Raw genomic sequence first — 72,089 nt, 5'->3', positions numbered from 1 at the left:
TGATGACCTCACCTCATAAGTCTTCATTCCAGTAAAGCAGTGCTGTGGTAACAGGCTAGAAAGAGTCCTGCTGCAGGCTGCAGAACAACAACAACAAAAAAGGCCTGGCCTTTCATTTCATATCTTTTCTATTTTCCTCTTTTCTCTCTATTTCTCCTTTTCTCCCGTCTTTCTCTTTCTCTTTCTTTCTCTGTCTCTGTCATTCGATCTCTGTCTCTGTCATTCTGTCTTTATCTCTGTCTGTCTGTCTGTCTGTTTGTTTGTGCATGTGTGTCTGTCTCTCATAGTGGTACTGGGCTCAAACTCAGGTCCTGAATGCTATGTCTTAGCTTTTTTTTTTTTTTGCTAAAGGCTAGCATTTGAATCACATCTCCACTTCTGCCTTTTTGGTGATTAACTAGAGGTAAGAGTCTCACAAACTTTCCTGCCCAGGCTAGCTTCAAACCACCATTCCCAGATTTCAACCTTCTTTTTTTTAAATATATTTTTATTGTAATTAATAGAATGGTTACATTATATTCGCCAGATTGAAGGTGCATTATTTCACATATATTGCTACCCTTTCTCATGTTTTTGTCCCCATTTCCCTCCTCCCACCCTCTCCCCTAGTCTTGTTTTCCCCCCTTCCCTATCCTATTCAGATTGCAACCTTCTGAGTAGCTTACAAACAATGGAATTTTATGCTGCCATCAGAAAGAATGACATTGCCCCATTTGTAAGCAAACGGAAAGACTTGGAAAAAACCATATTAAGTGAAGTAAGCCATACCCAAAGGAACATAGGCTCAATGGTTTCCCTCATTTGTAATAATTAGTACACACCTAGGACTCTCCTAGCAGAAGATTAGAATAGCTTAAAACCTAGGTACATAAGGTCATATAGGATGAGATTAAATGAAAGGATCTCTATGATATGGAAACAAGAGGTTCATCTTAGATGATTGTTGTTCTTAAGTACTATGTTATTTCTCTTCTCTTTTTTTGCCCTTTAGTTAAATTAATCTCATTTATTACTGTATCTGATCTGACTTTGTTTTCTGGTATATTTGTTTATTTGACATAGAAAAGGGAAGTGGGGAAAACAAAATAATTGGGAGGGGGAGAGGATGGAAATGGGGACAAAAACATGAGAAGGGGTATCAATGTGTGAGAAGTAATGCACCTAACTGGAACCCCTCTATACATTATCCCGACAATAACAATTAAAATTAAAATTTTTAAAAAAGGAGAGGCCCTGGGGCCGGGAGTTTGGCCTAGTGGTAGAGTGCTTGCCTAGCATGCACGAAGACCCGGGTTCGATTCATCGGTACCACATACATAGAAAAAAGCCAGAAGTGGTGCTGAGGTTCAAGCGGTAGAGCTCTAGCCTTGAGAAAGTCCAAGGACAGTGCTCAGGCCCTCAGCTCAAGCCTAGGACTGGTAAAAAAAAAAGAAGAAGAAGAAAAGAAGAGGCCCTGAGTTTGAGCTGCAGCATTAGCATAGATACAGACACATATATTAAATATGTAATTATCCGTTTTGTGTATATGTCAGATCAAGTACTCAAGTTGATGGATGAAAAACCAATGTTTCTACTTCAATGTCTCTTGTAATATCCCTTTTTAGCCTTTCTGGGATGAGACAGAGCATAGTAAAGCCTCATGTTTATCCAGCAGGTGCTGTAGCATTTGAGCCACACCTCCATTCCTTTTTTGGCTTTAGTTGCTTAGTGTCACGTTACTGTGTAGGGCAGCATTGGATTGTGATACTTCATTCTGCATCATTTATAGTGCCGGGATGACAGCCACTCATCATTATATTAGGCTTATTCGTTGAGATGGGGGTCTCAATATCATTTTTTCCTAAACTGGCTTGGAACCTCAATTCTCCCAATCTCTGTCTCCTAAGAAGCTAGGATTATAGGTATGTGCTACTGCAGTATAATAACTTTTATGAATCCATGTAGGCATAGCAGAGGTATTTCTGATCACTATTGTCTTTGAAGTGAAGTACAGCTGTCTTTTAAAGACACAGATGATGTCAAGTGGGAAACACAGGAAAATTTGATCTCTAAGGAAATATAAAAGAGCATAAAAACCTCTCTGGGCAGTATTTCATAGGACCTGGGAGTATTTTGTCACATATCATTCATTCCTTCAAAGCGTCAAGTCAATCATATGCATTAGAGAACCCTTCGTCTTCATCCTCACTTCTTTTTGCCAGAGCTCTTGTTTGGTACCACCCAAGAGGGAGGACTACTTCCTGCCAAGGAGATATCATATCACGTGCAAATTTGCATCTGGGTTTGGAATTTAGGTGGCAAACTCACACCAAATAACTGAGACAATGGCTGCCCAGAGGATTGGAAGAATATAGAAAAAATATAGTAGTATGATTTTAATTGAATATAATTATTAATCAGCATTTGCATACTACTTGGTAAAGCACTTATCTAATTCATGGCTGCATTTACAATTTAATTCACCCAGAATATTTCTATAAAGCATTTATATAGCACCTATTGGTTTATGATGCTAATATAGTAGATTCATGTGTCTGTTCAGGCTTAAATGAAAGAAGTTGAAAGCCAAGTCCATTATACTATCTTCTTTACATAAAACCTTTTATCATGAAAGATTCCAAATTGCTTTACAAAGTACAGTGAGATCCTTTTACAATGAATTCCTGAGGGGACAGCTGTGGCATTTTATTGTCTGAGCCTTGGGTTCAGAATTGGGAAAGGGAAAAATCCGAAAATCTCCCAGCCCTTGGGAACTCAGATGGTGTTATTTGCCAAAAGGAAAAAAAAAAAAACAAAACAGTTCAACTCTGCTATTGAATATTGGTGAGGTCTTCATTCTTTCAAAACAAGGAGACATATCAACCAAGAACACATTTATTAGAACAAAGGAAAATCCATCTGAATTCAGTACATAGGAGGCAAAGCATCTCTCAGAAACTTGCTGTCAAAGTTTGATCATGAACATACTTTCTAAGAAATTCCATTTCCCTTCTTTTAAAACTTTGTTCAGTTGTATCATTCAGAAAAGTGCATACACTGCAATGTGACAACTCAGTGGATTTTTATAAGAAACTTGTTTTTAAGGAAGATAATCCATATATGCTTACCAGGATCCCAGATTGCTCCATATGCACCAGCCTAGTCATGGCCCAGTGCTTTATACAGGACACTGTATTGAACTCTATGCAAATGAAATTACACAGTGCATACTCTGCTTTGCTTTTCTGGCTTTACTGGGGTTTGAAAATAGAACCTTATGCCTGTTAGGCTGCTTCTCTACCACTGAGCTACACTGAGCCCTTTTGATTATGTTCATTTCTCAAGTTTATGTCTGTAAGTTTAGCCATAAACTTGTATACTACATTGACTGTCCATTGTATGAATGTGCTATAATTTTTAAACTAATTCTAAGACAAAAGATAGATATAAAAAGAAAAAACCTGTCTTTGAACATGAGTATGAAAATCCTTGTCAGGATATTAGCAATATAAAAAATGAGTATATTCTATTATCAAGCGCAATTTATCCTGATAATTCCAAGATACTTTAACATTTGAAAATCAATTAGGATAATGTACAAAGTATATAGAATAAGGATGAAAGTCACATGACCATTACAATAGATATGGGGAAAAGTCATTTAATAAAATTCAAAATATCTGTATTGATAACACACTCAACAAACCAGTCAGAGATAACTTTCACAACTGATTTTTTTAATCTGTGGAGACTTCCCAGGTAATATTATAACTATACATAAAAAATATACTGAATGTTTCCCCCTTAAAATCAGGACCAAGACAAAGAAGTCTTCTCTTGTTGCTTCTCTTCTTTGACAGAAAATAAAAATTTAGATTATGCATACTGGAGCTAAAGAAATAAAGCTACATTTATTTGTAGATTACATGATCTCATATATAGAAAGTTCTAAGAAATCTACTTAACAGACATAACAAATGAGTTCAAGCAAGGTTGCAGAATACAAGATCAATACACAGAAATCGACTATAGCAATAAACAAACAAAAGTAATATTAAGAAAATAATTCTATTTACTATACTGGAAAAAATAATAAAACAGTGGTAAATTTAATAAAATAAGTCCAAAGCTCATACTCTGAAAGCTACAAAGCACTGCTGGAGGAAATTAAAGGAAGCCTAAGTGAAAGGAAAGACATTCTATGTTGATGGTTTGAAATGTATAATAGTATTAAGAAGGCAACATTCCCTTGAAGTGATCTGAAGATTCAACACAATTGTACTAAAAAACTCCAGCTGCCTCTCCTTGCAGAAATTCATAAGCTGATTCTCAGAACGGCTAAAGCAATCTTGAAAATGAACAGTCAGAGAACTCATCTCAATTTTAAAACTTCCTCTAAAGCTGTAACAATCAAGATAAGAGAAGATTGTCACAAGGACAGACATATAGATCAGTGAATAAAATCAAGAAACCAGAAATGAACCTTTGCATCTATTGTCAGTTGAATTTTGACAAGCATGCTAAAACGAACTTGGCAAAAAGAATGGTCCCTCAAATATGTGGTGCCAGGACAACTGGATATCTACTTGCAAGTCAGGCTGAACCCACATCGCACAGCATATATACAAATCAACTCAAAGAACTAAATGTAAAAGCAAAAATATTCTTGAAAGAAAACATGGGAAAAATTTTTATGCCCTTGGTGCAGGGATACTGAGCTATTGTTTGTGTTATTACACTGCTAGGCAAGAGTCACAACTCCTTGCCTAGTCACACCAGCCCTTGCCTGAACTGTGATCTTCCTGCTTTATGCCTCCCACTATAGCTGAGATGACAAACATGTGCCACTATTCACATCTTCTGTTGAGAAGCACTCTCTTGTTTTTGCCCACATGGAACCTGGAACCATGACTTTCCTGACGTTAGCCTCCTATGGTTTGATGCATATGACCATTGTGGCCAATTATTGTTAAAAAGTGGTAGGTCTCAAACATTTTTGCCTGACCTTGAAGCACAATTCTTCCAATCTCAACTACTCAAGCAGAATCCCAAGCTAGAACTCCCAAGCTTAGCACTATAAGGCCTGAGCCAACATTCTGAGCTCAGGTTTCTTTTTTATGTGTATGCCAATCCTGAGACTTGAACTCAGGGGCTGGATGATGTTTCTGGGCTTTTCTGCTTAAGGTGAGTAAGACATTTATCTCCAATTAACTACATACAAAAAATCTGAAAATGGAGCTGTGGCACAAGGAGATAAATGTCTCATGGACTTCCCTGCCTGGACTAGCTTTGAACTATATTCCTCAGATCTCAGCCTCTTGATTCAGACAGGAGGCATCCAGTTTCCTCATTCTTTTCCTTTCATTTTATTTTTTTCAGGTGTTGGACACTGTCCTTGAGCTTTTTCAAGGCTAGCATTTTGCCACTTGAGCTGCAGTACCATTTCCAGCTTTTTCTGTATATGTGATACCAAGAAATCAAACCCAGGGCTTCGTGCATGCTAGGTACACACTCTGTCACTAGGCCACTTTTCTGGCCCTTCCTATTTCTTATCTATGACATCAAATCACAACTGACAAAAGGGAGATAAATTTGACATCATCAGAATAAAAAATTTGTACTTCACAAGACATTCCACTGGGCACTAGTGGGTTACAGTGACTCAGGAGGCTGTGATTGGGATAAAAATATGGCATGAGATATCTTTGCTAAGAATTTATCTATAGAATATATGAAAATCTACTATGATCCCATAATAAAAATAAAACCTAGGCAAAAGATTTGAAATATACATTTTCCCTAAGGAAATATAGAAGTGGCTGACAAATACATAAAAAGAGACTTAATATCACTAACAACTAGGGAATTGCAAATCCATACCCCCCGCGAGCTATACTCAGGAGGGTCAGGAGTGTTGTTGAAGTTTTGGAAATGGCAGAACTCTTATACACTGCTGGAAGGAGAACACAGTGGAGCACCGCCTTTGGAAAACAGTGTGGCAGTTTCTCACATGGATAAATGGAGTTATTATGAGAGAAATGGAAATATATGACTACTTACAGAAGTGAAATGAAGTTCATGGTAGGGTTAAAAAAAAGTAAAAATAACTAAACAAGTAGAAATAACTCCACTGTCTTTCAAGATGAATAGAATGTGATACAGCTATGGGATTGAATATTATCTGGCAATAGATGGGTTGATGCATGTATGAACCTTGAAATACATGATATACAAAATAAATCAGTCACAAAAGACCAGGTGTCATATGCTTCCAATTAAGGTCCAGAACGTGGACAGCTACAGGTACAGAAATTAGGGGACAGGGATAATGCTCTCAGTTAGGGTGAAATACTTCAACTTATTGTTTAAAGATAAAATACAAATCCAGCTCAGAGTTGGAGATTTCATGAGAAACAGCCTTAGATGGCAAAGAGAAGAGGCACCAATTCATTACAGCTGAGCGTTGTAAGGTTTCTTTTCAGGGTAATGAAAATGTTCCCAAGGCTGGATGTCAGTGGCTTACACCTATTATCTTAGCTACCCAGAAGGGTGAGGATTGCAGTTCAAAGCCAGCCAGGGCAGGAAAATCTGTGAGACTCTCCAATTAGCCACCACAAGCATGGAAGTGGAGTTGTAGCACATTAGCCTTGAGCAGAAAAGCTCAGAGACAGCACCCAGGCCCTGAGTTCAAGCATCACAACTGACAAAGAAAGAAAGAATGAAAGGGAGAGAGAAAAAGAAGGAAAGAAAGAAGTTCCCAAGTTAATGGCACAAATACATAGCAGTAAGTATACTAAAACCACTGAATTACACACTTCTTATAGGTGAATTGTGAGATATGTGAATCGCATCTCAGGAAAGCTGATGGAAATATCTTTGTTTGCAAATTACAAAATCTGTACACATCCTTTGTGGCTTATACAGTAAAAATATAAAAGGATAAAATAAGTCCCCGCCATTTCACAGGCATGAAAGGCTAACCTCCTGGTGTTTTCAAGTGCAGGCCTAGTCTTCTGAAGAGAATAAATTCCTTTAATATAAATGTCCCCAAACTTCACTGACTTTCTCAGTCTCCTAGAACATGGCTATGACTTTGTTTTCACAAAGCCCCCACATTGTGGAGATGTATTTGTGCAGAGATGGCTAAATCACTTTCATGTTAATGAGTGATGTTCAAAGCAGATCTCTTGGGACGTTAGTGTACCTAGACACTCAAGGTTGTGGCTCCATAGAACATTTCTAGAAAGAGATGAAAGAAGCTTTTCTTTTTCTCTTTGAAGAATAGATCTGGGCAAAAACAGTCTTTGATACCCCATCGCAACTGAAAAGCTTAGAGTTAATAAATGAATCTGGAATCTCAGCTAAGTATGAGGCCTTTAGGTAAGAGGATTGTGGTCTGAGGCTGGCTATAACAACAATGAAAGAATTTGTTGAAAAGTTAACTAAAGTATAAGGGTCTAGGAATGGTAGAGCACTTACCTAGCAAGCTCAAAGCCCTAAAATCAAACCCTAGTACCACTAAAACATTTTTTTATTGTAATTAGTAAAAGGGTTACATGATATTTGCCGGATAGAAGGTGCATTAATTCACATACATTGATACCCTTTCACATGTCTTGGTACCCGTTTCCCTCCCCCCCCCACACCCCCCACCCGTCTTGGTTTTCCCCCCTTCCCTATCAAATTTCAAATATCCAAATACAAATAAATTCAATATATCAGATGACAAAGTGAGATACTATACCAATATGAGATAACCAAGGGACAGCAAAGGAGATGAGAGACAACATACTACATTAAGGACAACAATCATTCATTATATGGCTTTTGTTTCACTATCCTGGAGGTCCTTTCAATTAGCTTCACATTATATGTCCTTATGTATCAAGATTTTGCTCTATTGCAAATCTCTGCTAGTAGAGCCCAAGGTTTCTACTGATTATGACAAATGAGGGAAACCATTGAGCCTAAGTTCCTTTGAGTCTGGCTTACTTCACTTAATATGATTTTTTCTAAGTCTTTGCATTTCCTAACAAATGGGGCAATGTCATTCTTTCTGACAGCAGCATAGAATTCCATTGTGTACAAATACCACATCTTGTTGATCCACTCATCAACTGAGGGACATCTAGGTTGGTTCCATATCTTTGCTATGGTGAATAGTGCTGCAATGAACATTGTTGTGCTAGTGGGTTTAGTATGTCCTTGTAAAACATTTTTTTTTAAATTCAACTTAGACTGTATTTGGCAAATACTGAATACTCTGCTCATGTTTAAAGACATTTCATAATCATCCACAGAGGAATCATTGTTATATTTCCTATTAGGATATTGTTAGGTATGATGCGTGCAAAATAGCACAATCTATAATGGCCTGATTGCTTAGGTCCCTCTATAATCCATGTCCTTAATTCTAATGCACAAGCTGACAGTACCGTAGTGCAGCTTTGCATGTAACCAGGTTATCCGGCAGAGAAAAGAGACTCAGAAGAGCTATCTGGGCCTAGGAAGAATGTAAGATCCTAGCTCAAAATAACCAGTGCACACAAGAACTGGAAATATGGCTCATTTAGCACAAGGTCCTGAGTTCAAGCCCCAGTGTTGCCAAAGAATATTAATGCACACATGATCTCTGTGGGAGAAGGCACATTTAACTGATGGGATCACATCAAGTTTTTTTCATGCAGCTAAATGTCACTATTGGAAATGGTGATATTGGGTTACCCCAAAACAACATGGGGTCTCATAGCTGTTCAGTAGAAGGAGGAGGGGCAAGGACAAAGGTCCACCACTCAGAAGCAGGAGATTGGAAAGCAGGCTTCATCACAAATACCAACACTACTCTTGATCAAGTAGTTTAGCTGTGGATGGTATGGAGTAGGTAAACTCTGGCAGACATCTTCATGGATATGAAATTCTCAACATAACCTTGTTAACACAGTGAAAACTTGAGGGATGGAAGGAGTAAACACTGGAGGAAATAGCTATAGCTAGATGGGGGGGAGAGAGAGAGAGAGAGAGAGAGAGAGAGAGAGAGAGAGAGAGAGAGAGAGAGAGAGAGAGAGAAGAGAGAGAGAGAGAGAGAGAGAGAGGGAGAGAGGGAGAGAGGAAGGGAGGGAGAGAGGAAGGGAGGGAGGGAGAGAGAGAAAGAAGGAGAGAGAGAGGGGGGAGGGAGAGGGAGGGAGGAAGGGAGGGAGAGAGAGAAAGAAGGAGAGAGAGAATCATTCTTCACCAACTCTGTAAACAAAGGCCCTGCTCATTGTCTACCCAGAGTCCATTCTTCCTTACACCCCTCATGTACTTGTTTCATTACCTGAGACCTACTTCTTCCCTTTAAATTCTGTACTTCAGGGGAGCCTTCTCTCTTTCCTACCTTCCCAGGTGGAGTCTGATGGGCTCAGGCATGATGTGCATATTCTACTCCTCTGACCAGCAGCTGTTGACCAGTAAGCTTGGGATCTCAGCTGGTCTAACCAGAGAAAATTCTCAAGATCTTGGTTTGGGCATGCTCTCATATACTGGATGAGAATTACAGGTAAGTTATACACATTGCAACTAGAATCTGCTCTATGGAGCATTCAAGGAAGCATCTTCAGCTGCATCCAAAGCTGTAGTCCACAGTGCAAAGAAGCAGAAGGAAATTGGTCGAGGAGGTTGAGCTTCTGGATCATGGAATCCTGACCCTCTTCCCTTCCTTTGTCATTCATGTGGACTAGGAAATATTTGTATTTGTATGTGTTGCATTGCTGTAACAAAATACATGAGGGTGGGCACTTACAATGAGAAAAGAAGTTTATTTGGGTCACAGTTTTGGATGATAACACCTTCTGGTGGTCCTCCTGGTGATGGTGATTGTGCCTGTGGAAGAGATTACATGGTAACTCCAGCATCCAGGAAGAGATTTGGAGGTCTTACTTTTTTTTTTTTTTATAGTACCTCACTTTCTTGAAAGCAACTAGCTCACTGGACAAGACCAGTATCAATCCTTTCCAAGGATAAAACTCCCAATGACCTTGCTCTGAATACCATCTCAAAGATTCTATTCTCTCCATATTGCTACACTAAAGATCAGGTTTTCCACATGTAAACTCTTGGTGTGTGTGGAGGGGTGGGGAATACTAAACCTTAGCAATGCTCTGTTCAGTGTGGCCCAAGTGTTACCCGGGAATCCAACAGAAAAGCAGTTTCTCGAAAGAAGGAAGGAAAGAAGGAAGGGAGTAAGGGAGGGAGGGAAGAAAAGAAAGAATAGAAGAAAGAATAAAAGAAGGAAAGAAAAAGTGCCTTACCTCCCATCATAAATTTACTGAGTCATAATCTGTATTTGAATAACACCTCCAGCTACTGAATCTGCACGTCAGTTGAAGAAACACCACCAAATATACTTTTAGTCTCAAAGAAGTACGTTTTCTTCAACTTTATTTAGCAAGTTCTAATTCTCCCAGTGCCCTGCTCTGGTGTCTCTAGGCTTCTCTGGTTCAATGCTCTTGACATTTGTTTTTCCTTTTAGTTTGACTACAATGAAATTTCCCCCATACTCTAATTTCTGCCTACCATTGTCCATTTAGACAATCATCTGGAGATGTCTCATTTTCTCTGCTGACCTCTTAATCTATTTCTTAAACAGCCTACAGATATGTAAGTTGGAACAATTCCAAATGGTTTTTAGAGCAGCGAGAGGGAGTTTTATACTGACTGGCAAAAGACAACTTTACTATTTGTTTATGGCAAGGGTCAGAAGGTTAGCTTTCAGCACACCAACCCACCTCTCTGCAAGTGGTTTCCTATTTAGGCCACCCAGAGATACAGAGTTTCTGAAATATTTGGGAAGTGGAGATTCATTGGTTAGCTTTATTGTTGTGTCTGACTTTCGAGGAAATGGTCACTCTGCAACCCTGGCTCAAACTGGTGGCTGGACGGTCCAGTCCCACCCAGTGTACTAAGGAGCCAGAGCTTTTCTCTGTTTTTGTTTGTTTGTTGTGCCAGTCCTGGGGCTTGAACTCAGGGCCTGGACATTGTCCCTAAACTTTTTTGCTTGAGTTTAACACTCGACCACTTCAACCACAGTTTCATTTTCAGCTTTTTTCGTGGTTAATTGGAGGTAAAGTGTCATGGATTTTCCTGCCCGTTCTGGCTTCAAATCACAATCTTCAGATCTCAGCCTCTTGAGTAACTAGGATTAAACATACGAGCCTCCAGTGCCCAGCTGCTCTAGCTTCCTAGGCAATCTCTCCCAGTCTCCCTCCTTCCAAGTGCTTCCAAGGCAATGCCGTTCATCAGTAGGGCAAGGTAGCACACAAAAAAGTGAAGGGAGAGCCGGGCACTGTCTGGGCCTTGGGCCATGGGGACAGATGGCTACTTCCCCAGTTCTAAAAGGGGGACTCAGTTAAATGGTGTTTATTTCAATCCTCCATTTGTGTAATAGAACCAGCCAGAAGACCAGCCAGTGTGTTGCTAGGGCAGTGGGAGGTGGCAGGGTTCTGTTCACCAAGGCTCTAAGAACACTGGTAATGTGGTAAGGGCAGACTTCATTTCCCTTTGTAATTACAACTGTAAAATAACTTCCCCAAACCCAAATTACTATTGAGGACTAGATAAGACAAGTCTGAGTCCTACCCCAGTGAGTGACAGCCTCATTTCACCTTAATTGAGCAGCAGTCAATTTCTTTTGGCGCCAGTGTGATTATGCTAGTGGGAGTGTGGAGTCCTGTGCTGGCCTGCCTAGTGCTCACCTGGTGCTGTTATCTGTTGGGACAGGCTGGTGCTCCTGGGAGCACCACTGCTCTGTTAATGGTCACAACATGTACCCCATTCCAATGCCTTCTCTGCCTGCCATCCATTATAAGCAGCAAGAATTCCATCTATGGTCCTCCGAACGCTGATACAAACAGATGGAGGGATTTTCTTTCACTGAAAACTCTGATCATTAATTTTAATCAATATTAGCGTATGACACGGCTAGACTGTTGTTGGCCTTCACGTACACTATTAAATGCTGTCAATTATCCTCCCACATTGCCTTTCTCTCATCTCTTTTCAAAAGGCTATTACTACAGAGATAAATGGGTGTAGGATAAGGGGAAGTAGCTGTTTTTATTTTAATGTTCAAATTCTGGTCATACTGCTAGTTAAAGATATCCGACTCAAAGCCAGACACTGGTGGCTAACACCTGTAATCCTAACAACTGAAGAGGCTGAGATCTGAGGATCGCAGTTCGAAGCCAATCTGGGCAGGAAAGTCGGTGAGATTCTTATCTCCAATAAACTACTCAAAAAAAAACCCTGTGACTCAAATGGTAGAGCACTAGCCTTGAGCAAAAGAAGCACAAGAACAGTGCCCTGGTCCTGAGTTCAAACCACAGAACTGGCAGAAACAAACAAATAAACTATATATATATATATATATATATATATATATATATATATAGTTCTGCATATATATGTACATATATATCAGACTCAGTCAACCAGATGCAGAGCTATTTAAGTCAACACACACACACACACACACACACACACACACGTATATTATTTAAATAAAATCGAATCTTCTGTATTGAGGTGTCTACTATTAATCTCCTTGGATCCCAGCTCTATATTAGGTGATAGGGCAAGTGCCCCAGCCATGCCACAGCTCAGTGTCTTCATCTCTTACCATGCTCTTCCCTCATGGGGGATTGAGAGAATCAGAAAAGATATATGAAGAATGCATACAACAGTGCCTGATGTGTCACAAATGCTCTAGTTCATCATTGTATATTTTCCACTTATTAAAAATCATAGGACTGGAGGGTGCCTTACATAGCAGAATGCCACCTATGATTGTAAAAAACTGAAAAATGGGGGCCGGGAGTTTGGCCTAGTGGTAGAGTGCTTGCCTAGCATGCATGAAGACCCAGGTTCAATTCCTCGGTCCCACATACGTAGAAAAAAGCCAGAAGTGGTGCTGAGGCTCAAGTGGTAGAGCTCTAGCCTTGAGAAAGTCCAAGGACAGTGCCCAGGCCCTGAGTTCAAGGCCCAGGACTGGCAAAAATAAAACCTAGAAAAACTCTTGGCAAGTTTGATGACTCATGCTAGTAATCCTAGCTTCTCAGAAAGCATCTGACAGAAGATGGTAGAATGAGGTTACCTCAGGCAAAACCTTGAGGCCCTATCCAAAGACTAACTAAAGCAAACAAGGTGGGGGTATAAATCAAGTGCTAGACCATGAGTTCAATTCCCACTACCAATTTAAAAAGAAAATGTAACTACATAACAAGAAAGCTACTTTTAAAGCTGGGCTGGAGGCTCATGCCTGTAATCCTACCACTCAGGAGGGTGAGATCTGAGGACTGTGGTTCCAAGCCAGCCTGGGCAGGAAAGGCTGAGAGACACTTACTCCAATTAACCAGCAAAAAGCCAGAAGAAGAGCTGTGGCTCTCGTGGTAGAACCCCAGCTTTGAGTGAATTCAGGCCCTGAATTCACCCCAGTACCTGTACAAAATTTAAAAATCACATATAAAAAATGAAAGAAAATCACAATTCTATGAAACAGCCTTATGACAGCCAGTCTAAATTGTCACCTCACTATCTGGATGGTTCTCTGGATATACCAATAGTAAGGTCATCTTTGTTGTTGCATCTTCACAAACTTGAATCTCCTTGTGGGCAGGGGCCACCCAGTAGGTACCCATAGATGCTGTTTTGTTGGATCTAAACCAACCATTTGCTTCCTTTTCTACCAGTCTCTAGTGTGTAGCGTTAAGCTTGACTCATGAGAAATTTACAATCAAGAATTTTTCCTGTGCATCCCATGTTCTATTAGTGCTGTCTAACCATTCCTGCAGTGATTCGCTGTCACTGAAACTGAGATTTAATTATGCAGCCTCTGACAGATCATTTAAAACTTGTTAGTTGCTGAAGAAGCACATTTGTGCTGTGAAAGGAAAAGAAAGCCTTTGCATTTTGTCAAGTTTTGCATTCCATTTGAAGAGTTTTAACTAAAAATGGTTAGAAAGTCAAGCACCAGTGGCTCACATCTGTAATCCTGGCTAATCAGGAGGCTGAGATCTGAGGATCAAAAAGTTTGAAGCCAGCCTGGACAGAAAAGCCCATGACACTCTTGTCTCCAATTAACCAGCAAAAAAGCTGGAAGTGGACAGCTGAATCAAATAATGCATGCTTGCTTTGAGTGAAAAGGCTAAGGGACAGCTTCTAGGTAGAGTTCAGACCTCAGCATCAGAAAAAATAAAAATAAAATCCTATTAGAAAAGGAATTTAGATTTTAGACATTCACCCTGTTGATGTAGAAACTGTCTCAGGAATGGCAGTGAGACATGCCCGGCTGCCTTCAGGGGCAAGAAAGACTCCGATTCCATCATCAGCTCTAGAAATGTCCCATTTCCATCTGCACCCACACTGCCGACCACCTCATCTCTCCCTTACCTCAGTGGAGTGTTGAGTGGTCCTGTCTTGCCCTCAGGTCACGGCATGCATTCTGGACCATGAAGACCTCAGAGGATAATAAGGCCAGACCTGTTTATATATGGTAAGGGAATCAGAGACTATGTGGTATGAGTCAGTTTGTTGACAGAGCCATCTTCCCAGTCGCCACACTGCAACCAGATGCAGCAGAGTGCTTTGTTCCATCAACTTCAGATCTGCACCTGCTGTGTGGTAAGAAGCTTGTTAGAAATGCAGAGTCTCAGGGCTAGATATGGTGGTACATGCCTGTAATACCAATAGGAGAGAGGGGAGAGATGAGAGGGGTTTAGTTCAGTGTCAGACCTGGAGTGGGAGGTGGGGAGTTACTGAGACTCTGGTTATAAAGAATCAGCTAGGCTTGATGGTTCACATATATAATCAATCCCAACTACACAGGAGGCAAAGGTAATAGAAGCAGAGTCCAAGGCTGGTCCTGGGTAAAACATGAGACTCTATATAATATATAGCATGCACAAGGCCCTAAATCCAAATTCCAATACAAAAAAAAAAAAACAAAACAAGAAGAAGAAAGGCCGGCAGGAAAACAAGGGAAAAAGGAAGGAAAGATGGCAGAATCTGAGGCTGTACTACAACTGCTGACGCAGAATCAGCATGTTAACAAGACCCAGTGATGACAGTCTGAAAAGCATTGCGATTATACCGAGCAGTCAAGAATTCCTCATTGGCAGGTCAGTGCAGTTTGTTCCATGCATCCTATAGCACTTGCATCTAGTGGGAACCCAGTTAGTTGCATTGAGTTGAAGGGTTTCTATGCAAAGGCACATCTTGATGACAGTAGTAGGGCTTTGGAAGAAGGCAGAGCAGCTGGAGAATAGGAGAAAGGCAAGGAAGTTGTCTTTCACTCACACCTTTGGTTGGCAATCACTGACTGCCAGCAGTATGCCAAACATTGTGGTAGGTATTACATTGTCCAGAGTAGGATGCCTACTCTCAGAAGAGCACCAAGGAGCAACCATAATCAATCAGAGCTTTTCATTACAAGATGCCACACATTCATTCAATGACTGTTTGCTACAAATAAAGTATCCATGTATCATCATCATCATCATCATCATCAGTATTAGTATTGAGATTGAAACTCGGCTATGATGCTGTCCTTAGGTTTTTTTGCTCTACCCTTGAACCATATGGCTCCATTTCTAGGTGTTTACCTATCTTTTAATTGGAGATAAGGTTTTTTTCCCCCAGATTTATTTGCTGAAGCTGGCTTCAAAACGCAATCTTCAGATCTTATTCTCCAGAGTAGCTAGGATTACAGCTGTAAACCACAGCACCCAGCATGCACATTCTTTTCTCTTCTAGTTGTCCTTCTTCCTTTCCTATTCTCTTTCTATCTTTTTTTTGTTACTGTAAATATTTATTATAAAACTATTTTACAATCTAAATTTTTATTTGAGAAATGTATGCACATCCACAGTTTCTTAAAAGTTCTTTTTTGAGTGCATGCCACAAAAAATACACTTAAAATCATGTTTCTTGAGGGTGGGGGAGGGGGGATTAATAACCCTATTATCCAAACTATATCCTTATTTTGTTTTTTTAAACAATGTTCAAATATCCTTGGTGAACAGTGATCACTTATCCCCACAGTAGTAAATTTAACATAATCTTCAAACAGGACTACATAATAAAATAAGTCACATACAGACTAAGCTTACTTATAAAGTAACATAAAATGGGCATTGAAAAGCAGTGAAAAGAATGTAAACAAAAAGGGGCCGGGAGTTTGGCCTAGTGGTTAAAGTGCTTGCCTCGCATGCATGAAGACCCGGGTTCGATTCCTCGGTACCACATGCATAGAAAAAAGCTGGAAGTGGTGCTGAGGCTCAAGTGGTAGAGCTCTAGCCTTGAGAAAGTCCAAGGACAGTGCTCAGGCCCTGAGCTCAAGCCCAGGACTGGCAAAAAAAAAATGTAAACAAAAAGATTTGAAGGTTAATCCCTTCCCTGAAAAACAAAACATACAAGTACTTCTTTATTATAACAAAACATGATGTATTAAAAAGACAAGACAGTGATTTTACAGAACTGTATTTCCAGAGATTAGATGAAGAAAATTGGGAACTGATTTACTGAGTTAAAATTTTCAAAGAACCTGATGAAATTTTAATAAATTTGTTGTACATAGGATAATATCATCCCATGAAAACAGCCTCAAAATTCCACAGTATTTATTGCATGAAGTTCAAACTTTCTGGACCACTAGTCAACTAATGACAACAACAACAACAAAAGTCCATAGTGTAAGAAAAAGGAAAACTAAATCTCTTTCTATCTTTAAGAATGAATTTTTGAAGCTGGGTGCAGTGGCTCTCACCTGTAATCCTAGCTACTCAGGAGGCTGAGATCTGAGGATCACGATTCAAAGTCAGCCCAGCACGAAAGTCCATGAGACTCTATCTCCAATTAACCACCAGAAAACCAGAAGTGGGGCTGTGGTTCAAGGGGTAGAGTGATAGCCTTGAGCTGAAGAGCCCAGGGACAGTGCCCAGACCCAGAGTTCAAGTCCCACAACAGACAAAAAAAAAAAAAAAAAAAAAAAGAATGAATTTTTGGCTGTTATCCTATTGGCAGCAATACCACATTTCAGTTGTATGAGTCTAAATCAGGGCTCTATAATGGCTTTTTATACCCTTACTGCTTCTCAGGTTTATAGTTCTATTTAAGACTCACTGCCAGCTCCCATTTTTGTCCTGTAGAATATTTGCAGGTGACATTTTTAGTTGGACCAATTTAGAGCTTGCTGCTGTGTTACCACAAAGATCATTATGACTGGAGATGTTTTCTTGAAGATGTTCTTTCCTATTCTTCCTTTTTCCTTCCACATCTTAGAATCCTAAAACCTGACATTGAAGTTGCACATGTATATTTTTGTGTGTGTTGAAAGTGTAGCTATTTTTAAATCAGTTATCAAGCTTTTTGGATTATCTATTATGTGCTCAGCATTGTGAACATAATATGGAAAGGGTGATCTTTATAAAAGAAGGTAAACTAGGTCTGATGGTAGATGCCTGTAATCCCAGCACTTGGGAGACTGAGACAAGTGGATCACAAGTTCAAAGAACAGCTTGAGTTCCACATTAAAGATCAGCCTGGAATATTTAGTGACTTCTTGTAACAAACAAGGCAAGAGCTAGTAGAAAATGACTTTGGTGTCTTTAAGAGCAGAGAGCCATTGAAGTGGATGTGTTTATGGAATATATTTTTAGAGCAATGTACATGATTACATAAATTACTTTTCCTTTTAGTGGTATATTATATGGCCACTAAATTAAAAATATAAAATGCTAAAAATTAACATCTTACCATATACAGTGATAATTCTGATGTATAAGTTTCATATGTTAAGAATATGTACAGAATAAATTCATTTAACTACAGTTCCCCTCTTATCTTTTGAGTATTTCTCCCTTCCTTCCTTGGTCCTCCCCCCACCTCGCTCCCTTTCTTCATCTTACTTATTTCTTTTGTGGCTGTACTCAAGTTTGAATTCAGGGCCTCTCTCTTGCTCAGCTTTTTTGCTCATGGCTAATACTTTTTACATTTTATCTTAAAATTTAAAAATAATCACATGTTAACTCACAAATAATAATAAATCTATTTTTACTTTAAGCATAAACAATACATTACCCTGTCTATGACAAAAGTTAATGAGACATATGGTATTAACTTTTAGTTTTTCAAATCTCTGATAACTGAATAGGACTTAGCTCTATTTTTCTATCTTCCTCTACATTTAATTAGCTGCAATATGTGCAACATGTTGCAATGTGTTTGTTGAAGAATATGAGAATATGAGGAATGTGAAGAATATGAGGAAAACCTTGTCTTAAATGCATATGAGGAACTTTTAAGATAATTGTAGATACTCATTCTTGCTACTACACCCAAACATGAGAAGTAACACTTTAAAAAATATTGATTGCAATGTGAAATCTAAAACCATTATTAATGAACTTGTTATACTCGGTTACATTAACATTTATATTACTTTCAATCATGGATGGACATTTTTTTTGAAAGTTCACATATTGTTCATTTGGAAAGCACATGTTCAACATTTTATTATGCTGTAGTAAAAACACTCTCCCTTCTCATCCCTTCTTATCCATCACACAAGCTCTTTTCTTCAGGACACCTCTTACACTTTCTTGTCAAGAAGAGCTTTATGCATGTTCAAAGAGGCCACCTGAGGACAAAGGGAACTAGAAAACTTCTGCAAACCAGGAAGACAGTTCTAACCAGAAACCAGTCCTTCTGACACCTTGATTTGAGCTTGCAGCCCCAAGAACTGGCAGAAAATATATTCCTGTTATTTAACCTCCAGTCTGTGGTATTCTGTAATGGCAGTCTTGGCTGAAGGGACAATTAAACAGAAGATGTGAGAACAGCTCCGCTCACTTGCTATGGGCCCACACTAAATTATGTTAGTGAGTTGAAGAATCTCTTTACTAATTGAATGGATATACTGTACCATGTAGAGTATTTATTTATCTATTTATTTATTTTGGCCATACTGAGACTTGAACTCAGGACTTGGGCTCTGTTTCTTAGTTTTTTTTTTTTCACTCATGACTGGCATTCTACTATTTGAGTTATAGTTCCACTTCTGGCATTTTGTTGGTTAATCAGAGATAAGAGTCTCTTATTTGGGCTGGCTTCAAACTGAAATCCTTAGATCTGAGCCTTCTAAGTATCTAGGACTACAAGTGTGAGCCACTGGTACCTAACTCATCTAAGATCTATTTATTCACAAGGAATGTTAGAGTTTTTTTTTTAATTGTATTTTGTTGTTGGGGTAATGTTTAGAGGGGGTTACAGTTACATTTGTCAGATAGTGAGTATATTACTTCTTGAACATTGACACCCCTCCTCATGTTTTTGTTCCACTTTTCCTCCCCCTCCTCCTCCCCCTTCCCAAAGAGTTTCTTTTCTTTTTCTTTTTCTTTTTTTTTTTTTTTTTTGTGGGTCATGGGGCTTGAACTCCGCCTGGGCAGAACTACCCCTGGGTCTCTGAGCCTCTGACACTCTACCCTAAGACTTCTCATTCTTTCAGTTTAAGACACTTTTGATTGTGTTTCTTTTCAATTTAAGAAATTCTTTGGAGCTAGAGTGGTGGCTCACGCCTGTAATCCTAGCTACTCAGGAGACTGAAATCTGAAGATCAAGGTTCAAAGCCAGCCTGGGCACAAAAGGACCTGAGACTCTTATCTCCAATTAACCTCTAGAAAATGGAAAATGGGGCTTGGCTCAAGGGTAAGGCAGTAGCCTTGAGCTGAAGAGCTCAGGGACAACGCCCAGGCCCAGAGTTCAAGCCCCACAACCATCAACAACAACAAAAAAGGCAGTTAGGGCTGGGCATCAGGGTTCACAATTGTAATCCTAGCTACTCAGGAGGCTCAGGTCTGATGATCCTGACTCAAAGCTAGTAGGAGCAGGAAAATCCATGAGACTCATCTTCATTTAGCTTTCATGAAGTGACAGAAGTGAAGGTATGGCTCAGATGGTAGAGTGTTAGCCTTGAGTAAAAAAGCTAAGAGAAGGTACCTAGTCCCTGAGTTCAAGCCCCAGTATATGTACCAAACAAATAAACAAAAACAAAACAAAAACATTGTGTATATTCATCTTATCATAAGCTTACTATTGTGGTAAAATAAAGTTTGCATTCCTGGCCCTTTGAAATGTTTGACACATGGCTTGGACATTGTTTATACACATGGCCAACTTTGAGGCCAGGTGACCCTGCCCCTGTACACTGCTAGAGGAAAGAGGCAGCCTCTTTTTTTGCACACTTGGGAAAAAAATTACAAATCTTACCACTCAAAGTGTAGTTGAGGCTTGCTAGTTCCATCCAGATCTCTCAAATCCATCATTTCTGTCTGCTTCTGATACTGTGAAGGCCTTTTAACTGCCAAAAGCTCAAAGCCCAAAGGCTTTTTCTGGAACTCTGGAGAGCACTCTGCCTGGAATTAACCCAACACTTTCCAGCCAGTGGATTCACAGGATTTGGTCCCTAAATACCCCAGGTCACTTGCCCCTCTGGTGGACTAATTAGGAGGCCATATCCTGCCCCAGCTCCAGATTTCCCTCAGGCTGACTCTGTGCCTTCCTTGGCTGCCTTCCAGACTGCTTCTCCTGTACTGGTGTCTTCTGTTCCCCTCAAATCATTTAATTTGCACTTGGATCCCTGCCTCTGGGGCAACTTGGGGTAGGGATTGTGAAGGACTCAAACTGAAACTATTCTGAATCCAAGTGGGCTTAAAGCCCTGCACAGGAAAAAACCATGGTGGAAGGAAGTGGGTCAGAACCTGTCCTGTATGTGTGTGTGTGTGTGTGTGTGTGTGTGTGTGTGTGTGTGTGTGTGTGTGTGTGTGTGCCAGTCCTAGGGCTTGAACTGCCCTTTAGCTTTTGCCACTCAAGGCTGGCACTTTAACCCCGCTCTACTTCCAGTTTTTTTGTTTTTTGTTTTTAATAAGAATCTCGTGGACTTTCCTGGCTGGACTGGCTTCAAACTCCAATCTTCAGATCTCAGCTTCCAGAGTAGCAAGGATTACAGGTGAGCCACTAGCACCTGGCTTCAGTTTTGTGCTTTTCCTGAAAAATCTGATAAGAGAAGTGTCTCCTAATACAGTCTCATGAAGTGACCTTCCCATCCGGAAGTTAGGAATCTCTCTGAGGTGATGGTAAATGTTATCCCTAGAAATGAAGAAAAGGATAGCCAGCTGGATGCTAGTGGCTTATGCCTATAATCCTGCCTACTCAGGAAGCTCAGCTTTGAGGTTCAAAATTCAATGTCAGCCCAGGCAAGAAAGTCTGTGAGACTCTTATCTCCAATTAAGTACCCCCCCAAAAAAAGGCAGAAGTGGAGGGATGGTTCAAGTGGTAGAGCACTAGCCTTGAGCAAAAATATTCAGGGACAGTACTCAGACCCTGCAGTAGGATTAGTACAAAAAGTTTTTAAAAGTATTTTAAAGTATTTTTAAGTAAAATGATACCCAGCATCTGAGAGCAAATAAATACATCACAAGCATGAAAACTGGAAGAGAAGCAATCAAACTTGGAAATGGCCCACAACATTGTTACAAATATGGATTCTGACTAGTGACTGATCTATAAAAGGATCCCTGAGTGCTCTGCTCGCTTTTGACTAATTAAGTGCAAGGAAAAGATCTGAAGTCAATAATAGAATGTTGTAAATGCAGAAGGAAGAAAATCTTTAAAATCTTTTTATATGATTTTGGTCCTATTTTCTATTTTTATCCTTTGTTTTCTGTGTCTTAGCATACTCAGTACTTATTGCTAGGTCCTTTTGTTTTTGGTTTTGATTTTTTTGTTTTTAATTTTGCTCCTGTATATCTTACTTTCTGAAGTATTTTGCTATGTACTTACTTTTTCCCCTTCCTTCCCTCCATCTTTTTTTTTTTAATTTTTTATTGTAATTAATAAAAGGGTTACATGATATTTGCCAGATAGAAGGTCCATTAATTCACATACACTGATACCCTTTCGCATGTCTTGGTACCCATTACCCTTCCCCCCACCCCTCCACCCCTCCCACCCCTGTCTTGGTTTTCCCCCCTTCCCCATCAAATTTCAAATAACCAAATACAAATAAATTCAATATATTAGATAACAAAGTGAGATACTGTAACAACATGAGATAACCAAGGGACATCCATCTTTATCTTCTTTCTTCTTTGTTTTTTAAATTGATTTTTCTTCCCAACCATGATGTGTTAAGTCAACATGACTTTCTTTATTTGAGGAAAGAAAAAACAAAGCTAAGGAGACAGGTAAGGTCATGGGTGCAGGTCTTTCAGGAAGCCCCTGCCCCTGCCCCTGCCCCTGCCCCTGCTCCTGCCCCTGAGGAGAGCACCTCTGGGCCATATGTATAACAAGAAAATACAAGGCCACAGAAATCCTTTAAAAAAGAACTATTCTAGGGGCCGGGAGTTTGGCCTAGTGGTAGAGAGCTTGCCTAGCATGCATGAAGACCCGGGTTCAATTCCTCGGTACCACATACATAGCAAAAAGCCGGAAGTGGTGCTGAGGCTCAAGTGGTAGAGTGCTAGCCTTGAGAAAGTCCAAGGACAGTGCTCAAGCCCTGAGCCCAAAACCAGGAGTGGCAAAAAAAAAAAAAAAAAGAACTATTCTAACAGTGTGTATTATTAAGTTATCCTATATAAATAGCACAAATTACGATGCCCAGTTAATTTCCTCCTTGAATTTTCCTACCTCCATTGCTATCTATTCCATTCTTAGGTTAAACTTTTCCTCCTTTCAGCAGTTCTCCACCACTATCTTAGTCTACAGGAAGCTCTCTCCTCTCTGTGTCCCAGGATATTGGATCACTCTGGCACACACTCAAAAAGTCCAACTGATATTATTTAATAAGTAGATGAAGCCAGATGCCAGTGGCTCGTGCCTGTAATCCTGGTTAATCAGGAGGCTGAGATCTGAGGATCACAGTTCATAATTCAGCACAGATGGAAAAGTCCATGAGACTTTTATCCTCAATTAACTAGCATAAAGTCAGAAGTGGAGCTGTGTCTCAAGTGGTAGAACACCAGCTTTGAGCCAACAAGCTAAGGGACAGTGGCAAGGCCTTGAGTTAAAGCCTCAGTAGCAGTGCACGAGCGTGTATACACACACACACACACACACACACACACACACACACAAAGCAAGTTAAAATGTGCAGCCTATCTGTTGCATTGTTACATGTTTCTGTCTGGTAATAAGGTATAGGATGGTAGGATGGCCTCACATCACAGGATGCTAGGGAGCATTCATTCCGTGGAGCACCAGCAGGAAGTTCTATCACCTTAGGTACAAGGGAGATGCAGGCCAGCAGAAGCCTGCACTTTTTCCCAGAAGGAAAAGCTTCCCTCTGCATGCTACACAGGCATGTTTGAAGGTACCAGGACATTAAACACATGAAAACTCTTATATGTCTGATTTGTAGGTTCATCTTTGGCAACTAATGATTCATTCATTCACAAGTGTTTGTCGAACAGCTATTGTATCACGGCCCTTACACCAGGCACTGGTTACATATGGGGGCAGGGAGAGGGCATTGTACATATCTACTGGACCAGTGGTCCCAGCTACTCCTGTTTCTGGTCTGTGCTAATGTTTTACTCTGCTGTCCACAACTGTTGTGCAGTCGAGTGGTCATTACAGAGGGCTTACTGTTGACCTCAGTTCTGTCTGACCTCAGTTCATTCATTCCTCCTGCATTGCTGGTGGACACAGTGGCATAGTGAAGTAAACAAAACAGAGAAAGCCATGCCTACATTTTGGGCCTCAGTTTTCCTATCTGCAGACATGACTGAGTGTATTAGAGAGTTAGCGAACGTTTAGACTTCCCACTTAGCTCTTGTATGGTCTTGTTATTGTTGTTGTTGTCCCAGTACTGGGGCTTGCACTCGTTGCCTCATACACTTGCTCAACTTTTTTCTTTTTTTTTGCTCAAGATTGAAGTTCTACCACTTGAGTCATGGCTCTACCTCCAGCTTTTTGCTGGTTAATCAGAGATTCTTATCTCATAGGCTTTTCTTGCCTGGGCTGGCTTTGAACAGTGATCCTCAGATGTCAGCCTTCTGAGTAGGTAGGATTACAGATATGAGCCATCCATGCCCAGTTTCACATGTAGCTGAGCTGGCCTGACCTGGAATGCCAATCCTCCTGCCCTTCACCTCTCAAGTATCTGGGATGACAGGCAAAGGGTGCAGCACTAGGCCCATTATCCTGTACAGTTTGGGTTCAATAGTTTCTCAGTGAATTCTTTCTGTATCTCCCTTGGGGGCCTCTCACACAGAGTAAGATAAAGAAATCACTATGCTCAGTGCTTCTCCCCACTGAACGCTTCGAGATAACCCAACAGGAAAGAAGTTTAAACTAAACAAATGTTCACTTTCCTTTGCTTCCCCCACCCATCAGTCTCTGTCACTTTGATAGAGAAAATATGGCTGTTAATAGCCTGCAGTGGAACAAACATTTGCATAACTGTTACCTCAGAGCCCATAACTCCAAGCTAATTGGCTGATGGTGCTTAAAATGATTAAGTGATTGTAATTTATATGATTAACCAATTAAACCATTCTCCAGTGATTGGCTCTGGGTAGGCCAGAGAAGTATGCTTGTTTCTCAGCATGAAGGCCAACACTATCTAATGGAGAATGTTTTCAAGTGCAGAGTTTTCTCTGACCAGAGATTAAAATGGCTTATAGCGGGCAGATTAATTTTATCATGTTCAGTGACTAGCCATCAAAAACTCAGTGTCTGGAATTAAAACATAGGAATCAGTGCAATAGTTCTTTAAGAATAATATGAAGAGAGCTGGCACCAGTGGCTCATGCCTGTAATCCTACTTATTCATGAGGCTAAGATGTGAGGATTGATGTTCAAAGCCAGCCTAGACAGAAAGGTCCATAGACTGTTATTTCCAATCACCAGCAAAAAGCCAGAAGTAGAGCTGTGGTCCAAGTGATCAAGAACCAGCCTTGAGGAAAAAAAAGCAAAAGGATGGTTCTCAGGCCCTGAGTTCAAGTCCCAGCATTGGCACACACACACACACAGATAAAGTGTTGTTATTGGAAATAACTTCCATTCCACTAACAAGGACTTTCTTTTCTGAATTGACTTCAAACCTTGATCCTCAGATCTTAGCTTTCTGAGTAGCTAGGATTATAGGTGTGAGTCACCAGTTCCCAGCCTTTGTTATGATTTTATTATTCCACTGGCAATAAGCTCTGAAGGCCTCCCTGGTATTCAGTTTGCCGCCTTGGCACAAAATAGGTACTCAAAAATACAAAGGGTTGATAAAGATAATCATAGTGGACATAGAGTTCTGTCCTCATGCCCACCTTGCACTGTTCTAAATGTTTCATCTCTACTACCACAGGGTCTTTTCAATGACTCCATGAGTGGTACAGGTAACTTCTATATTGTGAGGCTAGAAAACTGGGGTACTGAGAGGTGAGTTAAGTGCCCATGGTCCTACAGGGTAATGTACATTTAAGATTGGGAATGACATTATGGCAACATGGTAACTAAGAAGCGGCAAGGGGTTTGGTATTTCTCATCATCCAAAATAAAATGGCATTTCCAAATGGGAATAAAGGAAGGAGGGAAGGAAGGGAAGGAAAGAGGGAGGGAAGGAAGAAAGGAAGGAGGGAAAGAAGGAAGGAGGCAAGGAAAAGGATAGGAGAGAGAGAGGGAGAAAGGGAGAGAATTTCATGTTTGTTCTTTTTTCCAATTGGTTGAGGAAAAACTGGCTTAATTTGTCTAGTGATACACTTTAGGAACTTGGCAAATATTGTGAATTTAATAAGGAAGGAAAAACTGGAATTCTCAGAATGAACCAGGGAGATAGTAAGGAAACAGAATCTGAATGTATCCTTTATTAATCTGTTAGGTAAACTCAAAGGTGATTCCTGCTGGGCTTCCCCCAAATACAACTTACCACCTTTCTCCTGACACTTCCCCTAGTCTTTTGGGCACTGGGAGGTCTGAAGAGTCTAACTGGTAACTAAACTGCTGGCTTGTCCATTTTCAAGTGAAAAGACAGGCTAGGAATTGGCCTTCCTATTCTGGGAGCTGCAGCCAAAGGCAACAACTTGTGAGTGCCTTTCCGTTGGCTACTTAAGCTTGTTAAATGTCAGCATAATAAAGATAGTGGATGTTTTATTTCCATTTCAAGAACAACATGCAATTGTGCCTTGGTTACTACCAAGGCTGCAAGGTGTTATACTGACTGCAATTAACATGGGTGTAATGTGAGCTGGAATTTTCCTATGTGGATCCTGACACTTTATCATGCCACCAGCCATAAGCTCTATCCACTTATATTTTCCAGCTTCCATATCCCCTTTAACTTATCCTTTCTTCTTGACCCAGGATTTATCCTTCCTCTCCTCTGTTCATCTCTCTTATCCTTTCTCCCCTCCCACTTCTTAAGTATGAATGGCTAATGACCTTACTTTCAAGGGAGAAACTTTAGTTTTTTGGTATGAATATAGTCATTCAAAAATGATTTGTTTATTCATACCATGGAAGTTTAAAGTTTTGTGGGAAGCTGGTGGCTTCATGCCTATAATCCTAGCTACTCATGTTTAAAGCCAGCCGGGGCAGGAAGTCCATGCAACTCCTATCTTCAATTTAGCAGCAAAAGGCTGGAAGTGGAACTGTGGCTCAAATGGTAGGGAACCAGCCTTGAGCATAGAAGCTAAGGGATAGCATTCCAGATCCAGAGATCAAGACCCAGTCTCTGTGTACACACACACACACACACACACACACACACACACACACACACATGCAGGAAATAAATTTCTAAATTATATTATTATTTTTGAGTAGGTGAACAAAGAAGTCGTAACTCAAGATATTAAGATATTATGGTGGTTCATGCCTATAATCCTAGCTATACAGGAGGCTGAAATCTGAGGATCACAGTTCAAAGCCAGCCAGGGCAAGAAGGCCCATGAGATGCCTATTTCCAGTTAAGCAGCAAAAGGCCAGAAGTGGTGCTGTGGTTCAATTGGTAGAGTGCTAGCCTTGAGCGAAATAAGCTCAGGGACAGAGCCTAGTCCCTGAGTTCAAGACCCAGGACTGGCAAATAATAACAATGATAACAACAAGATCAATAATAATGTCAGTTTATGAGTACAACACATCTTGATCAATATTACCCCTTCTGTAGTTCTCCTCATCCCTTTCACCTGCATTCATCCTCTCATTTTCCTAGTTTCACAGAACATGCATTGAATGCGAATCCCCCACTTCCTGTCTTCATTCCTCTAACCCCCTCTTTTTTTCCTCCCCATCCCACATCTCCAGTACCTGTTGAAATTCATTTCATTAGGTATTTAGTTGTTCTAGGGAATTACACCATTTGAATTCTCCCCTGCATATGCACCACCCTTCAGTTAATACATTTACATATATGTGCATGTGACATTTACTTGTATATTTATAAATTCAATTAAACTTACACATGTAAGAGAAAACGTGTTCTTTGTGTCTCTGGGCCTGACTTACTTCACTTAGCTAAATTTTTTTCCAAGTCAATCCATTATTATTTCTTCTTCTTCTCCTTCTCCTTCTCCTTCTCCTCCTTCTCCTTCTCCTTCTCCTTCTCCTCCTCCTCCTTCTCCTTCTCCTTCTCGTTCTACTTCTACTTCTCCTCTTCCTCCTCCTCCTCCTCCTCCTCCTCCTCCTCCTCTTCTTCTTCTTCTTCTTCTTCTTCTTCTTCTTCTTCTTCTTCTTCTTCTTCTTCTTCTTCTTCTTCTCTAAATAAGTTTTACTGTGACTTTGATGCTGCAATTGAAAATTTATGTGCTTTCACATAGATTCTCTGTGATATGTTTGTGAGTTTTTCACATTCTTTAAAAATTATCTTTAAGTAGTTATATAAAGGGATTTCAATTCAAAATGCCAGTTTTTGAATATAATGCATGTTGATTGATCAAGATGTTTGTCACTTTATATAAAATTTATTATGATTATTTATTGTCATACTTAGGATTTCATGCTGGCTAGGCAGGTACTCTACCACGAGAGAGAGAGAGAGAGAGAGAGAGAGAGAGAGAGAGAGAGAGAGAGAGAGAGAGAGAGAGAGAGAGAGAGAGAGAGAGAGAGAGAGAGAGAGAAAGCTGTGGATTGGATTTGGCAGGTCCATGCTATTCAGTTCATTTCTAAATCTTTACAAATCCAAGAATTTCCCTGAAGTCATCTTTCACTTTTGCCCTTAGCTTTTTGCAAAGGCAAGGAAAGAATCTCCCTTTGGTTCTACATTGGCTCCTTTGAAACCAAGCATTGAAAGGGGGCAGAGTCCATCATTGATTTTCTGACAGGTTATAAAATATTAAAAGATGGGAAAGTTTTAAAACTAATTTTTAGGTATCTGTCTGAAACCCTGTCCAGTTGGCCTGCAGAATCAATGGAACATTAGATGGAAATGCTGAACTCATCTTCTCCTCGTTCATCTATATTTCAAAGATGAGACCGAGCTCTCAAATGACCTGCATGCAGGCCGAGCTGAGCTGATCCTCAGTTTAAACCTCCCATTTGGAAACTTGTTGGCAAAACTTAACTATTTCAAGGAAATGAAAGTCAACATGTGTTGGGAGCTGAGTGCAGGGTCAGGCTGGCCCATGGATCTGCATCACTAAGATAACCACACAAAGAAATGAGCTGTCATGTATGACGTCTTGCCTATGAACTTTGAGCTATATTGTTGGTATTGTGAATCACTTTATGCTGAGGCTTGATTACCATTAGGTATGGAATGTGTTATTGCTTTATCACTCTGCTGAGAGTTGATTATCAATGTAACATCTGACAGGTTCCTGTTCTGTAGAAACTATATAAGACCGGAATGGCAAATAAATGAGAGCTGCAGTCTTAAGCTTACAGCCTTAGGCCGTAGTCTTGGGCTGTAGCCCTCCCCACCCCATCTGTTACTTTTCTTGTTTTTTCTTTTCTTTTCTCATCCTCACCCCCCTTATCAGGTATCCCACCTTGCTGCCAGTTGGCTCCTGCAAACATGCATCTCAGCAATGTGGGCTAGGGAGACAAGGCCTGGAAGAAAGATTGGCAAGTAGAGACCCTTGAGGTCTTAGGTGATTTAGCGGCAACTTCTTGTAATGATTTCTGGCTTTTTACATCATACATTTCTGTCTCTCTTGCTTTTCAGGGTGTCCTGGTAGATTGCCTTTATGATACCTGGATAATCTCAAAGGGCCAACGTGATCCTCTTGGGGCTGCCATAATAAAATATCATAAATTGCTGAGAGAAATTTATTTTTTATGGGTTTAGAGATGGAGCATCTAAGATCAAGATAGGTTTTTTATATCTAGTAAGGACCTGCTTACTGGCTTAGAAGTGGCCCCTTCTTACTATGTTCTCACATGGAAGCAGCCAGCAGAGAACTCCGACCTCTTCACCTCTTATAAGAGCCCATTTATGAGGCTTCATTCATGACCTGGTCACCATCTCAAAGCCAAATCTCCAAACACCACCTCATTGAGGTTAGGACTCAATATAGGAATTTTGTAGGCCATATGTGCTTCATCTGTGCCATAATCTCTCTTTCCTAGAACATAATTTCTATTGAGATGAGAGTATTTGTTCTGCCATATCCTCAGCATCCATAACAGAGCCTGGCACAGAGCAGATGCTGAAGAAATGTTTGTCCAATGATTGAGTGACTGAAATAAACTCTGATCCCAGTAGCTAGAGAGAGTTACAACAGTGAGCTATGTAAAATTTGCATTTTCCCCTGACTGGCAGATGGCGAATGTTCTGTAAGCAAGCAATATTTTGTATTGCCAAGAGCGGTCTTTCACTTGACAGGAAGCAAGTCAGAGTGGCCTGCTCGGCTGCACATTATTACAGATGTGAAGGCTAGCCGAGCCGGCTGATCTGGCCGGCTCTCTGCTTTCTCCTAGCCCCCTCCACTGGGAAGGTGGCCTGTCGATCCGGGCCTTTTCTTCTGTGAGCCCAGAAGGCCCGATCAGAGCTGCTAGGCTCATAATCAAATTTTAATGACTGTCTGCTTCCCTTCCTAGATGTTTATAGTCCTCTGCACTCTGATTAGGTTTTTGGTCCCATAAGATAGTTAAAAGCCTACAATTTGCGCTGGGTGTTTTATTTTTCTGAGTTAAGTGAGTGGGTAAATGTTCCTTTGATCTTCCCATGGTAGATGAGGGCTGTTTGTGTTTTTAAGGCCTTACCAATTATGTGAACTGGATGCAGGCTGGGTTGAAGCTGGCCTTCTGGGTGGTTCTACAGTCCCTCAGAGGTTTTATTCTCTCTCCTCTTGTTTCTCCTACACCCCAGGTGCTGAATGGACAGAGGAAACATTAGCAGCAAGAAGGTCTAAGAAGAAAGAATGACTCAGGGTCAGATTTCCCAGCTGGTATACCAGGAGGGGAGGCATTTCTCTCTGGAGGTCCTCTTGTCTCTGGTGAAGGGGTATGAAATAAGGGGAGCTCCTAGCTGAAAGTCATGGAAGTGAATATCTCCACTATTTGCTGGGCTGTCCTTGTTTCAAATCCAGTGGCCTGCAGACTCTGTCCTGGCACTTAGTCTCGCAATAATGTGTATGTATAAATGAGGAAGTGTGAGCCTGAGAGAGAAGAGAGGGGGCCATGGGAATCTCACACACCCCATGTGTGTGATGATTGAAACATGAATGCTGTCCTGGCTATGACTTCCTTGTAGTGCAAATATTGCAGTTGCCACAAGTACAGTTGTACACAGTAGCAGTTTATTATTTTAATGAAGCTTATTGCAAAAGCAATCATCATTGCCATCTGTATCAATCATCAGTAATTTTTTCTGGTTATGGCCAGAGTCTATGTTGCCAATAAATAAATGATAATACATGTGGGTTGAATTGACACTTCATTGGAGTGGACATTCTTCATGGAGAGATTGGGCTGGAACATTCCTTGGTGGGTAGGTAAAGAATTATTCATTCATGACAAAAGCTGGGTCTATCCCATATTTTTTTTGCTTCCCAAATGCATAAATTCATAATGTTTGCAAATTTCATTCTCAAGTAGATGACAGCCATCAATTTGAAAATACATTTAAAAAGCAGATATAGGCTTAACTCAGAGCTGTAGCATCCCAGATATTCCTCCAACCTGTCCCGAGTGTGGATTCACTGAGTTATGAGTTTGTCCTGCCAATGAACATGGGAACTGAAACAGTTTCCATTGCGAAGATGACTCGTGGCTGTTTCATATTGCTAAGTAGAGGCAGAAGGGACGGCTCAAAGTGGACAGCTCCACTTTCTTTATCACTGGTCTTTTCTGGCATCTGATGTAATGGAAAGTCCTAGCATTTACATAAGACTCATCAAAACAACACTTCTCCACTGCTTGTTACTCTTGTTATTGCATCTCTCTGGCTTCAAGCACTCCCTAGTCTCAGACATTTGTGCCACAAATAATTTTAATTGACCAAGAACTCCCTGACATTTTAGAAATTACCTTCTATTAGAAGACTAAGAAGAATTCTTCCTAGCCAGCCTGACCTCTTGTCATTTGACCTCCCTCCCACCTCCTCTGATTGTAAACTTAGTTGTTTTTTTTTAAATCTTCATTGCACCAAATTACTTTGATTCCTAATTAAATTTGTGGTAACAAATAAAAAACCAACTTGATGTGTTTGTAAAATTCCACACCAGCGATGAGATAACCAGCTCCTCTAGCCCACACTCTCCACTTCACTCTGCTCACTGGAAGTCTGTCCTGCTGAGGTTGCTAAGGGAATCTGGGGACAATTACTCATCAACCATCTTTGGGAGAGGGTCTAAAATCCATCGTTTAGTGGATTTTGGTGGAGTGGGAAGTTCAGTTTTTGTTACTGCTTTCTAACCTGGCCTTGGTGTGTTGAAGTAAACTTCACTCTGACATGAATGATGTAGCCCTGTATATTTGCACAATGCTTTCATGTTTACTGACTTTGATCTTATAAACAACATATTTGTGTGATTGGTGAATATTTATAGCTGGTCTCTTATGTGCCAGACACTATTCTAGGTGAGAATAGTCAGCCATGTGAGAAGAATAGTCCGCCAGGTGGTGATGGCTCAACACCTTTAATCCTACCTACTCAGGAGGCTGAGATCTGAAGACTGTGGTTTCAAGTCAGTCCTGGTAGAAAAGTCTGTGAAATGTATCTCACAGTAACTACTAAAAAAGCCAGAAACAGAGGTATGGCTAAAGTGGTATAGCTCCAGCCTTGAAAACAAAACAAAAAGGCAAGCAAGAGCACAAGGCCCTGAGTTCAAGCTCCAGTACCGGCACCAAAAAGAAAGAAAATGAATGAATGAATGAATATAATAGATACCAGTTCTCTGGATAGTCATACAGCCAAAGCTTTCTGCTTGGAAGCTGAAGCCTAAGGAGGAGGAAGAGAAGGAGGAAGAGGAGGAGGAGGAGGAAGAAGAGGAGGAGGAGAAGGAAGAGAGAAGGAAAAAAAGGTAGAACATTGGCCTCTGAAGAAGAGGAGAACACATTAGCTTCTTAGTTGCTTAGATAGCTCAAGATTTGCTTCAAGCAGACCCTTCCATTGCTGGGTGTATTTCTAAAGATGAATAAACCTATTGTTGTGTTGTGTTGGCTTTGTGGGGGGAGGGCAGTACTGGAGCTTGAAATCAGGTCTTGGGTGTTATTCCTTAGCTTTTTCACTCAAAGTTGGCATTTAACCTCTTGAGCCATAGCTCTACTTCTAGCTTTTTGGTGGTGAATTGTAAATAAGACACACACACGCTCTTCTGCCCAAGCTGGATTTGGATCATGATCCTTAGCTCTCAGCATCTGGGTAGCTAGGATTACAGGCATGAGCCCCTGGTGTTTGACTGTAGGCTCAATTTGCCAGAATCCTATCTTTCTGTATGGTGTCTTTTCCCCTCTTCAATAATGTCTTTTGATGCCCAAATGTTTTTAACTTTGGTGAACTCGAACATAACCAATTTTTTCCTCTTGTGTACCATGACTCATTAACAGCAGCATTAGCAGTAGCACAAACAGTAGTAATAACAATAAATGTACAAAGATGAAATATTATAATAATATAAACCTAGTCTTTCAATGTTGTGTAATAGAAGAAATATAAGAGGAATGTAAGAAGTTTACATCGTTAATCACTGACTAGGCTTCCACCCTCATTTGCTGACCTGTTTTCTTCCTGTCAATCATAGCTAACAATTATTATGATAATAGTGACCATTAACTTCAATGCTTTATATTTTCAGAGTCACAAAAGGTTTCCAAAGTACTTTATTCAACTTTTCACTAGTGTGCACTAGTTCTAGGGCTTGAATTCAAGGCTGAGGAATCTTCCCTAGGCTTCTTTTGTTCAAAGTACGTGCTCTGTCACTGCTACATTCAGCTTTTTGGTGCTTAATTGGAGATGAGTCTCACAGACTTGGTCTGTGATCCTCAGATCTCAGCCTCCTCAGTAGCTAGGATTACAGGTGTAAGCTTGAACCCAGCTGTTTTCTCAGCTATTTTGGATCATATCAAGGTCTAGGCTTACATTTATCTTAAATAGTTGTGAAGGAGAGGTGTCTACTATAATAGTTGAAGGTGGAGCAATCTGTGAGCTGTGATTATATCTGGAGGGTCAGGAGCAGAACTGTGGGGTAAGAGGACCAAATGTTTTGTGATGGCTTTGATGAGCATGGAATGCCATCAAATGGCAAATCTGTGTACATACATGAAAGCAATAAAACAAGAAATGAAACGTTCGAGCAAACATTTGTGCAGACAGATTTTTTTTTATCACCTTAAAACATGTCACCAACTCAAGAACCCATATTGCTTCCTGGTTCTTCTCTATAGATTCCAGTTACCTTTCCTGTAACTCATCAATTTGACAAACCACCATCCTTTGTGGGAATTGTAGCACTAGCTGACAAATCTGAAAACCACTGTCCACTAGACAACAACTTTCTCAAGACCCAGAGGATTTTGTGTTTTATTCTTTCACTCATGAGTAAATATTTTCTGAGTGCCAGGTACTGTCCTATGGTTAGAAGTAACATCAGGCATAAAAATCTCTGTACTCTATTAACTTACATTCCAGCATTGTTGCATACTTTTAAAACTTGTTGAGTCCATGAGTTTGTTAATGAACTGTATTAAGCACTTGTAGCGTGACTCAGAGATCATGCCTTTAAATACTGAAGTTCTAAGCAGCAAGCCTGACATAGCTGATATCCTCTTAAAGAGAAGACAAACCAAGCAAGTCAATGCACACATTACATGGTTAGCTGTCTGAAGTTGTCCATTGGCACACATTTCTCTTCCTGAATATATATCTATATCTACATCTACATATATATATATATATATATATATATATATAGAGAGAGAGAGAGAGAGAGAGAGAGAGAGCTTCACACATGGAAAGTCCTCAAGCCTGCTTTAGTTGCCTGCCACTTTCATTCTTTAGATTTATCATGGCAAATGAATCACGAAGTTCCATTGGCATCATGGGTGGTAACCTGGGTCACATTTTCCCTTGCCTAATTCTCTCTCTTACCAAGCTTGTCTAAGATGTCAGGCAATGTATTAATTTTCCATAGCTGTCACAACAAATCACTCTAAGTCTGGTGACTTACACATGCCAATTTATTCTCTTACAGCTCTGGAGGTCAGAAGTACAATGTAGGTCTGATGGAGCTAAAAATCAAAGTGTGAGTGGGACTCTGTTCCTTCCAGAAAATTTAGGAGAACATGTCTTTGCTTTCCTTCAACTTTGAAAAACTGTTCATATTGTTTATTGTGTGGTTAGTCCTCCATCTTCAGCATCTCCTCTTCTGATTTGAGCCTGTGATCACCTTGGACTCACCTGGATAACCTCCCATCTGAAGGTCAGCTGATAGGAACCATAATTCCATCTGCAAACTTAACTTCCTTTGCTTTGTGCCCTAACATAGTCATAGGATCCTGGGATTAGAAATTTCCCATCTCTTGAGATGAGAACATTCTTCTGACTACCAGAGACAGGTAGAAAGGAAAGATAGTTTTAACTCAGTCACATCCCTATGCTTTTCAATTTATTTCTATTTTTTAAAATTGTTTTCCCTCTTCATACCCATAGTTTAGCTTGAACTCAGAGCCTGAGCTTGTCCCTTAGCTTTTTAAAAAAATTTTTGAGCCATATCTTCACTTCTGTTTTTTTTATTGATTGATTTGAGATAAGAGTCTCAGATTTCTCACTGTAAGCTAGCTTCAAACTGCAGTCTTCATATCCCGGCCTCCTGAGTGGCTAGGATTACAGGTGTCAGCCACTGGTATCTGGCCACATTCGAAATTTTTAGCAAAACATTGAGCCTTCTAGAACATGCTGACTGGTTTATTCATGGAAGTAGTGAACACAATAGAGAATACCACACCCTCCAGACATGGGAAACAGCATGCTTTTATTTGCTGAGCCCCATCTCCTTTCTAGTAGCTATAGGGAGCTGTAAGCCCAGAAATTCCCACAAACAAATGCAAAATCATTTTGTAAAAAGGCCTTAATCATTTAGTCTAAGAATTTCTCTCTCTCATAACGTTAAGAAGTACAGCAAAGATTCCTCATAGCAGCAATCTCATATATCTTAATACTCTTTGCTTTCACATAGCAATTTCTGGAGTACTTTTTCATTCTGTCACTTGACTTCCATGAAAACTGCTGGGGGAAGGGCAGAGAGTACAGTCACTCCCATTTGCAGTTAGGAACCTGAAATTCATAAAGGATATGTCCAAGATCATTAAGTTGAGACTTGGGTGCTGTCTTCTGACACCAAAGCCTATACTCTCTCCATGTCAGAATATTGTCCCCAAGCCACTTTCCTTGATTCAATCTGTAGGAGTACCTGGACAGGATCCTTGCTTGCCATGAAATCATTATCATCTTCTTCACCATTATCATCACCTTCTCCATGAATATCCTCTAAGTTATTCTGTTGCTGAATTGAAGGTCTGGCTGATCCCCCTACGAATGTCCAGTAAAACAGAGAGTCAAGAGATGTTGTCAGGAGCTGGTAGCTCATGCCTAGAATTCTAGTTACTCAGGGAGCTGAGATCTGAGTGTCTCAATTTGAAATCAGCCTAGGCAGAAAAGTCCATGAGACTCTTACTCCAACTAACCAGCATAAAGCCAAAGTAGAGTTCTGGCTCAAGTGGTAGAGTACCAGCCTCAAGCAAAAAAGCTAAGAGACAGCTCCCAGGGCTCTGAGTTCAAACCTCAATACTGTCTATATTCATTCCCCTCCAAGAGAAAAAAAGGAGTCAAAATGTTGAGACATAGAAGATTGTTAGATAAGCTGGCTCAACAACAAGAAGGAAAACTATGCCCCAAACCTTTCTTGCTGGAGAGTTGGGGGTGGAGGGAGGCACGATGGGGTAGTTTATGTAAGTGGTTCAGGAGGCCAGTAGGTATCTTCCTGAAGCAAGAGAACTGATGAACAAGCACATCCTGTCCTTTTCATTTAGGTATGAGATGGTTTTCCCTTTCGGAAACTTTTCCAAATTAAGTTCATTATTCATTTGAGTTATTCCCTGCTACAAATTAGCTACAAATTACACAATGAACAGGTAAGAGGTGAGGGTAGCTGCCCCTCTTATTGGCCTTGAGCCTCAATTTCCCAGGTAATGAGGCTAAAGCAGCCTCCTCAGCTTCAACCCCCAAGAATAAACAAAACCATCCCCAATGCTTGCTTTCAGTTCATTTGCAGAAATCTTCAAAAGTCAATAATCACCTTGGACTCTGTCTATGAGAGAAAGCCATGGAGATGGTCTAGCCTTACTGTCTGATCTGAGCTATGAACATGTCAAGAAATCCACCACGGTGACCTCTGCCATTGTGTATAATCACCTGTTCTCCTGAGTGACAGCCAAATGGCTAAGGAAAGTCAGCGGGATCTCAACTTCATGCGCCCCGCACATGCCTCTGTACTGATAAACCAACCCCCCAAAACTCAAGGACTTAAAACAATAGCCACTTTTGCTTCTGCCAGTTCTGGGATTGAACTCAGGGCCTGGGCACTGTCCTTGAGTTTTATCGGGGCTAGCACTCTATCCTTGAGCCACAGCACCACCTCTGGCTTTTTCTGTGGATGTGGTAATAAGAATTGAACCCAGGGCTTTGTGCATGCTAGGCAAGCACTCTACTACTAGGCCACATCCCTGGCCCCAGTAACCATTTTATATACAACTCATTCTGAGATCTGAGCTATATACAGCGAGGTCATCTATTGGCTCACAGGACAATTGGGACTAAAAACTGGTTTGACATTATTATAAGAATGGTTATTGCTGGGGCTGGGAATTTGGCCTAGTGGTTAAAGTGCTTGCCTAGCATGCATGAAGACCCGGGTTCGATTCCTCGGTACCACATACATAGAAAAAAGCCAGAAGTGGTGCTGAGGCTCAAGTGGTAGAGCTCTAGCCTTGAGAAAGTCCAAGGACAGTGCTCAGGCCCTGAGCTCAAGCCCAGGACTGGCAAAAAAAAAAAACAAAAGAATGGTTATTGCTGATGTTTGTTTGTTCTTGCTGTGCTGATGATTGACTTCGGGATTTCACACTGTCATTAGCTGGGTACTGGTGGCTCATAGCTATAATCCTAGCTACTCAGGAGGTTGAGATCTGAGGATCATAATTCAAAGCCAAACCAAACAGTCAAGCCCATGAGACTCATCTCCAATTAACCAGCAAAAATGCACAAGTGGAGGTGTAGCTCAAATGAAATAGCACCAGCTGTAGCAAACAAAAAACAAAAACAAAAACAAAAAACTAAGGGACAGCACCCAGGCTCTGAGTTTAGTCCAAAACCAACACACACACACACACACACACACACACACACACACACACACACACAAACACACACACAACTACACCTGAGCTACAATCTCAACTACAATCCCAGGAGTTTTAACCTTACATCCTACCTGAAAGCATTCATGCTCTCAAGGGGTTTGTGGAACATACTTTGGACTTTTGAATGTGAGGTTTTTGGTGGTGGTGGTGGCGGCAGCTGTAGGCCTTGAGCTCAGGGTCTGGGCACTGTTACTGAGTTTGTTTTGTCATGGTTAGTACTCTACCACTTTGAGTCAAAGTGTCACCTCTGGTTTTCTGGTGGTTAATTGGAGATAAAACTTTTACAGATGTTCCTGTCTGGAGCAGATCAGATCTCAGCCTCCTGAGTAGCTAGGATCATAGGCATAAGCCACTGATACCCCGTTATGGAACACACATTCATAACCACTGTGCTACCCATTTCTGGTTCTCCACTTTCAAACTGAACCTCGGCTTGTCTGAGAGGACATAAACGAAGAAAATGTTAAATCCCAAAAGTGCTAGGGAATTTTTTTTTGCCAGTCTTGGGCTTAAGCTCAGGGCCTGAGCACTATCCCTGGATTTTTCTCAAGGATAGAACTCTATCACCTGAGCCTCAGCACCACTTCTGGCTTTTTCTAAGTATGTGGTACCAAGGAATTGAACCCGGGTCTTCATGCATGCTAGGCAAGCACTCTACCTAGGCCAAACTCCCAGCCCCAAGGGAACTTTTATATATGTCAAGTGACAATCTGAAGGAAGCCAGTGGCCAGCCTATTGTGAGGGGCTGTGGATTCAATTTCCAGTCTGGAGCTATTTGTTCTTTTCTTGGTGCTTTGATTTGTAGATTCCGGAAAGATGCTACATTCAAAGCCAAGTTCCTAAAATGTTTTGTTTTTGTTGTTTAACAGAATTTAAATTTTTCACCATGCAGCTGGAGCTTTGCCCCACATTTTCTCTTCCAGGACATGTACCATATTTCCAAAATGTTTTTCAGAAGCATCACCCTTCTATTTGTTAAAGGGAGGAGGGTCTGATTCATGCAGCTCTTATTAAAACCCACGGCAGTCACACTGCTTTGAAAATTTAGTGGTTAGCTAATATAAAAGTCATAAAAAAGTTTGGGGTTCTGGGGACTTCTATAAACAATGAATTTTAGGTTCCCTGAGATGCAATTTCTGAGCAATTTCTTTGATCTCTGGCTGCCCTGGTAAATCATTTATTGGGGGAGCCTTTTTAAACAGGATCCTCTCAACTCTCCCACAAGATGTATAAAATAATGTTCTCTGCCCACAGCCTCCAACTCCCTGTTCTTACTGTATCCACTGATTACAAACTTATGGAGATGCTAGTAGTTTTTTCAATCAGTTCCTTTTATTCTCAGAAATTTGCAGAAAAGATCCCAATGTTATATCACGTTGATGCAAACTACATTACCTCCAGGTTCCAAAATTGGATGTGGATAGCAAGACCATTTCAGTAGCATTTCCATTTGCAAAAGACTAAGATAGTTATAACTATTAAAGTTACAAGTTTTACTAGGTCAGCCTCCAAGACAACCAGGTTAGCCATTTTCTTAGTATATCTTTTTCTTTTCCTCCCTGTTTCCCTGTCTCACTCATTTAGAGGGCACACTTACCAATTCTGTTTATCATGACTTAGGAACTTAAAATAGAGAGGAGAGGAGTCATCAGAAGTCCACCGCTGATACTCTGTCAGTCTTCTCTGCATGTGAAGATTTCAGAGAATTCAAAAGTAATTTCACAGAACTCAAAAGGTTTGAGGAGCTGGGCATCAGTGACTCATGCCTGTAATTCTAGCTACTCAGGAGGCTGTGATCTGAGGATTGCGGTACAAAGCCAGTTGGGGCACAAAAGTTCGTGAGACTCATCTCCAATTAACCCCCAGAAAACCAAAAGTGGCGCTGTGGCTCAAGTGGTAGAGAGATAGCCTTGAACCAAAGAGCTCAGGGACAGCAGACAGGCCCAGAGTTCAAGCCCCAGGATAGACCGAAAAAAAAAAAAAAGGAACTTCTGGCTTATTAAAGGTAAGGGCCACATCACTTACCAAGTGACTAACAATGCGGAAAGGGAGGCTTGTTGGGAAGAAGTCCTAGAGAAGGTTTAGACACAGCTCATAGGTGAGTCTCCATGACTGCTACCATGATCATGAGGAAAATCCCAGCTCTGTGATTAAGAAAATGTTGATAAAGCTGCCCAGAATTACTTTCATGACTAATTTAAGGAGCAATTAATATCTTCAGATTAGGGAAGAAAATCTATCCCTAAACTTGTAAATCCTGAAATAAAAACCCTTCCTAAGCGAGACAATAAGTCATAAAGAAAACAAGGATAGATTTAATTATATAAAAAAATTGGGCTATAATCTTAGCTATTCCAGAAGCTGAGATCAGACCATTGTAGTTCACAGCCAAATTGGACTCCATTTCCAAAATTACAGCAAAAAGTAAGATTGGAGGCATGGATCAAGTGGTAGAGCATTAGCTGTGAGCAAGAACTCTGAGTGTGGGGCCGGGAGTTTGGCCTAGTGGTTAAAGTGCTTGCCTAGCATGCATGAAGACCAGGGTTCAATTCCTCAGTACCACATACATAGAAAAAAGCCGGAAGTGGTGCTGAGGCTCAAGTGGTAGAGCTCTAGCCTTGAGAAGGTCCAAGGACAGTGCCCAGGCCCTGAGCTCAGGCCCAGGACTGGCAAAAAAAAAGAACTCTGAGTGTACTCAAGGCTGTGAATTCAATTCCTAGTACCAGCGTACAACTGTAAAAATAAGATGGAGCTAGGAATATTGCTCGGTGGTAGAATGAATGCCTAGAATACTCAAGTCTGTGGGTTGAATCCCCAGCACCACTAATTTAAATAATTTCTGCACAAAAAGCTATTTAAACTAACTTGGAAGGCAAATGACTAATTCAGGAAAATGGTTACTACATAAGAGAAAGAACTAATTAAAATTGGTACGCATTTTAAAAATGCTTACTAATCAGTGGGTAGGAAGATAGACAAAGCAGCTAAAACCAACAGTTACTGGAAAATTAATGCAATGGCAAAGAAACATGCAGACTTAAAAATAAATACAAGCAGAAGCAAATATGGAATACTGCTATTTGCTGAATGTTTGAATTACCAAAATTCATATGTTGAATCTCTAACCTTCAAGGGTATTTGGGCATCGAACCTTGAGGTGACATGAGGTAAAGGATGGGACGCCACATCAGAGTGTGTGCATCCCTCTCTGCATTCTCCTCATACCATGAAAGCACACCTGGAGGAGGGAGTCCCTGAAAACCAGGAAATGGGTTCTCACTAGAGCCCGATGGTACTAGCAACCTGATCTTGCCTTTAGGCTCTAGAATCATAAGAAAATAAATTCCTATTTTTTAAGCCAGATGGTCTATGATAACATTTTTATAGCAGCCTTAGCAGACTACACATTTTCATCTCTTAGACTCCAAACTATTTAAAGTGTTTGATGACATCCGATGTTGACAAATGTGAGATCAGATAAATGTCTTCCCAGTCACTGATGGCAGTTATTTCAGTAATCCACATAGCAATGTAACAGTCTCTAGAATATAATATATACTGTAAAGTATAAATATAAAAGATATATGAAGTATTTTAAAATTGCCAGGCAGTGGTGGCACGTGCCTGTAATGCTACTACTTAGGAGACAGATCTGATGATTGTGGTTCAAAGCCAGTCCAGGCAGAAAAGTCCCCTTTATCTCCAATTAACTATCAAAAAAGCCAGAAGTGGAGCTATGTTCTCTCTCTCTCTCTCATAAATTTTATAGTTGTTTGACTCATAGTTCCCACCTCCAACAATTTATACTATGCACCTATTTACATTCATACCTACCAGTATATGTTTAAGATGATTAGACCAAAAACTGAAAAAGAAAATGTACATCAGTAAGAAGCTAGGAATTAGTTTGCCCTTCGTGGGCTCCTCTCTAGTCTAGATCAAAAACAGTGACAGGATGACTATATAGATACTTTCTGCGTGATTCTTTAAGTTGATCTGTTTATTTGATTTTTTTTTTGCAATAAGCCAGTGCTGGTAACTCAAACCTGTGATCATAGCTACTCAGGAGGCTGAGATCTGAAGATTGAGGTTAGGAGACAACCTGGGCCAAAAAGACTATGAGACTTAATCTCCAATTCACCACCACCACCACCAACAAAAGCTGAAAGTATAGTTCTGAGTTTTCAAGTGATAGCATGCCAGCCTTGCACAAAAATCCAGGTGAGGGCACAAGGTCCTGATTTCAAGCCCCATCACTAGTGCAAAGAAGAAAAATGACAACAGGAGGAGGAGGGGAAGGAGGAAGAGAGAGAGAGAGAGAGAGAGAGAGAGAGAGAGAGAGAGAGAGAGAGAGAGAGAGAGAGAGAGAGAGAGAGAGAGAGAGAGATGGAAAGAGATGGAGAAGGAAGAAGGAAGAAGACTCCACCACTTATAGACTGTCACTTCAGGCAAATCACTTGGCTTCTTGGTGCCTTGATTTCCTAGTCTGGAAAATGGAACTAATAGGGATGACATTTAAATAGGATATTTCTATTCCTGTATTAAGATAATACATGAAAAAGTTTCTGAAATAATACACATTCCATTGCAGTCATGATAGCTGTCATCTTTATTACTGCTATTCTTTTTTGTTGTTGTTGTGCTATACTAGGGCTGGAATTCAGGGAGAACCTCTCAATCCTTGCTTAGTTAGATGGTTCTCTACCACTTGAGCAATACCTCCACTTCTGGCTTGTTGAATTGGTTAATTGAATTGGCTAATTGGAGGAAGAATCTTTAAGATTTGTCTGCCTGTGTGGCTTGCTTCTATCCTTGATCCTCAGCTATCAGCCTCCTGAGTAACTAGTGTTAGAGGCATGAACCACCAGCATCGCACTATTACTATTGTATGTTAGATATTATAAAATGGATCCTACCCCTCCTCTAATTCATATGTTGAAGTCCTAACCTCTAGTTCCTCAGAATAGGACTATATTGCAGATGCAGGTTCTTTTTTTTTTCCTTTTCTTTTTGCCAGTCCTAGGGCTTGAACTCAGGGCCTGGGCACTGTCCTTGAGCTTTCTCAAGGCAAGCACTCTACCACTTGAACCACAATATCACTTCTAGCTTTTTCTGTGTATGTGGTAACAAGCAATCAAACCCTGGGCTTCATGCATGCTTAGCAAGCACTCTATCACTAGGCCATACTCCCTGCCAGATATAGTTTCTTTTATAAGGTATTTTAATTAGATGAGAACACTGGGCCCTAATCCAATATGCCTGGCATCATTCTAAGAATAGGTTTGAAAGCCAGGTGCCAGTGGCTCACACCTGTAATTCTAGCTACTCAGCAAGTCGAGATCTGAAGATCATGGTTTGAAGCCAGCCCAAGTAGGAAAATCTATGAGACTCTTATCTACAATAAACTACTCAGAAAAAGCCAGAAATGATACTGTGGCTCAAGTGGTAGAGTGTTAGCCATGAGCACAAAGAGGCCTAGGAACAGCTCCCAGGCCCTCAGTTCAAGCCCCAGAACTGGTAAAAGATATCGAGAGGGGGGCGAAGGGAGGGAGAGAGGGAGGGAGGTAGTGTGGGAGGAAGGGAGGGAGGGAGAGAGAAAGGGGGCCAGGAGTTTGGCCTAGTGATAGAGTGCTTGCTTAGCATGCACGAAGACCCAGGTTTGATTCCTCGGTACCACATACATAGAAAAAAAGCCAGAAGTGGTGCTGAGGCTCAAGTGGTAGAGCTCTAGCCTTGAGAAAGTCCAAGAACAGTGATCAGACCCTGAGCTCAAGCCCAGGCCTGGCAAAAAAATAAAAAATTAAAAAATTATTTGAAATTGGATAGAGAAGGGGAGGGAAACAAGATGAGGGGTGGGGGTGGGGGGAAGGGAAATGGGGACCAAGACATGAGAAAGGGTATCAATGTATGTGAATTAATGCACCTTCTATCTGGCGAATATAATGTAACCCGTCTATTAATTACAATAAAAATATATGAAAAAAAGATAGAATGTAGAAAATACTGATAAGCATAACCTACATAAAAATGTTGTCACTCAAGTGGTAGAGTGCCAGCTTTGGGTGAAAAAAAGTCAAGGGATAGCCCTTGAATTCAGACTCCATTACTGGTAGGAAAAAAAAATCTCACTCTGCTAGAAATACAACAAATGAAATGGCTGAGGTGGAAGCTAAGAAGACAGTGAGAAAAATGAATGTGGACTGGGGAGCGTGGTAGAGACAGAAAGAAGATAGATGAGTAGACCTCATACATTTCAGGTATGGAAGGAGTCTGCAAAACAGAATTGTGGTTTACATGCAGGGAGGGGCAGATTAGTATAGCAAGGGATTAAAGCTAGGTCCAGGTTCAGTGGCTCAGGCTTGTAATCCTACTCAGAAGGCTGAGATCTAAGATTATGTTTTGAAATCATCCTGGACAGGAAAGTCCATGATATTCTTGTCTCCAATTAACCACCAAAAAGCCAGAAATGGAGCTGTGGCCCAAATGGTAGAACATCAGCCTTGAGAAAAAAAAAAAAACTTCAGTGACAGTGCCAAAGCCCTTAGTTCAAGCCCCCAATTTGGTGTGCATGCACAAACATACATGAACACACACAGGTAGAAGGTAGACACTTTCAGTAGTGGTGCCATTTGCTATTAGAGTAGATATTAAGGGGTGGAGGAGTGGGAGATTGTGGGGAATGGAATTCAGAACTATAAGACTTGGGACTGAGGTACCACACATCTGGTTGGTTCTACATCCAGATGAAAGTGTCAGGAAACATGTTTCTGTATAAGTTAGAGATTAGGAGAGATGGAGAGTGAGACAGGCATTGTGAGGCAGCCATGGGGTGGGCAGAGCTCAGAGAAAGGTGCCAAAGCAGAATGCCTAGCTGCATGAAGCCTTCATGAGCTCCAACATAAGAGTGTAAGAGGGGACTGAGAAAGAGCAATGGGAAGTGCCCATTATGGGAATGCACAGGAAATGAGAGGTAATAACCACCCCCAACTGCATTATTCACATGTGTACATGGTAATAAGTGTATCTGAGAATGAATGGTATAGATAGTTATAGACCCCAAGGCTTCCAGAGCTCTAAGCCCTTTTTAAAATTACATTTTACACATCAGTAAACTTGTAATTCAGGAACTGCTTTCTTAGAGTTATTTATATCGCTAGGTTGCAGAAGGATTTGTCAGGAAATAATATGAATGTTATTTATCTGACTGCTCAGCTTTATTGACTGCTACATTTCACATCCTTCAGTTCTTTTTGGCAAAGGAGTAAATAACACTGCTATTAACCTCTAACACTGGTATAAAAATAGACAGTTATTAAGGGGTAAATATTACTTTGACGATTATTGCCCCGGTCTGCTTTCTCTAGGAGAGGTAATAAATAAGGTCTCTTGTAGGGTCCACCGACTTCCCAATTTTGTGGAGGGAGCTGGCAGTTCTTGTGGCCTCGCCCATGATTGGGAGCCATCTGGAGCCCATAGGAAGTGTTCAGTGAGGTATTGTGTGTTTGGGGAGGAAATCAAGGCAGAATGGATGCCCAGCAGTAGCAGGTCAGAAGAGAATTAGAGCAGGCTGGGAACCCTACAAGGGGGGAGACTGTTGAGGCAGGTGGGCTTGGGAGAGGTGAGCTGGGGAAACCTGGGGTGTGAATGTCAGTTGCCCATGGAGCCCATCTTTGGCCGTAGAAGCTCAAAGTTTGACAATGATCATCCTTCAGTAATGAACAGGCTAATTGCAGCCGCCTCATTTTGGAGTTCAAAGCCTGAAAAGTTCTCTTAACATGCAGAAAGAGTCTTGGATTGCAAATCAAGCCCTTTCCACTCAAGTCTGACCTTCCTTTGTGTTAAGATCATGGTACTTACTTGCCTTTCGGTTCTCTTGAGCCATGCCTTTACATCCCCTAGAATGCTGTTCATTACACAGTTAGAGCTGATGGACGGATCCATCAAACCTGCGGGGACAATGTGGATGGTGCCCAGAGTAAAGTCTCTTATCATTGTTCTGGAAGTCCCAGCAAAGTAGGGAGGGCCCTACATACTCAAGCTGACTCCCAGCAGTAACCCAAACTAAGGTCTCTGTAGCCCTGAGCCTCCCAACTCTGCCAGGGCTGCTTGCTCGGCAGCCATCATGGCTCCCTTTGTTTCCTCTCCAGGACTCAATGCTCTTGGCTCCAAAGATGATTTGGGGCCTTGCACTCAGTACTTTGATCACAAATATAAAAACATGTTTTATTTTTTCCTTTCTTAAAATTTTTTTTTCCTTTCTTGTAAAGCAGTTAAACTCAGATCTTATGATTAAGCATAGTTGGAATGTTTCCTGCAGATGAGAGGCTTTGTGACGTACAACAGACTAACTTCTGAAGGCCGCTTTTATGTGAATGCATTATAGGTAGCAACCTATTCTTTACTGAAAGTTTTACAAGTAGAAAAGTCCAGTATTCAATTTTCACACATTAGCAGTGTGAAAGTGGTGATGGGTCATGAGACATGTTTGCTTTTCTATATGGAAACTGCTGACATTGAATGTGGTATTGCCAGGTTTCTTTGTCTCCGTGAAGAATCTTCACAGGATGTGAACAATAGTGTGCCATCTGCATTCTACTTAGAAAGCATAAGATACTCATTCAAGAGAGTTATGCTCACAAAATAACATATATGCACATATATGCATATATATGGCTAATATAATGAGTGATGGTTGTCCTTAATGTACTATGTTATCTCTCATCTCTTTTGCTGTCCCTTGGTTATCTCATATTGTTACAGTATTTCACCTTGTTATCTGATATATTGTATATATGCTTATTTGGTTATTTGAAGTCAGATAGGGAAGGGAGGAAAACAAGATGAGTGAGGGGTGTGGGTGGAGGAGGGAAATGGGGACCAAAAACATGATAAAGAGTATCAATGTTTGTGAAGTAATGCACCTTCTATCTGGTGAATATAACGTAACCATTCTATTAATTACAATAAAAATATATGAAAAAAGAGTGGCCATATCACATATTAGGTGCATCTGGTATAGACACCAGCAGAGTGGTTTGGACACCTGGCCTCATTTAAAATTCCCTGGAATTTACTGTTTTATACTATGGCAAGTTGCTAGACACTGGCAGTAATTTCTCAAAAGACACTTAAAATGATTATGAGGGTCTTGTCGGCTATTAATAGGCAACACCACAAACAACAACAATATACAAAAATGCACACACATTTTGACCAAGGAAAGATAACTGTGTGCTTAAAAGTAGCATGACATGTAGACACACCATATTTTTGCATCTATCCCACACATGTGATGGCGAGAGAAGAAACAGTCATTGGAAAATGATGGGAAGAGAACACAGATGGGTACAGTGGAAGGGGAGGGTCTTTCTATGCACAGAACTCTCCTGAAGACGAGTCCCATCTCTACCTCACATACTCCCCCTGTACTGCCCAGTCACCTCAGGCCTGCTGGAGGGACACTTGGTCTTTGAAGGCATCTGAGAAGACCCTCCGTTCCTGCCCTATCACACTGATAGGGAGCTGAGCCCTTCCTGCCTAGCTGCTTCTGCTTGTCCCGGCTCCCACTGCTGTGGAGGCCATGGCTCCATGCCTCCTTACCATAAGCTCCTCCAGAGAAAGCCTCTCCTGACTCTATGTGCTCCTTCTCCTCTCAGGCCTTCTGATAGTTAGCTAATATTTTACATAAGACACACTATTAAGGAATCCTTTTTCATAAAGCAGCTGTTATGTATTTATTCTTTGGCCTAGTGGGGATTGAACCCAGGACCTCACACCTAAGTGCTCCACCACTGAGCGACATCACCAGCTTAAAAAAATACAATTCTTTTGAGCGAAATTCTTGCTAAGTTGCCTTGAACTTGAAAGCCTACTACCTCAGCTTCCCAAATTGCTTAATTGTTTTTCATATATCTTTGTCATGGTTGTAAGACAACTCCGATGTCTTATCTAACATGACCTTGTCATGTGACTAAGTATACAATTCTAATATTTGAATTTCAAACTCAACTAGAATTCTTTCCTCTCTTGGTATGTCTTCAGATGTCCCTCTGTTAGTCCCTTCTTTATTCATTCTGCCAGGGATGGAATTCACTGGTCTGTTCATTTCCTTCCCATTAGATTTTATGTTCCCGAAGGAATAAAAAAATGTGTAATCATCTCAATGTCACATCCAAACAAGGTACACATAAATGTTTGCTGAATGCATGACGAGTATCCAGATGTGCAGGTGACTGCAGCTTGGGGGAGATAGGTGACATCTTGGATCCCTCCATTGTCAGGTGAGGAAGGCACAATTGCCGTCGTCCAGAATGATAGGTGTCAGAAAAACAACTGTCCCCAAGCTCCCAGCTGCTTCCCCTGTCTTCCTAACAAATGTCTCCTACCTCTGTCTGAGGGCACATGCTCCACTCTTTGTACCGCTACTTCCAGTGCTGCTTGGCTCCTACCCAGGTGCCTAGGCATTCCTTTGCAGAAGAAAAGAATAGACAAGATTTCAGCGAAATTGGGCAGAAAAGACATCCTACTAAACACTTGGTCTCTCCTCATGAATCTTCAAAGGAAGCACATGCACAGGAAGCACCTGAGTAAACCAAATAAACATGCATATGTTACACAATATTTGGGGCTGCAACCAAATAAATTATATGGCTCAAATTTCATCGGACTTGACTAGGCAGAATGGGGTTATCAGTGAATAGGGAGTCATTTTAAGGCAACATTGCAATTATAATCAAAAACTATTTTGTGCAAATTTGACTTAGAGGTAAAGTTAGTTCTTTGAATGGCATTAATAAAATGTATTTCTGGGAGAAGAGAAAGGGGAGATGGAATGGAAAAGGAGGTAGGAAAGGGAGTCAGAAAGGAAGAATGAAAGGGAGAAAGGAAGGGAGGAGGGAGGGAGGGAGGGAGAGAAGGAAGGAAGGAAGGGAGAAAGGAAGGAAGGAAGGAAGGATTTGAGATTAAGGACAAAGGAATTTGCTATTATTCTCAAGAAAACATTCTTGCCCAGTAGAAGTTGCCCAGTGAATTGCAAGAAAAAAAATAGAAAATACTCTGAGGCTGAAAACTGTACATGAAATGATGAGCTGATTGCTCTAAATAGCTGTTATAAAATATAACTCAATCTGCTGTTTCCCACAGAGAATATGTTTTTATTGGGTTGGAAGGGAGGATAGGACAGCGGGGTCACCCTAACCTTCTGGCTTAACTAATGGAATTCCAAAACTAGAAAAAAAATACAATTTTGCAATGGGAGAAAATGGAAACTCTGGGGATGGTGTTTTCCTTTACAGTGTCATTCTTTCATTTATCTGTTGATAGCTTTTAATTATAAAGGTATTAACTGTTGATAACTAATAAATGGTTAATAACTGTTTTTTCTCCACATCAAGTCTTTTTCTTTTTTCTTTCTCTCTTCATTTTTTTAGTTGATGCTGTAACACTGACACTAAACAAGGGTGAACTGTCATGTGTCTTTTATGTATGTCAATATAGGGCTTGAACTCATAGCCTGGGTACTATCCCTTAGCTTTTTCCACCCAAGGCTGGTGCTGTACCACTTGAACCATGCCTCTACTTGAAGCTATTTCGAGTTAATTGGAGATAAGAGTACCACTGACTTTATTTTTTAATTTAATTTAATTTTGCTTTCCTGTGGGGATAATGTACAGAGGGGTTATTGTTACATTCATCCAGCAGTGAGTACATTACTTCTTAAACATTGTTACCCCTTCCCTACCACTGACTTTCTTGCCCAGGCTGGCTTTGAACTGTGACCATCAGATCTCAGCCTCCTCAGCAGCAAGGATCACAGGCATGAACCATGCTTCCCATGCGTCTCTCCTTCATCATCAGAGGTGGTGTTGGGGACCGAGGTTCTTTAGGAAAGCCAGCACAGTAAAGAATGACAGTCATTGTCAAAGAAAAATCTACAGAGCCTGCTACTAGCTGCATTCCTATGAGGCAAGAACGCTTTATGAAGACGGAGTGCAGGGCACAGTAAGGCAAAGAACACAGCCAATGCCTCCTCGAGGGAGGATGCATTTACTGTTGTTATGGGAGAGATTGGAGTTCATCTTCCCCATCTCCCTGCTGACACCCTTCAAGTCCATTCTAAACAACATGTCTTGTCAAACCTGATGCTATAATGGTTCTTCTCACCCTTCGTGTCTTCCTGTTCCAACCCTGCATTACTGTCTCCTTCCTCCAACACCAGACTCAGCCTTGAACCATTTCTTTGTGTGTGTTGTGCCTCACTGGGCTGCTTTTAGCTTTTCAAAGGGTCTACTCTCCTGTGTCTCAGACTTCTCCTTCTGAAGCTCCTTATGTGGAGAATGTCTCTCTTCTTGACTGGCTGACTCCTATTACTTTACTTCTACATTTAAATGTAACTTCCTCAAGGGAACTTTTGTTCCTCTAACCTCGATATTAGAGCAGATGTGGTTCTTGTGTTGATATAAAAGGTTCACACATTGAAGGGTTAGTTCTCGGCTTATCTAATCACTGAGAGGTGATTGCATCATGAAAGGCTATCTTCATTAATCCGTCAATCCACTGATAAATGATACTGAATGGTTAGAGGAAGATCAAGAGATCCTTGAAGCATAATCTATACCCTGACCCCTTCCTGTCTGCCTTTCTACTTCCTGGCTGCTGTGAGGTGAGCAGCTTCCATCACGGTGAGCTCTTGTCATGGGATTGTTTTGCCTCACTTCAGTCCCAAATCAATGCAACCAAACAATCATGGACTGAAACATTTGAAAGCTTGAGCCAAAAGTCGTCCTCTCCCTTTAAACGCTATGTCTCAGTTATTTGTCGCAGTAATGAAAAAACTGACTAGTCCAAATGGCCTAGTTCTATTCATATGAATCACCCTAAACTTCTTTCTCTGCATTTATGTATTTCAAATTAATGGAGTCATAGATGAACTCAGAGCAATGGTTTATTTCATGTATATTTTGCTCACTAGATAATAAGCTTCATAGGGGCAAAGCCTATATGTCTCTTCTTTAACACTGTGAACTGAGCATCGCCCCTGCTAACTAATAGGAGCTCAGTAAATACTTGTTTTGTTATTATTGAATAACTGAGTAAAGTGGCATTTAATCTTAATGTTAATCTTCAACAGAAAGCTCTCCTATACAAAGAAGAGGTTCTTGTCCCTGAGCTTTGGGTATATTATCTTAGTATCATGTGCTCTGGAAAAAAAAAAACCAATTACCAAAAAATGTTTTAAAGTTGGTTGCTAATGGTTTATGCCTATAATCCTAGCCACTCATGAGGCTGAGATCTGAGGACTGCAGTTCAAAGCCAGCCTGGACAGGAAAGTCTATGGGACTCTTATTTCTAATTGACCATCACAAAGCTGGGAGTGCTTGGAAAATGTGGAAAATGAACTATAACTTGAGGGCAGAAATGGAAAGGGGAAATGAGGGAAGTGAAGAAAGAAGTAGTATTGTCCAAAAAAAGAAATGTGCTCATTATCTGACTTATCAAATGGTAACTCCTCTATTCAATACCTTAATAGTAACAATAAAATTACACTTTTTTTCCAGTCCCAGGGCCTGAACTCAGGGCCTGTGCACTGTCCTTGACATTTTGCTCCAGGCTAGTGCTCTCTCACTTAGCCATAGTGCCACTTCTGGCTTTTTCTGTGTATGTGGTACCATGGAATTGAACCCAGGGCTTTGTGCATGCTAGGCAAGCATGATACCACTAGGCTATGCTCCCAGCCCCTAAAATTACACTCAAAAAAAAAAAAAAAAGCAGTGGCAGTGTACCTATGGCTACAGTGGTAGAGTGCTAGGCTTGAGCAAAAAAAGCTCAGGGAAAGCATCCAGGTCCCGAGTTCAAGCCCCAGAACTAGCACAATATCTATATCTATGGCTACAGTGGTTGAGTGCTAGTCTTGAGCAGAAAAGAACTCAAGACCTGGATGCTGTTCCTGACCAAGCCCCAAAACAAGTACAATATCTATATCTATATCTATATCTATTATAGATATCTATCTGCCTATCTATACATTTGTATATATAACACAAAGGATACAGGGGGCTTTAGAAATCATCTTAAAAATATAGCTTTCTGGAGAAAAGTATGAAGAAGGGTTGGAGTGGAGAAATTCTATGTGCAAAATATCTGTGTCTAGAAGGATCTGAATCCTCAGTAGTTCCAGGATGGGGTCAGGTGAAGGAGTGGATGGGACAGGAACTCTGACCTGCAACCAAGGTGGACCTTGTATTTCAGCACAGCAAGTCTGTCCTCCAGGTTAGCTGAGACAAAGCCCAGAGCCACACTTGCAAAATGGGGAAGAGGGAGAGTTTTCTCATGCCGTTCCTGGGAGATAAGACAGGAAAAAATATGAATCATTATGATAACCTGACTTTAAAAAGAGAATGGGAAGGGAAGGAAGAAAGGGGTGGAAGGAAGGAAGGAAGGAAGGAAGGAAGGAAGGAAGGAAGGAAGGAAGGAAGGAAGGGAAGGAAGATAGGCAGGCAGGCAGACAGGCAAGCCAGCTTGGTTCAAGTGGCTCATGACTGTAATTCTACCTACTCATTGAGATATGAAGATCATGATTCAAAACCACCTGGGCAGGAGAGTCTATGAGACTCTTATCACCAATTAAGCCTCCTTTAAAAAAAAAGCCAAAAGTGGAGCTATGGTTCAATTGGTAGAGCACTAGCCCTGAGCAAAGAAGCGCAAGTGCCCAGCTCTGAGACCAAGTCCCAGAACTAGCACCAAAAAAGAAAGGAAGGAAGGAAGGAAGGAGAGAGAAGGGGAGAGAGAAAGAGAGAGCAAATAAAAAAACTATAACTTATACTGATTTACTTCACTAAAAGGCCAGTGATAGCATAAATGTTAAGAGGCCATTTGTTTTTCCATATCACAAAATGTGAACACTAAATTTGCTATCTGAATGCTTTATTGTACTTTAAAATTCTGAATTCTTTAGGCTGTTCTTTTCTGCTCTAAAACGGCTATTTTACAGGCTCACATTAGAATATTTTATAACTCTTTTATACCTCCTGAACATCTGTGAACTAGAAAGAATGTAGTATATTACAGAAACAATCCATTTAAAGAAAAACAATTAAAATGAAAACTACTTCCATTTCTGTGGCATAAAAAACTCTAATTCTCTCCCCTTTGCAATTTTATTACCACCCTGACATGATATAGTCACAGCTTCACTTACACACAATGTTAATTTCACTCATATTCTACTTAATCTTCAAAACATTGCAGAATAACATTTTTCTTTGGTAATTTATCATTTACTACGATAAGGCAATATGTTTAGAAGATGTTAGGATTTTTTTTAAGTTTGCATTTATCTCAATCCTGAAATGTGCTCTGAATACTATTAAAATATATCATTTATACACTTCCACATTTAACTATATTAACTATACCTTAAGTAGACATTTATTAAGAGCAGCATTATTTATTTCCCATTCATGACTTTTGAAATCTGTGGAGTCAGCTCTATGGAAATGAGCAATTTTTGCCAGCCTTACACTGTGTAATAGGTTAAACTGAGCAGAAACCCCAGAGCTCCATTGTAGTGGGGTACACAATAGCAAATCTTTTCTAGGATTCCCTATGTAAGACTTATCATCTTATAGTTGGTCAGGCTGTTCTCAGCTCTAGACAAATTTGTGACAGCTCTCAATCATTCATCATTTATCAACTATCTCCTATATAGAGAGATTAAAAGACAAACATATCTTACTTTAAAATCCTTCTTCTTTTGAGGTTAATAATGAAAGCAGAAATTTCTGCTTCATTTTTGCTTCAATCAAATACAATAAACAGACATGGATTGGGTAGGGGGAGGGAAAGTGGGGGAAAAACAATGGAAGGAGTAACAATGTTCAAAAAGTAATGTACCCACTACCTGATGAATGCAAGTGTAACCCTTCTGTACATCACTCAGCAATAAAATTTTTAAAAAGACATAGATGACCAAGTTAAGGCTAATTACAACAACAACTATGGTCTCCTCATGCTCTTTCTTATCCCCAATCCTGCTTTCCAAAGGCCCCAACTTTCAACCATGTTTTACTGCTTTTAACCCCATAGTTCTATTTTTAATTTTTAATGGTTATTGTAAAAATGATGTACAAAGGGATTGCAGTTACATAAGTCAGGGGATGAGTGTATTTCTTTTTGAACAGTGTTACCCCTTCCCTCATTTTATCCCAGTTTTTCCTTTCTGATCTTTCTCTCCCACCCCGCATGCACACACAAGTTGTACAATTCATTTTCAACACAGGGCTAGTGAGTATCACTGTTGCATTTGCTCCCCCTTTGTCCCACCATTTCTACGCTTCTCCCTTACTCTCCCCAAAATAGATAAACTTACATACAAGACAAAGGGAACAAATGACAAAAACAGCAAGAAAGGAGAGAAATAATAATAACAATACAAAATATATCTTGTTTCCATTTCTTGAAGTTCATTTTAATAAATATCATTTTATATAATCATATACATATAGCTATTGAGCCTTTGTGATCCTCTCCTAAGAATATCCTCCTTTGGTTTCACTGTGTGCATGTCTGGAGTCCATGGTTCTAAATAATACGTTTCTTCTATTTTTTTTTAAATTTTGCAGTTTTAGATAATGTTTATTGACTCTTAACCATGGAAGATATGGGTTATATTTTTATGATACCCTCCCACATCAAACATATATATAGACAGATACAAAGATAGATTTGTTATACTATTATATATATGGTATAACATCTCTTATGCTCATAAGCATGAATATATAAGTATCATGAACCTATTACAATAACATGCATATTGTTACACTGAAACAGTGATACACTAATGCACATGTAAGAACTTGCTAAGGAACAAATTAGAGTGGGTAAAGGGAGCAGGAAACAATATGAAGGGACCAGTAGGCAACAGAGAGGGAAAAATATCTACAAAGAAAACTAGCAGTAATCAGAAGGAGCAAAAGATGAAGGAATGAACATGAGAAGCTCCTGAGAGACTTCCACAATAACTCCTGAACTAAAATCTTCGTCTTGGATGAAATCGATGTTTTTTTAGTTTTAGAGAGAAAATGAAGATGCAAAAATTGTTCAAAGAGCTGGGAGTTTGGCCTAGTGGTAGAGTGCTTGCTTAGTATGCAGGAAGACCTAGCTTCGATTCCTCGGTAGAAAAAAGAAAAAGCCAGAAGTGGTGCTGTGGCTCAAGTGGTAGAGATCTAGCCTTGAAAAAGCCCAAGCACAGTGCTCAGGCCCTGAGTTCAAACCCCAGGACTGACACAAAAGAAATTGTTTAACTACAAATTAGAGGAGCTAAATGGATCTTGGATAATCACCTGATCTAGTCCTTCTTTTTTACCCACGAAGAAGCTGAGACCAAGTTAACTTGGCCAAGATTAGCACCATAATCTTTCCTAGTTCTTGGCAGCTGTCTTGTAGAAGGTTGGCTTTTGATGGCATGCCTAACCACATTGCACTTACATAGTCTCGCACACTGTACTGCTCAAGGGTACATGTAGTGAGGGAGGGAGAGAGAAATGGCAGTTCATTGTTTCTACTTGGGCCATTCCTTATTAGCCTGTCTTATGGAAAACTTCCCCATCCCTTCTATCTTATTGTTTTAATATGCAATGAAATATCAGAATGAATGTCTACAATGTGACAATTGGGAATCGAAGGAAATATCTCATATTAGGGTCCTACAAGACACAAATGTCAGTGGAATCTATTTCTTCACTTCAGGAGCCAGGCCCTTTTTCCCCAGACAGATGGTCCCCAGCGTAGCACAATGCCCCTCATGAGAGTGACGCATGCACAGGGCTGACCAGCACCTCATTAGCCTGAAGTTTATTGCCTTACTTATTGATGATTCCACTTCTTCTGCTAACTGGAAATCCACATTTCTAAGAACTAAGGAGTTATTATATGTGCTTAATATAGAGTTTTGAGAGCTGACAAAGAAACTGACACAGTTTCTAATTGAGAACAAATAAAGATATATCACTGGTTAGTATTCTTGTGATTTGGTTCCATGCCTCTTTGATAATTAGTAATGTCTAGTGGTCAGGGAAAAATGTACTCAAGTACATACCAAACAGCAAAATTCCTGCCCATAATCCTACTGAAGTATTACACCAGCCTTCTAAAATAGTATCACACTTGGTTGTCATCTGAAAGAATGAAGGCTTGGAATATTAGCTATGTTTCCCAAGGATGCAAAGAAATTCAGCTTCAAACCAAGGCACTTTCTGACTCTAGCACCCTCTCATATATTTCTACTAGAGGGAATCCAGTCAGATCGAAAAAATAATCAGGCCCAAGCAGGTGGCTTTGGGGTCAGAAGAAAGCCTTACTGATTCACTGTAGAGGCTGTCCTTGACAAGACCTGCACTGAGCTTTCCTTGGATATCTCTCTGTCCCCATCTATCACTATGCAATCCATACAGTGGTGTTTTAACAGACAGAGCCCTTACCTGTAATAATTTTCTTTGAACTCATATGCTATAAGAAATGCCAATAAACTAAGTTGAGGTAATTTCTCACCCACAGCACATGTATTTGTGCTGAAGGACTCCAGATCTTATGAACAACAGAACTCCCAGCAAACTCTGCACAGAGCAGCCATTACATGTGGAATGGATATTTGGAAAAGAAAACATTTGACCCTTCCATTGATTGAACTTTCTACAAAGTGCCCTTCAGGGAGACAAAGCTGGTTGCCAGGAAACAGAAATTCTTCTCTGGAATCAATTCTTGCCATTCTAAGTGACTCTGAGTATGTCACTGATTAGAATCTTGGCCCCTAACTTACGGTGTGTGGGAGGGTAGGTGGGGATAGTCTGTCTCTCTAGCTTCCTCAGTTGAGGTCAAAAGATTTAGAATGTATCTATAAAGTGTTATAGACACTTAAAGTGAGGCTTCTTCTAAATTGCACATTTTAATGAAGCTATTTTCAAATATCATGCCATTTAAAACTTACTGAGTGATAGCAATAGAATTAAAAAAAATATTCTCCATGTTGGTTCTGTATGAGCTCTCCCTTGTTAGATTGCTGTGATGAATTTTGAGGGATCCTAGAGGTTTGGAACAAGCATGAATAAAGTGATCCAAGTCCTGGCCCAGCACCTGTCACTTACTAATTCTTTGATGGAGAGGCAGTGGAGTCTGTTTCTTTACTTGCAAAGTAGGAGAAAGAAGGGGGTTGAGACCTAATTCTGTAACTGTATCCATTCTTCCACATCATGCAAAACAGACTCTTTGCTGCAAGGATTTTATAGACCAGCAAGGAAAACAGAAAACGAGTAAGCCAATGTACAATTAGCATATTTGCACATTGCATTGAAGAACTGATCTAATTATAGTATTACTATGGAAAGGAGTAATACTCAATGGTAAGAAGGTGTGGAGGGAGGCAAGTCTTGTTCATCTATCTCATTTTCACAGCAGGTTTTGAAATACATTATTTGAAGCTGGCAAATTAAGAAGTGTTATCAGTATATTATTAAAAGTTACTGGTGCCAGGTGCTTGTGGTTCATGCCTGTAATCCTGGCTCCAAACACACACACCACACACACACACACACACACACACACACACACACACACACACGCCTGTCTGTCTGTCTGTGCCTATCTGTGTTTTATGGTATTAGTTGCCAATGGTATTAGAGCAATACTAATATGATTTATTTTCCCCCTCAGTGCTGGGGTTTGAATCCAGGGCCTTGTACTCTTTGACTGAGCTATGTCCATCTGAGGTCTATAAATATTTATATTTAAAGTATTGAAACAAAAAGAAAAAAATAGACTCTAGAATGATTTCATATCTCCTGTGGTCAATAGGAAGTGATTCTCAGTTTCCACAAGAGAATCCTCCAACAGAAACAAATAATCCATTTTTTTAAATGAACATTTATTTTGGATTTAGAGAAAAAGAATAATTTCCAGGTGGAGTTGGAGGAGAGCTGTAAAATTCTCTGAAGGGCTTTGGAATCGGGGTTTGAAACTGGGGTGACAGGGGGTGCTCAGGGCAGGGGAGGACCCTGGTAGCTAGCCTTAGGTGGTCCCTTTGCACCTCAGGATGTTGTGAACCTCTACCCAGGAGCAACACCTTTCTGCTGGCTGAGAGTTTAATGAGCATTTTACCCAAGGCATTTATGCCAGTAGGAAATCCTGCTAAATTTACAAGTGCCCATTAGCTAAAATTTCTCAAGAGCCACTGTAGACCCCCCTCTGTGTAAGGGTTCTTCTGCAGGGGACTTCCTTGGGCCCCATTGCTGAACATCCAGTGCCAAGAGAGGCCCTCTAGGACTTAGCTTCTTTTCCTATACATTATAAACAAATCTCAAGTTCCTCCAAAGTTGATAAGCTACTAACTCAACCACTGTCCCAGCAGAGAGCCTATGACTCTGTGTGTGTGTTTATATATGTATATATGTATACATGTATATTGAGAAGATACATACAAGGTCAGACTTCATTCCCTTCCACGTTGGTGCTGTTTTCTCTCTGCAGTGACTCATACATCAGTGTTGGTCTCCTAGATCAGTAATTCTCAGTGTGGTCCTCTGACCACGAGTATCAGCCTCTCCTGGAAACTAGTTGCCAGTGCAAAAGATCATGTCGCATTGCAGAGATGCAGAGGGAGTGTGACTTGGTTAACTGTACTTTAGCAAGTTCTCAGAGAGATTTCAGGGTGCTGTTTATAGATCTCTGCATTAGATTTTCAGAACAGCACTAAATAAGAGTAAGTCCTAACTGACCTCTGCAATCTGCCTTTCAAGGAGCCCAAGATAACATAACTGGATATCACTGGACAAGATTTCAAATTCCAGCTTCAGTCTGCCTCTTCAGCTGTAGTTGCTAGGTGAGTGCCTGCCTCCGGGTTTGACATATCCTAGAATATCAAGAGAAGCAAGGTTGACATTAGCTTCTCATGCAAGCCATGATGTTTAGATATTGTATGTACACTTGGATTCCCAAATGCATGCCTGCATGGGTCAAAATTCTATTTGGATGAATGCTATCTTAAATAAAATCATGGAAAGCTTGACACCATGTCATCTCACAAATGGATGCTTCTCTTTATCTAGCATCTCAGGGAAGTGGCTGACACAAAAGAAGAACAAAAGATGCTAAGAGAGGAAATCAGAGCCAAAGCAAGGCCAACCCAACCCTACTGGTACTCTCCCTGGTTTTAGTATATAATCTTGTTTCTGAGACCAAGTTGTCTTGGATATGCTATAATTGTGTGTGTGTGTGTGTGTGTGTGTGTGTGTGTGTGTGTGTGTGTGTTGGTACTAGAGCTTGAACTCAGGTTCTCATGCTCTCATTTGGCTTTTTTGCTTACAGTTAATGCTCTACCACTTGAGATACATCTCCACTTCCAACTGTTTGTTAGATTTGTCTGACTGGGCTGGCTTTGAAATGATATTCTCAGATCTCAGCTTCCTGAGTAGCTAGGACTTTAGTTATGAGTCACTGAACCAGCTAGGTGTTCTGTAATTTGCCACTGAAACACCCTACTGACCTAATAAGATTTATAATCTCTTACATATGTGGGGAAACTAAGGCATAGAAAGTTTGTCTGTTTGTTTTTGATGGCTGTGGTAAAAAGACAGAAGCCCAAGAGCAAGTTCACTGTAGCGCTGTGCTCTACCACTGGGGAGTCAGTTACTGAGGACATTTCTTGGTTATAGAGAGTGAGGTGAGGGGCAGAGAGAGAAAGAGCAGCACGAAGTATTGAAACATCCCTGGACAAGTTTGATCTATGCCACAAGCTTTCTAAACATGTCCAAAGGGGAGGCCTGGAGATAGAGATACAGAAAAAAAAAGGACACAGAAGGAAATTGATAATTGTCATTAAAAGAAATAATAAAAGATGGCAATGCAAAGATAAAATGCAAGCTCAGATAGTAGAGCTTCTTTCTGACAAGTGCAAAAGAACTCAGGGGAGAGAAAGAAAACTATTTTTTTAATACTGGAACAAAAATCCATTTTGTATGAAAAGTTAATAAGTTTCTTAGTTGTCCTTTAATGGTGTTTCTATAAATTTACCACTACACTGTGCAGAGAGCTGGCTTGTATTCTTTCTGGAAGCACTGAATGCCACTCCGTCCAGTTTTCTCACCCAAATGACTCAAGACTGTTGCCACAAGGCCCTGCGCGTGGGACTCCATAGCTCTGCAGAGCAGACATTAGCTTTTTGTGATGGAAATTTGCTGTCCAAAATACATGGTACTATTCCCCCAAGTTAAGATCCTGGGACCCCACCCATAGTGCTCGCACTTTGAGCAGCACCAGTACTGCAGACACACAAAGAGCTGCATTCTCTGCTCTGTGATAGGAAACACGCTTGTTTTGAGGCTGCAGCCACTTCCCTCATTTCATCTAGCCAAGTGGTAAATCAGGTTGCGTGGTGGATAACAAATCAAGTTTCAAGGCTAGAGCCTAATAGATACATGAGAAAGGGGAATAGGAAATCATTTATTAGCAATGTATGTAAAACTAAAACCAAAACAAAAGGCTCAAGTTAAAGATGTGGCACTATCTCTTAACTATACCTCCACTGGTGTTGGCAAGAATCTTGGGGTGCTATGAGAATTAAATGTCACAGGGTGCTGTTGGATCATGCACATAATCATAGCTACTCAAGAGACTGAAATCTGAGGATCCTATTCAAATCCAGCCCTAGCAGATAAAGCCTTGAGATTCTAATATCTAACTAACCAGCAAAAGCCAGAAGTAGATGTTCAAGTGGTAGAACAAAGAGTAAAGAAGCTGAGAGTAAGACACTCTGAGTTCAAATCCCAGTATCATCAATTTTATTTTCAATTTGCTTTGCTCAAAATCTGGGTCAGATGGATCATAAATGTTCACAGACACAACAAGGTTTTAATGTATTCTTTTCTTCCACTGAATGGGGTCAAATGGTTCATTTTCAATGTGAAGACTCCAACAACTTTGAGGGCTTCTAGATAGGCCTGTCTCCCTAAAGCATACCTTTATTTTTCAATTGATCATCTTTTAAATTGAACACATATGTCCAACTTATTAAAGAAGCCAGGAAGTGAAGTTGTGGTTCAAATGCAAGAGTGCAAACCTTGAGCAAAAAGAAGGTCAGAGACAGTGCCCGGGTCCTGAATTCAAGTGCTAGAATTAGCACTAAGTAAATAAATGCATAAATACATACAAAAATACTTAAGGTAGCCAATTTCTGGAAGAGTTAGTAGTATCTGGGAAGAGATGCAAGAATAAAAAGTCCAATGGTGCTGCAGGATGGGTGGTCGCCACCAAGAGCCCAGGCCTCTGACATGAAGTTCTGTCTATGTGAGCTAGACATTCTCTTTCCTTCTTCAGATATGAGCAAGTTAGGGCTCAGGGAGGCCAAGGAAATTGTCCAAGATTAGCATGTTCCTGATTCCTATGTGATTCAATATAGAAATGACTAAGGGAGCATAATAAACCAAAGGAACCTCTCTTCAGTTCCTACCACTTTGGCTTCTAATAAACCCTGACCTGAGCACATGCTTGCTGATATTAGTGCTGAGAGAACTAGGCCATGCCATCTTGATCTGGGCTTATGTGCACAGCAGGGCAACTGGATACCTTTATCCTCTGCGCTCATATCCCAAGACAGGAGCCCTGCGTACAGAACTGACTACCTCCATCCTCACCAACCCCAGCAGCTCTCAAAGCTTTGCTTTCCTAGTGTAGCACAGGTACAGTGTTTTGACTTTATAGGACTCCTCTGTCCCTGTTAAAGCACCTTGTCTTCTAGACCCTGCATACAGATGACTTTCTGCATAACTGACATTTCTACACAGTCCTCCATCTTTGGCTTCACCAACTGAACAGGACACTAACCTTCAATGACTCAACAGGATTTTCTATCCCATTGCTGTGCCATAATTCAAAGGAAGGTGACAGAGGGACAAGAGCTTCCTGTGGTCTTAGTTAAGTGGAGGTACCTCCAGCCTTTCCAAACCAAGTCTCTTTCAAATAACCGAATGAACTCTTCCCATCCAAATCCCCAAGTGTCTTGTACAGAGGTGTGAAATGTGCTCAGCTGACCTATTTGAGCCACTGAAATAAAACCATTTTTCCTCCACCAGAGATATAAAAGCACACTGACATTAAAGCACACGGCCAATAAAAACAGCAATGGATCTTGGGTTATCTCTACATGGAACTTCTACATTTTACATTATTACAGTAGATTTCATTATGACACTTGAAAATTTACTTTCAATTTTGGTATCAGAAAATACTTCTGATGGCAGTGTATTCAAACTTTCAAGCCTTGATTTGAGCTGAGAGACCAATGATATACAAAGTTAAAGTCTATTAGAAACTCTGCTGAAGCTATCTATCTTCTTCTTCTGAATTTCTCTAAATCAAATGGTATTTTATCACTCTCTTTGGTACTAGTTGGAAAAGTCATATATTTCTTATGCTTAGCTATTAGTATATGTTGGTTACAGTTAACTTTCCACAATTTGGATACTGAATGAATAATTGCATACAAAAATCTGCCAAAGGGGATTTTCCTCACTTAATAAAAGTTAACTGTTTAGACTTCTGGCTTGATGGTTGGTTTCTGTTTTTATTGTTTTGTGAATGTGTGTGTTTTGCTGGTCTTGGGGCTTGAACTCAGGGCGCCAGGACTGATTTCTTTTGCTCAAGGCTAACACTCTACCACTTGAGCCAGAGCTTCACTTTTGCCTTTTCGGGGGATAAGTCTCATGGACTTACCTTCTACCTACCTAGTAAGTCTCATGGACTTACCTCCTAGCTAGGCTAGCTTTAAACTGTGATCCTCAGATCTCTGCCTCCTAAGTAGCTAGGATTATAGCTGTGGGCCACAGGTGCCCAACTTGATTATTTTTTTAAGCAATAAGGTGATACTTGTAGATAATACAGCAGAATACAGGGAAGATGGTGTGATATGGGCCATAGTAGTCTTTAAGTTGGGGTTTGAACTCAGGGATTTAATTTGCTATCACTTGTGCCTCATCCCCAGCAATCCACCAAGCATTTTCATTGGCTGAGCTGGAGGTTTGAGTGTCTGCTTATCCCTCCTCCCAGTGACAATGTCTGTTAGTTGATAGAAGTCAAGATAGCCTCCTTCATCTTTCTACAAGTCACTACGTATCCTATACTGTTTTGTTATTCCTACGTGGTTCTCTGACATCCCTGACCAGCCAGAAACTTGTAGGCTCCTATAAGGATTTCAGCTATAAAAATGAGATGCAAGTAAAAATGGCTCCCAGACCATTAACCTCATTTTTTGTATTGCAGCCAGAGTTTTTGGATCCAGAGAACATGTTTAAAGCCTACTTGTCCTTTGGGTTTGGACTATGAGTCCCTAGAGGCTTACTCAGAATGAAAAAGATTCCCTTACTCCATCAATTGTTGTGCCCCTGTACCCAGCTTTAGGTAGTCGGCCAGCAGGAGATTTAGACTTCTCCATAGTCCCTAAAAATCATCTCAAGGGTTGAAAGTCTGTCACAGTATTCAACTATTTAATAGAAGGAGGCTACCATGATCAGATCAGGGAGTCACAGGTTGTGAACTGTGTAAGAGTCTAAGAATCACTAACCTGGGACATACAGAATTGTAGTCTCCAAATGAGTGGGTGGGAGGGGTATCGTGGAAGTTGTACAATGGCATTGTAAAATAAAATGTGATGTGTAAGATTTCCATTGCAGGTAACTTAATGAGGGCAGGCAAGAGCCAGAGTTGGCTGCAGAGCCATAGATCCATCTGCTCATATCAAGTGTGGGCAGGGAGGCCAGGCTGCTTTTTTTTATGGGCTGCAGGAAACAAAAGACATCCAAACCAATGCTATATTCCTTGTCTAGCCCAGAGCCACACAGTAACCTTCTCATAATAAGGAGCCAAAGGGAGAGACATTTCCAACTGCTTGTGGAATGTGCTGTTCCAACCCTCTCAATTTAAGGGAGTCTTCAAGCTACTGCACAGGCAGCTGTTAATCTGCGTGTGTACTGAAGAACAGTAAAACCATCAACCCTCAGGCCCAACTTAGCAGGGGGCAGGAAGCAGCCACTGGCTTGATCTCTGGGAAACTGTAGATGCAGAAAGGCCTGGCAGAAACCTGGGATGGAAAAGCAGGCCAGGTATTCTGCTTTTTAGACTTTCTTTCATTTTCTGGGCTAACAGACTCTGGACACATTAGCAAGGAGAGGTGGTGCTGTAAGAAGCACCTCATAGAAAATCCCTGGGAATTGCCAATAAATGGCAGGGATCCTCTAGACAGCTGATTTTTTTTTTTAGCAATACTGTGATTATTTTTCAAGATTTACCTAATTAAAGAAGGGGAATCAGGGGGAAAATGTTCTAATTATGTTCACCAAAATAGGAAGGTCAGGTTACTTCTTTTGGAAGGAATAAAAAGTATATAAACAAAAATTTCTGCACTAATAGGGCCCCAGTTCATTGACTTAGTACTTATAATTGAGCATCTTTGAACCAGTCCCATTTCTAGGCAGGACTAGGAGCCAATGAAGGATGAAACAAGGTCATTGCCCCACAAGGATCTGCAGTCTGGGGGAGGATGGCGATCAGGCTGAACATGTAAGTACACTGTGTTCAGACAGAGCTCGAGAGGGAGCTCTACTCCATTTGTAGAGTGGGGAGATCAGGGACAGAGAGCTCTTGTGATGGTTAATTTTGTTTGTGAATTCGATTGGATTCAGACTGCCCACAGGATTAGTTATTCACAGCTCTGGGTACATTTGCAAAGGTCATTCTGATCTAATGAATGGTTTAATCCACGGGTGAATTCTAATGTTGGAGAGACAAAGAAGTAGCAGAACTGTGGGAAAGAGGGTTGAGTTGAAGAAATGGATTGCTGTGGGCATGCCTTTGAAGACCATATCTTGGCCCTCACCCTTTCTGGTTACTTCTTCTGCTTCCTGACTGCCTTGAGGTGAGCAGCCTCTGCTGCCTCCCTCCACTGTCATGATATTCTGTCTTGACTCAAGCCCAATGCAATGACTCCAGCTGACACTGGACTGAAAGCTCTAAAACTCTGAGCCAAAATAAACCTCTCATCCTTTGAATTGTTTTCCTTCCTGCACTTGATGAAATGTTTCTAACACAGCTCCTTAGAAAGAAGTATTAGGAAAAATGGAGCCATTGAAAGCGAAAAGGGAGAATTTTAGAGGGGAGAATTCCAGAGCAAGGGATGAGATGGTAAATGTTCTCCTTGATGGGACAGGCTTTGTGTCCCAGTCTCATTCTCAGAACTAGCCTGGGATTTGGGGAAAGTAAACAAAAAGGCCCTTTTTACCCATTAACATTATAGCTTGGGTTTAATTTCATTCATTTGGAGATCCCTGAGTTCCAAGCTCAGGTAACTGCTTGACTTATGATTCAAAATGTAGAAAATCTAGTTTACTGTCCCCATTGAGAATTGTTATATGACTGTAAGAATAATGATGGGCTGAATCTTTTGCTAATGGGAATTTTGAATTTAAAATATTTTTTTAATTTTTATTTTTTGGGTGCCAATCCTGGTACTTGAACCCAGGGCCTGAGCACTGTTCCTGAGCTTCTTTTGCTCAAGGCTAGCACTCTACCACTTGAGCCAGAGTTCCACTTTTGGCTTGGAGATAGTTTATTGGAGATAAGAGTTTATAGACTTTTCTGCCTGGGCTGGCTTTGAAACACTATCCTCAGATCTCAGCCTTCATGGCTAATGGAGACTTTTGGGTAGAAGGGTATTGCCTGAAGGAAGTAAGAGGGGGGAATCCTTGGCTGTTCTTGTAGAATTAGGACTTGAGAACTCTTCCTGGGGGAGGCTTAGGCTCAAATTCCATGTACCCGGTTTGCCTTAGTGGTGGTAATGACTTAAGTTTGTGTACTTAAGTCATGTATATACATACATACTTCCATACATACATACATACATGTGTGGATATATATTCTCTTATATATAAGGAGATATAAAAGATTATATATATATTTGAATTAGAGAGAGATTGGAGAAAAATATTAAAGGAAGTGGAGAGAAATTATACTATGAAGATGTATGTTAAGAAATTATAGTATACAAGAGACAGGAAGTTGTCATAGATCCCTTGTCTTTTTGCTTTACTTAAAGTAAGCATGGACTGGAGTTAGGAATATAGATTCTAGAACAAAGCCTCATCTTGGGCCAGTTACTTAATACCTCGTAGCCCAATATAAAATGGAGGACTGTTGGGTGCCTGTGGCTAATGGTTGTAATCCTAGCTCCTCAGGAGGCTGAGGATTGCAGTTCAAAGCTGGACTGAATGGGAAAGTCTGAGAGACTCTTATTTCCAAATAACCATCAAAAAACTGGAAATGGATCTGTGTTCAAGTGGTAGAATCCAATAGTGATTAAGAAAGTTAAGGACAGCACCAAGGGCTCTGAGTTCAAGCCTTGGAGTAGGTAGAAAAAAAGAAAAGGCTGTAACAATCTTTCCTTCAGTAAGTTGAGAGTGGTGAGATTAGATTTCTACAGGTATATAAGCCTGCCTAGAAGACAGTGATGCTCAATTAATTTAGTTCTTTCAACAGAAAAGAACAAGAAATAATGAGCTTACTTACATAAAAAAGGAAATTCAATTAATACAAGAACTTCCCAAGTGTGAGGGTGCTTAACAAAACAGTGGGTCAGGTTGGTCTTAGGCAAAGTAAATCTTGGAAGCCCTGTTGTTAAAGTCTGCCCTGCAGAGAATAAGGGAAAGAGGCAAGGAAGGCTTGTCTTGGGGCAAGTGTGACAGGATTTAGAGACAGAAGACTCAGTGTTCAAATCCCTGCTTCATGACAAATTAAATATATGCCTTTGGACAAGTCATTTACCCTGAAAGATTCAAATTCACCATTATACTACCCTTTTATATGGAATCCAAAGAATCAGTATGTGAAACTGCTCTGTGTATACGTCTGTTTATGTACTTAGTGTATAAATATGCTTCTTTAAGTGTCACATGCTACAGTATACTGTAGGTCTGTAGCAGAGTGCTTTGGTGTTTACCTGGAAAGGAATGAACCAAGGATGAAAGGATGTGGCATTTTGATGCTCTCAGCTTTTGACCCTGAGAAAGCTATCTCCATCAAAAGATGGAGATGGTGCCAAGTGTAGAAATCTTCTGGTATTGTGATGACGGCAGTGGCTAACAGGCCATCCTTGTCAATCATGAAAACGTCAAATGAAATCAGAGAAAATATAACATCCACAGTAATAGAAACAAACCATAGCCCTGATTATCCAACATAAGATTTACAAGAGCCTTTCTCCACAGGTGGGGGGCACTAAAGATGTTCCGCTGTTTTGGAGCACAGACCCTGGAAGCCTTGAATGGGTTATAGGTTACCCATAGGGTACCAATCCTGAGCAAGGACCACAGAGGTCCACAGAGGACCATGACGGTCTTCAGGGTTTGGAATTGTGGTCTTCAGTCACTTGAAGGGCTTGAGAAAGCACAGAAAGTTGGACCCATCTAGGTCTCACTTGTTAGGCCTGGGCTGGAACTGAATTTTCCTTTCTAACCACCTCCTAAATGTTGTTCTTTCCTCTGGCCTTGGGGACTTTTTGCTCAGAACCACCATCAGAACCACCATTCCAGAGCAATCAATCAAACATAGCCACAGAAATCTTTCCCTGGCAGTGGCTATAGATAGCATCATGCTCTTGGTAGACATGGGCCTGGGGGGCTGCTGAGTAGTTCATGCTTTAAGTACAGCTGGTGATATGGGATGAAAATGGACATAGCAGGACCTCAAAAGTACACCCAGATATATTTTATTCGTAATCACCAGAGAACTCTGTCCTTTGGACCTGAAGTGGTCTTGGTAGCAGCTTCCCCAGCCTAGGTGATGATGTCACTTTAACATTTCACATTCACATTAAGGACATTGTCATTACATCACACAGGGGCTTTTCTTAGGAAATAAGACTCTAAGAAACAGTTAAAGTTAGGTGTTTTTAATGTTAGGTAGGAGAAATAGCACCAGAGAGAAATATGACAGAACAAAAGTGTTATCAGATAATTGTTAGAAGCTGGGAGAAATGTCACAAAGCCTTTTCTTTAGACTCCTCTCAGGTAGTTACATACACTCAACCACATGTGCTTCTCCTATGAGAAGTGGCCCATCTTTTCTACTGAACCTTGTCCCTTAGCATAACTTGCTTAAGGGGAACATGTATAAAATAAAATCTCTATAAGTTTGGACAAATGACTCTGCAGCAAACTACGAGCTTCTGTATGGCAAAGGACATAGCTAGCAAGTTAAATAGAAAGCCCACAGAGTGGGAGAAGATCTTCACTAGCCATTTAACAGACAAGGTCCTCATATCTAAATATACCTTCAGCTCAAAAAATTGAATCTCTCCGAAACAAATTCTCAAAGAAAGAACCATCCCATTAAAAGGTGGGCTAAAGACTTAAAGAGAGATTTATCTGAAGAGGAAATAAAAATAGCCTATAGATGCTCCACATCTGGCCTGAGTAGAAATGCAAATCAAAACAACTTAAGATTCTACCTCACTCCAGTTAAAATGGCCATTATTAAGAAATCTTATAACAACAGATGCTGGTAAGGATATGGCCAGGAGGGATTGCTACTACACTCTGGAAAGCAGTATGGCCATTTCTCAAAAGACTAAACATAGAGCTCCCCTATGACCCAGCAATTCCACTACTTGGCATTTACCCAAAAGTCCAGAAACAAGGACATACTAATGATGTGTAGGACATAGCACAACGATGTTCATTGCAGCACTATTTACCATAGCTAAGATATGGAACCAACCCAGATGCACTCAGTAGATGAATGGATCAAGAAAATGTGGTACTTGTACCCAATGGAATTCTATGCTGCCATCAGAATGACATTGCCCCATTTGTAAGGAAATGGAAAGGCTTGGAAAAAATCATATTAAGTGAAGTAAGCCAGACCCAAAGGAACATAGGCTTCATGGCTTCCCTCATTTATAATAATTAGTACATATCTAGGATTCTCCTAGCAGAGGATCACAATAGCTCAAAAACTATGCCCATATGGTCATACAGGACTAAACAAAATGAACTCCAAGTTATGGAAACAAGAGGTTTATCTTTGTGATTGTTCTTAATGTACTATGTGAAGTTATTTCTTTTCTCTTTTTTTCCACTTATAGTTCATCTCATGTGGGTAATGTGTTTGACTTTGATACCAGGTATATTGTATATATGCTGCTTTGTTTCTTTAAAATAGGGAAGGGAAGGGGAATACAAGGTGATTGGGAGGGAATTGGGGGAGGGTAAGGGGGAAAAAAACGTGCAAAGGGGTATCAAGTTTCGAGATGTATCCATTACCTGATTAATGAAACTGTAATCCCTCTATACATTATCCTGCCAATAAAATACAATAAAGAAAAAAAATTTTTAAATAAAAATAAAATAAATCCTCTGTAGTCTTGACATTCAGTGTTGTCATGGAATCCAATTTTTTCTCTCAAATGCGCTTGTCACTAGCTGGGCTTAATAGCACAATAACAACATACATTTACTGAATACTTCCTGTGTGCAGATGGATCTGTTAATTCTCTCATATATTTTCTCCTAACAACCTCATTAGGAAGACATTATTGTTCCCATTTTAAAGGCACAAAATGGAGGCATAAAAGTCTTGATTCCTAGGGTCACACACCAATATGAAGGCATGTAGACACAATCCCAGGCCTCACAGATCCACAGCTGGATTGTGAGAACCACTGACGTCACTCTGCACAGTAGTGGTTTGCTATCAGACAATTCTGAACCTGATTGTAAAAAGATTAAGAAAGTAATGGACCAAAGAAACTCATTTGTGTCTTGTCAAATAATTAGTTCAGTATGTAACTGCAGTTCTATTAATTCATAGGAAGCAAAAATATTATGGGCTTATTCTAATCATTACTAGATCTCTGGATTTATTTTTATTATTTACTTTTGCTATAAAAGAGACAGTAAAAGGTAATAGGTGGTCAGAACAGAAATTTTAGAGAGTACAAGAAATAAAATAAAAATCACCTGTAGCCCCAAAACACAGAAATTACTGTTTACATTTTTTTCCTGTGTGTGTGTGTGTGTGTGTGTGTGTGTGTGTGTGTGTGTGTGTGTGAACTCAGAGCCTCCACACTTGCTAGGCAGGTACTCTACAACTCGAGGTACAACTCTAGTTTCTTTGCATTGGTTATTTTTGAAGGAAGGTCTTGCTTTGTTCCTGGCTTCTGCTCCTAACCCTTCCTGAAGAGAGAGCACTTCTTTTCTAAGTGAAGGCTGGTTACAGGTGACCAGAGGTGATTTGCTCATGATTTAGAGCAATGTAATTTATAATGATGAAAAATGGGAAACAACTTGAAAGTCTAAGCTAAAAGGAAACAAATAAATTATGGAATATCTGCCCAGTATAGAATCGCAAACATTTAATACCAGAAGATGATATGATTGGGAGAGGAAACAAAATACAAAACTGTAGGTAAACCAGATGAGATTTCTATATGTAGTGGAGAAATTCTGTGGAAAACAGATCAAAATATGAAGAGTAATTTTTGTTTACCATCATGGTGCATGCCCATGATCCCAGAACTTGGAAGACAGAGGCAGAGGATTTTGATATTGTTTCTAAGCAAAACCAGTGGCTAAATGATTAATGACTAATTCAGGCTTTACTTTTATTTAAGATTTTTGGCAAATAAAAAGCATATTATCAGAAAAATAGCATTTAAAATCTTTACTGCTGGGCTGGGAGTTTGGTCTAGTGGTAGAGTGCCTGCCTAGCATGCACGAAGACCCGGGTTTGATTCCTTGGTACCACATACATAGAAAAAAAAGCCGGAAGTGGTGCTGAGGCTCAAGTGGTAGAGCTCCAGCCTTGAGAAAGTCCAAGGACAGTGCTCAGGCCCTGAGCTCAAGCCCAGGACTGGCATAAATAAATAAATAAATAAATAAATAAATATAGAAATTGTTTTTTTAAAAAAAATCTTTACTGCTTACTTGGCTCAAGAGAAAACAACATAGCTTGACATCTATAAGACATTCTTGACATTAAGATAGCTTTGGAGGATTCCTACTCTTCAATGCCCCTTCTTCTAGGGAACTGTTAATAATTACTATGATTAAAGTTGCTAATTCTTATTGCTCAATTACTATGAAACATGCATCACACTTAGCACACAGTAAAATCAATGTCGAATTTAGTCTCTAGCGCAACTTAATAAGGTAGGTACAACTGTTACCACTGTATGAAAATGAGCCTAACACTAAGGCTTCAGAGATTTACCTAAGGCCCTTCAGCAGTTAAAGCAAAAACCAATTCCAGAGAGAGAGAAACAAAAAATGGACAAATTTTCTTAAGCAATCTTAGCTTCTCCTAGGTCTGCTTTTAGGTTCTGTCTCCCAGTTAAACAATGAATGTGCATACAACTGATTTGTCTATATTCTGAACTCTCTGGAAAGAAAAATCAGTAGTTAGGGCTAACTTAGGTAACTAAATGACAGAAAATTTGCTCAGTAATTTTAAAAAGCTTTGTGACCAAGTTTGGCTTTTTGATTACGAGGCATGTGCATTAAAAGGACTTTGCAGGATTTAATATTCCACTGGCACTGTTTGATGAATTAATTTTTCAACATGAAATCCACATTTTCATTTTTCACATGGCCCTACAAATTAGATCACCAATCTTGTTAGCAGTATGTAAATAAGCTTCAAATCTCATTTTAAAAGAAAATAATTTGGGGGCCAGGTGCTGGTGTCTAAAGCTTGTAATCCTAGCTACTTAGGACACTGAAATCTGAAGATTGCAGTTCAAAGCCAGCCCACACAGACAAATCCATAAGACTCTTACTAACACAAATGCAGAACTAGAGCTGTGACTCAAGTGGTAGAGTGCCAGCCCTAAGTGGAAAAGCTTAGGAAAAGTGCTCAGGCCCTGAGTTCAAGACCCAATATTGGAAGAACTAAAAAAGATAGTGTTTAGGGTTTGAAGTTGTGCTCTTTGATACTTATTATCTACCTATGTCAGGTGTCTCTAGAGAAAGCAATTTTATTGCCCCCCAAAACAATCCTCTTCAAGAAAGTGTATACCCTTCCTTCCTCCAATAACCTTGATTTTGTTCAGTACTTTCTCCTCTGAATGTCCCATATGACTTAAGATTGACTTTTATTAGACTAAGCTAATCAAGTGACTCCATGGTTCTCCCTAGTCCATCCACTGA

The 72,089-nt window shown here is 40.4% G+C and overlaps 1 long non-coding RNA gene across 1 annotated transcript; it reads right to left on the bottom strand.

Annotated features, from left to right (window-relative positions):
* Positions 1 to 35,256: 35,256 nt before the first annotated feature.
* LOC150063117 (uncharacterized) lies at positions 35,257 to 56,515 on the bottom strand. Its single transcript, XR_016535400.1, has 4 exons — positions 56,331 to 56,515; positions 52,070 to 52,188; positions 48,237 to 48,317; positions 35,257 to 35,965 (listed from the first exon to the last, which is right to left on the bottom strand). It is a non-coding gene; the product is annotated as an uncharacterized LOC150063117 (long non-coding RNA).
* Positions 56,516 to 72,089: the final 15,574 nt, after the last annotated feature.

This window comes from Megascapheus bottae, chromosome 5, assembly GCF_031878675.1.
Source record: "Megascapheus bottae isolate mThoBot1 chromosome 5, mThoBot2.hap1, whole genome shotgun sequence".
Classification (NCBI taxonomy): Eukaryota; Metazoa; Chordata; class Mammalia; order Rodentia; family Geomyidae; genus Megascapheus; species Megascapheus bottae.
This window is presented reverse-complemented; position numbering and strand designations above follow the sequence as displayed.